At 35.2% G+C, this 72089-nt stretch overlaps 3 protein-coding genes across 3 annotated transcripts; 2 read left to right on the top strand and 1 right to left on the bottom strand.

The window, feature by feature from the left end:
* Positions 1-6972: 6972 nt before the first annotated feature.
* LOC122310448 (receptor-like protein EIX2) lies at positions 6973-9891 on the bottom strand. The gene has a single exon (XM_043124322.1). It carries the CDS (start codon positions 9889-9891, stop codon positions 6973-6975), a length of 2919 nt encoding a protein of 972 aa, XP_042980256.1.
* Positions 9892-37659: 27768 nt separating this feature from the next.
* LOC122311695 (UDP-glycosyltransferase 88A1) lies at positions 37660-39278 on the top strand. Its single transcript, XM_043126333.1, has one exon. The coding sequence runs from the start codon at positions 37731-37733 to the stop codon at positions 39162-39164; it is 1434 nt and encodes a 477-aa protein (XP_042982267.1). The 5' UTR covers positions 37660-37730; the 3' UTR covers positions 39165-39278.
* Positions 39279-55042: 15764 nt separating this feature from the next.
* LOC122309001 (late embryogenesis abundant protein At1g64065-like) lies at positions 55043-56059 on the top strand. Its single transcript, XM_043122321.1, has one exon. The coding sequence runs from the start codon at positions 55165-55167 to the stop codon at positions 55738-55740; it is 576 nt and encodes a 191-aa protein (XP_042978255.1). The 5' UTR covers positions 55043-55164; the 3' UTR covers positions 55741-56059.
* The last annotated feature ends 16030 nt before the right edge of the window (positions 56060-72089 follow it).

The following is a 72089-nucleotide window of genomic DNA, read 5'->3' as shown; positions in this document are numbered from 1 at the left end:
TATTCCTTGATGTATACTGTGAATAGTTATTTAATGTATTTTTATTGTTAATATTATGTATCTAATTTTTAATTGTAAATTTCGGGTTGATTATAATGTCTTCTTCTAAGGCGGGACGTAAGCGACGCAATCTTAATGAGACTAATAGTGGTCCGGTCAGGGAGAGGACTGTTTCACTGGAGCGACCAATGAAGATTTCTGATTCCAGAGTCTTGTTTGGGAGGGTCATTCACTGCCAACAGTCTTCAGCGATCGTGGTTGGGGACCTATCCTAGACGCAAGAGAGGAAGCATGAGAGCCAGTCTCCTATATTGATATTGTTGCTGAGTTCTATAAAGAGCTTGGTAGTGCCAACGCCGATGACGGAGGGGCCTACAAGATATCTGTCTGAAGAGTACCTGTTGTATTTTCACGGGTACTACTTGCTGAGCATCTCGGTATTCCTATGTTGCCAGATGCATATCTGAATGTGGTGCCTAGAGAGTTTGAACCTTCAGCTGAGGCGGAGACAGTTGAGGAGGAGGCATCAGTTTATACTGATGAGGTCGATACCCTTGCTGATCATGAGGTGAGGGATTTGGTTGTTGGTTCGGATGATCCACCGTATGACGGGATGAAGAGCATTAAACAGGTAGATTTATCCTCTTTCTTCAAGATTTTGAATTTGATAATTGCCAACAACATTGACCCTCGGCAGCACAAGACAGAGGTTGGCATTGATCGGACGAAATTTATGATACGGGTCGCTCATGGCATTCTTATCGACTTGGTGGGGTATATATTCGATAGGATTCGATCAGAGTCTCGGTACATTTCGATGGATATATTGTCGTTTGGGATTCTGATCACCCGATTTCTACTGTTTACTGGTGTTGTGCCTGATGTTGCCGAGCGTAAACGAGAGCCGATGGGACCGATAAACAGCACCACCCTCTCACGCACCACGGGACATTCGAGACTGCGTCTTCGTGGACATGTTCCAGATCAGGTTGATTCTCAGAGAGATGCAGAGCCGGGAGATAATGGAGTATCAGTTGCTGGGACATCCACACAGGCCGAGGCATCAGTAAACAATGTTACTCATGAGGAGATGAACGAGATTGTGCGTGCAGCGATTAGCAAACAGACATCAGCGGTGATTGATGCAGTGTGTATAGAGATCCATTCTGCTGTGTCTGTGCTTTGTACACAGATTGATGCCATGTTTGCGACTCAGGTTACCATCTGTACTCGACTGACACAAATAGATGAACGTATAGCTGCAGTCGAAGAAGTGTGCAAAGACTTTGGTCTTAATTAGTACCTTCTATTGTTGTTTTTTTTTATTTAGTTTTTGTTTTAAGTATGGACAATATTTTGTATTTTGTAAATTCAGTATTTAACTATAAAATAGTATTATTTTATATTTTTTAAACTAATTATTAATTTATATTATTCCTATTATTTAATTAACCAATTTCTTATATTTACTAGTTAATATAAATATAATTATGTAAAAAAAATAAAAAAATTGGTTATCCCTGGTCACCGTTCAAACAATAAAAAATTAACGTTCGAAAGATAAAATCAGTTTCCCTCTAAAAAAATTTTACTTAACACGCTAAAATTACGTTCGAACGGTAAAATTTATACGTTCAAATGGTATACATTTAGTGTTTGAACGTTTAACTAATTTGGGACAAAATATTTCGTCCCTAACCTAAATGGTCTGGACTATCCATCATTTTTTGAGAATGAAATTCATATTTCATTCCAAAATCTAACTTTTCGGGACAATTTTCATTTCGTCCCAAACCAAAATCGTTCCAAAATCAATTTTTTGTTGTAGTGTGAGTGGAGTGGCTCTATTAATTCACTACAAGAAAAATAACTTTTTGCGTCATCAAGTTGCAAAAAACACAAAATAGTTGCAATTGTTTTAATCGCAAAACAAGTGTTTGGCAGGTAGCATTTTAATTTTCAAACTTGTTGGTTCTTTGACTATATATGGGGTAGTTAGCTAGAGGCTAGCTATATAGAAAGAGAGTGCCATGCATGCAGTGATCATTAAAAAAACAAAAAAAAAAAAGGTGTAGCTACTGATGAGTATAAGGAATGAAGTCGACAATAAAGCAGATGAGCTCGTTTCATGAGTACGGTTTTATCCCAATGCCAGCTGCTGTTTTCTCCTCTTCCATGGAAGTAAGCACACCAAAGTTGCAACATTAACTGTGGGTGAATGACTAAATGAGTATAGAAGAGCACATCATGAGAATAGTAAAATCAAAACTATGCATGTGCGCTGAAACAGCAGAAGAGGCTAAGTTTCATGAGCGGCAAGTATAAAGAACATCAAGAATGAATCATTGAATATAGTGGACAAAAAAAAAAGAACAAAAAACAAGAAGACATCACCCTAAAGATTAAAAACATAAATGACTTATTTAAAAAACCATTCTTGCATTTCCAACAAGGGTTATTAAAACATTAATTCATGAAATAAGAAAAAAACATAAAGTCAATAGTTATATTCATTCATTGACATTTACACCAGAATAACTTAGATATGTAGTCCCATTGAGCCCCCGCAACAATCAAGCAAAGCTGGCATTTACTACTTTTCAAATATTTGAATTTGCATCAGATGCCATACCATAAAAATTCAAGCCGATTATTATATGACAAAAGGCATGAACTTGGCTGTGTGCTATGCAGACTCTGTATACAAAGGAGATAGCTAGCAAATCATTAGGAGTTATATCTCATTCCAAAATGGTAATTAAAGAGCTGTCTATCATTCTACCACCAAAGGTGAGATAACCTGCATCAACCATATCACTAAATTCAACCCACTATTTTTTCTTTTATGATGCCATCATTAGGGGATGGCCAACCAATAGAGAGCAACCTTGCTCTCTTGCTTCTTGCCCCTTGAATCTGGCCTTTGTTGATAAAGAAAGCCAGCTAGGACATATATTAGTATTGTTCAAACAAGTTGATGAAATTAACGATATACCAGAAAATGGCACTACTGCTTACTGCAAATTATGCATTAACGCAATACAAATTAACCTAGCTAGCTACTGTTCAACTAACTACTAATAATTCTCTCAATTAACTCACACCTAATAAAGCATTCATGATATCTGTTTAAATCTCACATCTCTCAATGATACCAAATTAACCTTGCACCTTTTGTACTATGTATGTGGTCGCATTTTTCATATGTACTATAGATATTTCTTCTCAAAATATCTTTATGGTATCAAGAGCCTATACGGGTTACTAGAGAGTTTTCTTTCTATCACACGGAGTCTTCTGCCTTTATTGTTTCCTCCACATCTTCAGATCCCTATCCATATCCTGTGTCACAGAATGTATCCAACTATGTCTCTCTCAAACTCAGCTCGTCAAACTTTCTGCTCTGGAAAACATAGATGCTAAACATTCTTGAAAGTTGTGATCTTCAAGGATTCATCATAGGTGATATCCACCCACCACCACAATTTATTCTAGATGCGTCTAATATATCTCAACCTAATCCACTTGATCACAAGTGACGCAAGTCTAATAGGCTAGTCAAATGATGGCTTATAGTCATCTTATCTGAGGAAGTGTTAGGCATTGTTGTTGGTCTAAAAATTGCCTCAAAGATTTGGAGTGGTCTTGTTCATGCCTTTGCAAAAGTATCTTCTAATCGTAGTCTTGCTCTTAAGCAAAGACTTACCTCAATCACAAAAGGATTTGATTCTTCGAGTGAATACTTGAGGAGATTTAAAACAATCTGTGACGAACTTGCTGCTATTGGCAAGCCTGTTTCTAAACACAAGAAGTCTTGGTGGCTTCTTAATGGTCTTGATAAGGAATTTGAATTTTTTATAGCAATTATGCTTAGGCCCCCTGTTCCATACTCTGAAGTAGTTACTCTATTGGAAAGCTATGCGGGTAGATGCAAATCTAATACTACTCCTTCACCTATGGTCTTCTATGGATAGAAGTACGTCACACAAACAAAAGAAACCAAATACTAACACAGGTTCCTTTACATCCAAAGGTCGTGGCTTTGTCCAAGGTCAATCCACTGGATCCAAATCAAACTCCACCCCCAGCAATCAATTTCGTGGTCAATCTTCAAATTTCAAATTTGCAAACAAAGAATAAGTTATTTGTCAAATCTGTCACAAAAGAAACCATACTACACTCAAGTGTTTCAATTGCTTTAATCATTCTTTCACAAATGACAGTCTTCCTCAAAGTTTTGTAGCAATCGAAATGGATAAAGCTCCTAACACATCTTCATGACATCTAGACATGGGTGCCACTGACCATATGACTGCTAATGAAGGTACTCTTCACTCATTAATTCCATATAATGGTCATGATGGTGTAATGGCGGGCAATGGCAAGGTCTTACCTATTACTCATGTTGATCATACAATGGTTGGCTCCTCTCAATCTCCAATTCAGTTGAATGATGTGCTAGTGGTACCTGACATTAGAAGGATTTATTATCTATTAGTAAGTTTACATCTGATTATCTACTGAAATTTGAGTTTGATGGACATGGCTTTGTGATAAAGGATAGGGTAACCATGAAGACAGTGGCAACGAGCAGGAAGCAAAAGGGACTACACATTTTTTATTATGCTTTCCCAACTCCTCTGAATAAAAAGACTTTTTTCTCTTCAAGATTTCGATCTACCAATAAAAAGAATTGGCACCTTAAGCTTTGACACCCAAACTCTAGAATATTGCCTTTTCTTTCAAGAGAAAATGTTGCCAGTATTCCTTTCCAAAAAGTTTATTGTGATCTATGGGGACATGCTCCCACTTTTTCTAGAGAAAAATGTAGATTCTATGCTATCTTTGGTGATGAAGCTACAAATTTCACATGGTTGATTCCTCTCAAATACAAATTTGATCTTCACTCTACCTTTTTCATATGTTTGTCATGAGCCAATTTAATGCAAAAGTTCATGTTTTCCAAGCTGATGAAGGGTGTGAATTTAATGACAAGAACCTCACTCAATACTTTCACAACCAGGGAATTGATCTTCATCAATTTGCCTGTCCAAAAACACTTGAGCAAAATGGCAAAGTGAAAAGAAAACACCGAAGTATAACCAACTTAGGTTTGACTATGATGTTTCATGCCAAACTCCCATCTAGATTCTGGTTAGATTGCTTTTCTGCTGCTGTTTTCTTGCTTAATAGACTGTCATCTCCTGTGCTTAATATGGACTTCCATTTCTTCAGACTTTGTGATAAACATCCTAACTATAGCATTCCTAGAACACTTGGGTCTATATGTTTTCCTTATCTTGGAGATTATAGGTCCAATAAGGTTGAACCTAATATTATATTCGATGAAAAAAGTGCTAGAAGATTTGATTTATAATCAAAGTGTCTAGAATTTTCCTTTATGTTTCCAATTTCTAAATTGGGTGTTGCATAAACTATTAGTGTTATATATTAATGGAATAGAAAGAATCACAGGTTTATATGTGATTGTTTCATGTAGGTGATGCCAATGAATGATGAATTAACAACAATTAAATGACTTAAATTAAGTACAGTTTAAGGTATTAAAATAAAGTTAATACTTATTTTTCAAGGCTAGGTAATAAATTGATTAAATAAATATTATTTAGTGATTGACATGAACAGGTAAATAAAAATTAATAAGATAAATAATATATTTCAGATCAAGTTTGAAAATGACATTGTGTGTGTGTGTATATATATATATATATATATATATATAACCAACATATCTGGCGAGAGACGAGAAAAAAAATACAACAAAAAGTCTATTGCAGCGATTTATAGAGTTTTTACAATGAATTAAAATGCTGAAATTAATCTTTAACAACGATTTCCCATTACATGGATGGCTCAATTGCAACAGTTTTTGCCTATTTGCAGCACTTTTCATTATATTTTCAGCGTCACAAAAACGCTACAATAGATCATTTGCAACAATTTTAAAAAATTTCGCTAGAAATAGGTTTGAGTAATTGCAGCGATTTATAGAGTTTTTATAACTATTTAAAATGCTGAAATTAATCTTTAACGACGATTTCCCATAACATGAATACCTACAATTGCAACCGTTTTTTTCTTTTTGCAGCGCTTTTAGTTTTATTTCCAGCGTTACAAAAATGCTGCAAAAAATCATATGCAACAATTTTAAAAAATTTCACTGTAAATACTTTTAATCAATTGCAGCAATTTATATAGCATTGGCAACAATATTAAATGTTGAAATTGAGATTTCTTAGCAATTTATATTTATGGGCATGGGACAGTTGTAGCGATGTTGGTTGTATTAGCAAGGAAAAAATATCGCTGCTAAAAATCATTTTAGAGACGAATTTTTTTTTATCGTTGCTAAGAGCAAAAAGGACTCGATAATTGCAGCGAACTTGCTAGGAAGTTAAAATCGCTAGAAGTGAGTATATGCAGCGCTTTAAATGTTTTTTTGCAACGATTTTAAACGCTAAAAAAGACCCTATTCCTTGTAGTGAATGGGCTCTCAGCTACCGAATGGCCACCAGTCATGAAGGCCAATGGTGATGTTATTTCTTATGAATTGAATTTGTGAATATGTGATAATAAATTTTTTGATGCACTGATTTTGGGATATATCTTGATTGGATTTGTGATATTTTGTTTTTTCCTTTTTTTTTTTTTTTCACGCCCAAAACCATTGGCGTTGGACTAGTGGCAGTGGAACTCTGGTTTCTAAGCGATGATGCTAAGAAAATGGAAAATCTCCTCTTGGCATGGCCGGCTTATTCCACTTTTGATTTCAGTGTTTTACTATGTGCATGAGTGTATTTGTAGAAAATAGACTAGAATATTAGACAACAAAAAATTAATAACGATGCACGTCACTTTATTGAAATAAAACAAACAATTATATCCCCACAACTTGCACGAACATGGACGTCATCATTGGTTATGCATGCCATTTTGCGCTTTCAAACACAGCTAGCCAAAGAGTTTGTACTTCAAGTCATCGAAAAACTTGAAGTAAGCACATCTCCAAGCCCTGTTAAATGCTAATGGACCCAACACACCCCAAAAACCTACCACAAATCCCAATGGCGTGCTCAAATAAAACCACCTCATCTCAATCCAGCCACCGTTTTTATCATTGTCAACATTTGTGTCAACTCCATTCCAATCTTCGTTACATTTGACTGTGAGAGGAAAGCCACAAAGGTCACGATTCCCACTGAAACTCAGTGCAGTAAAGGTTTGGAACTGAGATCCCTTGGGAATTCTACCAGAGAAGTGGTTGTATGACAAGTTCAAATGACTCAGGAGTGTTAAACTCGCCATGCTATGAGGTATTGCACCTGTGAGTTGATTCATTGAGATATCGAGAGTCTCCAATGATGTCATGCCACCAATCCTCTCGGGAATATTCCCTCGAAGCTGATTGTAGGATAGGTTCAAGAATCGCATCGCGTAGAGATTGGTGAGTTCCTCGGGGATATGCCCACTTAAACTGTTGCAGGAAAGGTCCATGCTTGTGACAAGTGGAAGCATTTTTCTATATTCATACTCTTTTCTCTTCGTTACCAAATATGCCTTCTCTGTGAGAAAATTGAAGTCTCTTGTGGAGTCCTGAGACCTCATGGCGCTGAAATTCCCAAAGCATGGCGGAATATGTCCTGACAAGTTGTTATGTGCAAGATCCAAGATATGAAGAAAGTTGAGGTGACAAAGCTCCCGAGGAATACCGCCATCGAACTTGTTTGAGCGAAGCACGATAACCTTAAGCTTGTCCGAAGTATTTCCCCAGTCCCGAATATTGGGTAAGCCACCGGTGAAATGATTCTCACTGAGATCTAAAAGCTCTAACTCTTTGAAACTCTGTAAGGAAAATGGTAAACTTCCGGACAAGTTGTTTTTGTTCAAGGATAATGATTGAAGTGAAGATAGCTTACCCAAGGAGCTGGGTACATTTCCTGTCAGCTTATTGGCCCCCAAGTTCAAAACTTGTAAATTAGAGTAGTTCATCCAACAGTCGGGAATTTCTCCGGATAAAAGATTTCTGGATACATCAAGGATAACCAGATCATTCATTCTATCTTTCTGTTCACAAACAATGAGATCAAGAGACCCACTAAATGTGTTGTTGGAAAGATCTAATCCTGAAATTGTGGAAGAGATATTGGGCAATGGGCCTGTGAAGTTGTTTGAGCCAAGATAGACTTCTCTTACAAAAGATAAACTTGGAATGCTGCCACGAATCTGGTTTCGAGAAAGATCTAGTCGCCTGATCTTTGGAAAGTGGTTCCAAAACCAGGGAGGGATTACATCTGAAATACCTGTATTCGATAAATCTAGCACTTGAAGCTCATCTTGTGATTGAAGCCATGCAGGAAATCGTGGCCCTAGTTTCCATGATTCCATCTTAAGATTTTGAAGTCGAAAAGGAGGAACCCAATTAGAGCTTACATTCAAAGTCAAGGGGTTTGAAGAGGCCGAAAAGGTTTTCAATCTTGTCAACTTGGAAAGATGCATGTAAGAGACAGAACCCTTCAAAACGTTGTGAGAAATGTCTATCTCTTCAAGATTTGAAAGCTGCCCAAAACTTTCAGGTATCGTCCCGTTTAATTTGTTGTCAAAGATGAATAAAACCTTCAATGATGACAGTTTCCCTATAGACTCGGGAATTGGACCAGAAAATTTGTTCGAGTAAAGTAAGAGAACAGATATTTTTTCATGTTTCCCCAAGTGATCGGGAAGAGTACCCGAAAGTTGATTCATGGCCAGACTTAAAAACTGTAAATTTGTTATGCTACATGCAGACGAGTGTCCTAAAAGTTCATTGATACCTCCCTCGAGTTTGTTGCTAGATAAATCTAAATGCTGCAGATTACAAAGATTTACCAAGGATCTAGGTAAACTTCCTTCTAGCTTATTCTTTGATAGATCAAGATAGGTCAGTTGGGAAAACTGCCCAATGACACTAGGGAGGACACCTTGAATTTGGTTATATGAAAGATCAAGTTTTTCAAGAGAAGTTATATTGTATAACCAGTCAGATCGTGTGTTAAAGATGTTGTTACCAGAAAGATTTAGATTTCTCAGTTTAGACATGTGAATCATGTTTTCAAAAATAACTTGAATTTGAACCTGAATGGCACAAGAATCTAAATTGAGGGTAACAAGAGAAGTAAGATTATATAACCAGGCAAATTTTGAATCCGAAAATTTGTTGAAGGAAAGATCAAGAACGTTGAGATACGAAAAATTAACGTTAGAAATCATGGGATCGTAGTTATGAAGCTGACAACCAGACAAGTGTAATTCTGACAAAGAAGGAAGCATGTTCATCACCTGTAACCAGTTTGGGGCTGCATCAAGAGATATCTCACTCATATCCAGAAATTTTAGCGACGACAGATGTGATAACCATTCTAGATCATCAACACTCAAGTCGAGACCTCGGATGTTAAGATAACGTAAGTTCGAGAGATTTGACAATTGAGGAGGAATCGCACCCTCGAAACCATTAAAACTCAAGTCCAAATATCGAAGATGTTTTAATTCGAAAAGAGAATCATTTATGACCCCTCCCAACTTTGACTGGTTAAAAGCGTCAAATGCAGTAATGGGATCTTTTGGATTTCGGAGGTCTAGCATGACAACATGCCCAGTCATATTGTCACAGCTAATTCGTTTCCACATGCAACACTCTTCACCAACCCAAGATGAGAGTTGATTGGAAGGATCTCTGATACTCTCTCTGAAACTCAGAAGAGCTTCTCTTTCTCTTTTTGTGCATGAGATGACATGATTTCGATTTCCATGACAAGGAGTGGACATGGTAGTTGCTAAGGAAAGATACCAATGCAAAAGGACCACACAAGCACTGGTCTTCTTCTTCTCCATAACCGTTCTCATGGCACAAAGGAGGAAAATAAGTGTTATGAAAATGAGTTCGATACGGAGAAGGTAAGGCTACATTTTCTGTGAGTGTGTATATATGCACAATAAAAGTAAGTGGGAGCATGATGAGTCAACAGACTGGTCAAAACACGTTAATTTTAGAGAGAGAAGAAAAGAAAGTGCGCGCTGCTGAGTTTATTCCTGACGCGAGAAACATGACGATCATGGAATTAGCCTATAATGTGCACTAGTGGCGGAAGAGCAACGACGTAACGCCCCGGTTTCCGGATGGGTAGGATATATACCTAATTTGTAGAAACTCTCTCTCTCTCTCTCTCTCTCTCTCTCTCTCTCTCTGTGTTTTTTTTCAGTTTCAATCTCTAACTTTTGTTGATTAAAAAGCTGTAGAATAAACCTTATTATGCACAATGTCAGTAATCATGTTTTGTTTTCAATTCTTTAAATTTCTAAATTCTCTTAAATGAATGAAAATGTCTTTTCAAAATTTTTTTTATAATTTTTTAAGTGTTACAGTGTAACATTTAAATTTTATATGAAATAATTAAGTTTTAATATTTTTAATCAAATGATACTATCTGATATCATAATTAAACCCAAAATTTGAAAATCCTTGAAATTATCTCTTGTAGTCCGGGAGATAATTTGATTAAAAATTTTGTACCAATCATTATAATTAAACCCAAATGAATGATATCATAATTTGGGTCACAACCTTTAAATTATCTCTTGTAGTGCGGGAGGAGATCGATTCAGTAAGATGGGAAGTTATCCCCGGGATCGGCTTGGCCCATGGAACATGGGAAGGCCCAAGACTCAGTAGCAAGAGTAGCTGAAAGGCATGTGCCAAGTGGATATTGCCTGACACCATCACTAGCCAACAAGACTCGGCAAGCAGGGACAGAAGTAGTCCTTACACTGTCACTCAGCCGGTTGAAGTAAGCATGGAGTGGGTGCACCTGACTAGGGGCACGCCATATTTAATGCCGCCAGAATTAAGCATGCCACGATGTGCCTCCCCCCCCCCCCCCCCCCAATCTCTCTCTCTCTCTCTCTCTCTCTCTCTCTCTCTCTCTCTCTCTCTCTCTCTCTCTCTCTCTCTCTCTCTCTCCGTAGAGCCAATGATCGCCATTACCATGTCCTGACACGCTGTAACTAGGCAGACGGTAGGAACGACTCGAGTATAAACTGGCACCCCACAATCTCTCCCTTCAGTAGAACCAGGATAGGTATAAATACCCCCTCCCTCGCAGAAGGGGGGATCTCTTCTTCATCCTCGTGCACTTTTACCTTTCTCTATAGCTCGCAAGAAATACCATCTAACTTTGGCAATGGAGGGACCCTGGGCCACCTTGATGCCCACTTGTCTTTTTGGTTGCAGGTTTCGGCATTGGGCCACCTTTGTACTGCTCGGGTTGTAAAACACAACATCAACAATGGCGCCCTCTATGGGATTTCTTCCTACAGAAGAGTGTATTTCACATGTTGGCACCAGAGTGTACTTCACATGTTGGCACCAACATGGCTCCAAATCACATGGAGAGAAGGGGAGTAGGACGAAACAATGGAGGCAAGACTTGAGGAGATGAGGGAGACAATAAAGAAGCTGATGGAGGAAATGAGAACATGGCACCTAGGCGGACCATAAAAGAAACTAGCAAGAGGAGGAGAACCTAGCAGCAACGAACATGTCGAGTCACGACTTGCCCCCAGGGACACCACAGCCAAGGAGATAGACGTAAAATGTACTTCAAACTCCGAGAGCTTGGAGACAAATACACAAAGATGGCCAAGCAGATGGGCACCCCATCGTGGATCAACTACTCATCAACAGTGACTTGACGTATAATGCACGGGTTATGGTTGTGCCTCTCTCGGCCAAGTTCAAAGTCCCCAAGATGGAGGTCTATGATGGGTCCAAGGACCTACTAGAGCATCTGGACATATTTAAAGCCCACATGACCTTACACGGTTTCCTGGGAGAGATCGCTTGTCGAGCTTTCCCATTGTCCTTGAAGGGAGCCATACAAACCCGGTTTGGGTCCCTACCACCGGGGACCATGGACAACTTCGACAAATTAGACTGCCTCTTCACATCGTAGTTTATGGTGAGCTGGAAGAGGAGACACTCGGCAGCCCACCTCATGATGGTGAAATAGTGGGATGTAGAGAGCCTAAAGTCGTACCTCTCACGGTTCAATCAGGGTCGCATGACCACATATGACAAGGGTGAGAAAATCACCTAGGCAACGTTGTTAGGGGGGGATGTGGCCTCGAAACCTGTTCATGGCTGAGATAGAGCGAAGTAGCCCCACAATCCTAAGAGAGTTTATGGACCCAGCAGATGGATTCATCAATGCTAAAGACACCCTCAAGATCTTGAAGGCTCCCTGGCAGTCCGAGCTAGAGCAAGTGGACAGGAAAGGTGTGGGACAAAAATGGGGGCCCAGCCACAAATGAGGGAAGAGAGGAGTCCTGTAGATGAAAATGAGGAGGGAAGCACCGGCCTGAAAATGCGATAGGCCCCATGCCCATGCGACCATGTTTGTAAAGGGGGAATAAGCACCAAGCTTTTGAAGGAAACCACGACGAGGAAAAACGGGCTGGAAATATGTAATGTGCCTACCACATGATTGACCAACATGGCATTGAGGACTACTATACTCTGAAGTAGAGGAGGGAATTCTTGGAAGACCTGCAGAACTAGCAACAGCGGTTAGAAGATTGGCAAGAGCAGCGTGAGGGTGGCCATCTAGGGTACAGGTAGAGTATGAGCCCAAGGAGACAAGGAGTGAGAAGGGAGGCTCAGAGGAGCCCGTGGCATAGGTGCCCTGTGAGGACGGATGACCTAGTTAGGGAGATTTGCACAATCGTGGGAGGATACGCAGGAGGAGGAACCACCTCATTGGCCCAGAGCGATCACATTCAAAGAGTGTGGTATGAGGTAGTGTTCACAACCAAGAGGGTGTCTGCCAGGCCAAAAAGTAGTCTAGGAGCATCACAATAACCTTCGGCAAGAAGAATGAAGAAGGCATCTTCCACCCACACGACGATGTGTTGGTGGTGACAATGCAAATCATGAACTTTACACTCAGAGGGTTTTGATCAACAATGGCAGTTCGATGAACATTTTATTATGTGAAGCTTTCGTTAGAATGAGAATCAGCCTAAACCGATTACACTCGGCCCCTATGTTGCTCAAAGGTTTCATGAGCGATATTGTTCAACCAATGGGAGCTATCACCTTGTTTATCCTGGTCAAGAGGGCCCCCAGGACTGCTGCAATGATGGCCAACTTCCTGGTAGTCAAAGCCCCCTCTTCGTAAAACACAATATTGGGGCGCCTGACCCTGAGCAATTTAAGGGTAGTAACCTTCACCTAGCACCCCAAGATGAAGTTTCCCATGGACTTAAGAGTGGGGGAAGTCCACGGCAAACAAGTGCTCACTTGGGAGTGCTATGTTTGAGAGCTCAAACATGAGGTCAAGGAAGTCTAGACAATCGAGAAGTGGGTGAGACAACCAGGACACCCTTGCTACAAGACCTGGTCGAGTGGGATGAAGGAAGTCTGAGATGAGCAGGCCCTCCGATAGGCTGAGCCAAACGAGCTGGTGTCGATTAACTAACAAAGGCTTGAGCAGACAGTTTGAGTTGGGACCAAGCTAGACGCCGAACTAAGGTTGGCTCAGAAGCTGCTCCTTATTGAGCACTAGGACGTGTTCGCTTGGAGTCATAAGAAGATGCCCAAAATTGACAACTCCATCATTGAACACCGCCTCTGCATAGATCCTAAGACCAGGAAAGTCAAACAGAAACACCAAAACTTCAGCAACGAGAAGTATGCAGGCATAGTCGAGGAGGTAGACCGACTGGTGTGGCTCATTTGAGAAGACCACTATCCGGAGTGGCTCTCCAACATGATCCTAGTGAAGAAGGCAAGCAAAAAGTGGCAGATGTGTGTCGGCTTCACCGACCTGAACAAAGTTTGCCCAAATGACAGCTTCCCACTCCCTTGCGTTAACCTAATTGTGGACTTAATGGCAGGGCACACGCTCATCAGCTGCATGGATGCGTACTCTGGGTACAACTAGATCCAGATAAGCTTGGATGATGAAGAAAAGATAGCCTTCATCACAGTCTGAGGACTCTATTACTACAAGGCCATGTTGTTCGGCCTAAAGAATTATGGCTCTACTTACTAGCGGCTAGTCAACCGGATTTCAAACAACAAATTGGCCAGAACATGGAGGTATATATGGATCACCTATTGGTCAAAAGCAAAAAGCCCGAATAACACTTGGCGGTACCAAATGAAACTCAACCCGTCGAAGTGTGCATTCATAGTGGATTTAAGGAAATTTCTAGGCTTTTTGGCCTTTGAGCGAGGGATCGAGACTGACCCAAAAAAAGTTAAAGCAATAGTATGGATGCCCCCTGCAACCTTCACAAGGTCCAGAGGCTTACCAATTGGGTGGCATCCTTAAATCGCTTTATTACTCGATCGACCGACTGGTGTCTCCCATTCTTCAAAGTTCAGAGGAAGGCCCAAGAATGGGATGCGGCTTGTGATGAAGCTGGACGAGAATTTGATCGTGTACCTGGCCACACGCCGTATCGATAGTATTGGTTCGTGAAGCTGAGGAAGGACAACGGCCTGTTTGCTACATGAGTCAAACATTCTGCGGAGTCGAGACTAGGTACCTGTGGATCGAAATGTTAGTGTTCACACTAGTCGTTGCTGCAAGAAGACTAAGGCCATACTTCCAAGCCCACCCGATGAAAGTGCTCACCAATGTTCCCCTCAAGAAGATCCTGCAAAAGATGTATACATCTAGCCGGCTCGCCAAGTGGGCAATCGAGCTAAGTGAATTTGACATAGAGTACCTAACCCGCATGGAAATCAAAAGCTAGTTGTTGGCAGACTTCGTTGCAAAGTTCTCCAGTTTCCCAGAAGAGGTTTCGGTTGCACCTTAAGCAAAGCCCTGGCTGGTCTATGTAGACGAATTTTCCTACCTGGTTGGTGGGGGCATAGAGGTGCACATAGTGACCGAACAGGGAGAAGAGCACAACTATGTAGTGAAACTGGTCCTTAAAGTAACCAACAATGAGATTGAGTATGAAGCACTATAAGTCGGGATGCTAGTTGCTCGTCTATTGCAAGTTAAGGAAGTGGAGGTAAGGGCCAAATCCCAAGTGGTCGTTTGCTAGGTGTTGGAACAATTCACCACAAAGGGAGAAAAGCTAAAGAATCACCTCCAGCTACTTTGCGAGGAGTGCGACCTCTTCCTCTATTTCCACATTAAACAAATCCTAAGAGGAAAGAACCAAACAGAAAACCGACTAGCAAAGGCCGCATCAGGACCTGAGAAGCTTCCTCTTCCCAAGTACCTTGTGGTTAGAATGATCGACGCCTCGTCCATCAGGGCTGAGGTATCTATCATTGCCTTGGCATTTTCCGAATGGGCCATGAACATCATGGAATTTCTGTAGGAAGGCAAACTACCAGGGGACTCAGAAGAAGCGCACAAAGTCCGGAATAGGGTCGCACGGTTCACCCTACTAGAAGGGTCCTGTCCAAATGGGGGGGTTCTCGTAGCCACTTCTCAAGTGCCTCTCACCAAATGAAACCTAGTACATGCCAGCTGAAATCCATTAGGGAATCTGCAGGAGCCATTCAGGTGGAAGGGTGTTAGCTAAGAGGGTAACCTAGGCGAGGTACTACTGGCCCCACTCTCTCAAGGACGCAAAGAACTTTGCAAAAAAAAAAAATGCCCGTAATGCCAAGAGCATGGGCCCGTGCTGCATTACCCACCTAAGGAGCTGACTTCAATCACCTTCCTATAGCTTTCATGCAGTAGGGACTAGACTTGATTGTCTTGTTCCTAGCAGCCAAAGGAGGGGCAAAATTTGTAGTCGTGGCAGTAAACTATTTCACAAAGTGGGTTAAAGCAGAGACCCTGTCAACCCTTACTACCCGGGCCATTACATAGTTCCTATGGAAGTTAGTAGTCTGCCGATTCGGTATTCTCCAGAGCTTCATATTAGACATTAGAAGGCAATTTGACTACTCACACTATCGGAAATGGTTTGGGATCAATGTGAAGTACTCGTCGTCGGGACACCTACAAGCTAATAGACAAGCTGAGGCAACCAACAAAATTCTGCTATCCACCCTTAAGAAAAAGTTGGGAGCTCACAAAGAATGATGGGTTGAACAATTCCCGAATGTATTATGGGCGTACTAAACTACTGTCAAGACCCCCACCAGGGAGAGACCTTTCACCCTCACTTACGGGAGTGAGGCAATGATTCTCGTGGAATTAGGGATGCCCAAATATTGGGTCTAGCACTTTGACCCAGACACTAACAGCGAAAGGTTAGCAGAGGGCCTAGATCTCCTAGAGGAAAGGAAGGAAGAGGCATTGGTACGAATGGTGAATAAAAAACCTGAGTCCCTAGTCTTGCCACGGGTCAAGGCCAAGTCCCTAGTAAGCGTGTCCTTGAAAGACACAAACGGCTCCACTACCTTGGCCCCACGGGGGTTGGGATAAGCGAAGGTGCTGAAGAAAGGCAACCTGAAGATCACCGGCGTTGTCTTCTTCCTTGAGCAAGAACCCTGGTTCGACTAATAGAGTGGCAAAGGTCATGCAAGGAAAGATAAAGAAGAAGAAGGCCCAAGCGTAGTGTGCAACCCACTTAGAAAGGACATGCTCACCTAGGTGGAAGGGATCGAGATCTCCAGGTGCACGAACTCCTCAAACCCTAGTCCTGGGGCCCTCTAGTCTCAGGACCCCCCGACATGGCTCGTGGACTCCCTTGCTTGGCCTCGGGACTCCTTGTCTTCTGCCCGAGACCCTCAATCCTGACCTCTCGACTCCTTATGAGAAGAGGAGGGACTGGATCCTACAGCCCCTCTCTTGGGAGCATCTTCTCCATTGCGGGATCCACCGGCCTTACCATTGGGAACCCCCCTACTAGGTCCTAATGAACCTTTGGCCGCTTCTCCTTGCTGCTGAAAGAGTTGGAGGCACACTTTTGGCCATAAGGAGACTAGATTTTGCCCAAGAAGTTCCAACCGGACAATCAAGCACGGACATGTAGCTCTATATGTTGACATTGAAGAGGGCCAAGTTGATCTTCTAGTTGGCAGAGTGGGCTAACACCCAAGCTATCACTGTCTCTAACCTAGCCTCCTCCTTTCAGGTTAGCTAGATGCATAGACTTTGGGTGGAAGGGAGAAATGCCCAGATTGCCCAAACGGGGTACTCCTAGTGAACCTCGTCCCCCGTGGGATACTCCCAACCCAAGCCTGACAAGAAGAAATACTTTCGAGCCTAGTCTTTGATGCTCGAGCATCGCTGAACGAGGGCGGCTATCTCCTAGACGGGGTAGTGTGCCTAGAAGCTACATATTGTAATGCCCCCAATTTTTCTAACAATTGGAGGTGTTTATATTGACATGATAACGAAACAATAACAAGAAAAGAACTATGAGAAAACCTTTATATACATATATATAAAAAGAGTTCAAAACACCAAATTTCACTCAAACTATTCATTCATAAAAAATGCCACAAACTAGAATTCATACTATTCCATAATCGACATTTATTCCACCAGTCTTAATCTAACTCTTTCAATCTAAGTTCTTTTTTTTTGTCTTGCTCCTTTGTGACATCTGTAAAATAAAATTTTACAGATGGAATGGTAAGTCCAAGCCTTGGTAAGTAGGATTTATTAAGCTAAGTATAACATATGAGCCTTGTTAAAAATAAACAATACATCAAATAAATAATAGCCATTAACATGATTAATACACCATGAAAATAAACTGCTTAAATTATGTAATTCTGAAAAGAAACTTTCTCCATAAGGAAACTACTCTTTCAAAGGTAGATATCCTTCTCATAATCTCTTCTTCCTTTGGGAACTACACCTTCTTAAATATCCTTCAATGTAGTTATCCTTCCCTTTTCTATTTAGGGTCTACACCTTCTCATTGTCTTTCAGTGTAATTATCCTCCCAAATAAAAATTAGTAATTGAAACATGTTTTCATATAACTAATATAACATTTGATGTAACTACAATGCACATAAAGTTTCTATAAATGTATCTAGACTAATTACATACGAATTTAAGCTCAAGTTACACATTTCATTATATAATAATTTATTTGGAGATGTTATAATATTTCTATATGATGCAAAAGAATTTTCCGTACAATACATACTTTTAATTCAGAAAAATTCAAAATCTCTAGTAAAAATGCCAGATTAATTAAACCTACTTACCTCATGATCCAAAATACCACTTGCCACAGTTGTACTACTCAGAATAGAAATCCACCAAGTTATAAGAAGATTCAAGAGATAAAATATGCTGAGAGAGACGTGATAGGAACTTCCCCCCAAATCATCTCGGAAAAGGACTTTTGGGTTTATATAAGGGAAAAGCCCTTCACATGAAGAGAAAATTGATGGCCAAAAATTAAGGGGAGCTATGTTACAAATCAAAAAGGATGATGAGTTCATCTTAATGGATATTTATGGGAGGGAAAAAGAGGGGATTGTAAGCTTTATAATGTAAAAGTTAAAAAAATGGAGGGTGGTGGCTGCTTTGTGATGAACTAGAAACTGAAAAGGGAGAATATGAGAAACCAATGTGCATGAAAGGTAAAGTAGGAAAAAGAACCCTTAGTGAAACTCATTGTTTCACTTTAGTAGTTTTTTCTTTTTTCTTTTTTCTTTTTTCTTTTTACACAAACAAGTGGACTGGGCTTAATAAAAGGGCTAGGTATTACACATATGCTCCCTTTGAGGTGATTGACACAGTACATAGACAAGAACTCTTGAGTAGTTAGATCGAGGTATTCCTCTGTTGTAGTGCTAAGTACCCTCTTGTAGATGATGCAGCTAGACACCAAAAGCAGCTAGGAGTTAGGATGAAGCTGCGTAGGGGCCAACCCCACAAAGTTGAGGACGTTGCGAATGGGATGGTAGAACGGGAGGCGCAAACCATTTGCGAACATCAGAGTGTAGAGAGCCATGTGGGATGCTACCGTATCAGGGTCCATAACGTGCTTCTCCTCTTTGGGGACCTCCAGATACACCGAGATAGAGATGTTATACTTAGATCGGATAGCTCAAAGGTTGGTACTGGCAACCATCAATTCCCCGTCCTTCTTGGCAAAGAACAAGGGCTTAGGTTCGAAGGAACTCTTTCAGGCCATGAAAACGACTGAAGACGGTGAGGAAGGCGACAACGAAGAACATTTTGAGGAATGAAGAAGGCGATGGCAAAAGGGAGCTCAGGAAACAGAGGAAGAGGCAACGACGAAGGAAAACTCGAAGAATGGAGGTGGCGCTTGAAGAGCATGACCCAGTCTGCAAGCGCGGGACATATCGAGTCAAGTCCAACCTTTGAGGATGAGTTAGGCATTGGAGGCTTAAAGACCCCCACATTAATGACAAGGTGAACAGTCGCAAGGTATGTGTCTGAAAAGACGTGTTGGGAATGTTTTGAATTCCCATCACACCTTGTGATGGAAATTTGTGGGGTACTGAGAGGGGAGTTATCCCCGAGACCGGACAGGGCCCAATGGGCCCAGCTCGCGGAATATGGGAAGGCCCAGGACCTAGTAGCGAGAGCAGCTAAAAGGCACACGCCGAGCGGAAATCTCCTGACACCATCACTGGCTAACAAGACTAGGCAAGTAGGGACAGAAACAGTCCTTGCACTGGCACCTTACTGGCTGAATTACCATTTCCTGACACGCTATCACTAGGCAAACAGTAGGCCTGACTTGAGTATGGACTGGCACCCCACGATCTCTCTTTAGCAAAATTAGGACAAGTATAAATACCCCTCCCTCGCAGAAGGGGGGGATCTCTTCTTCTTCCTCTTGCTATTTCACCTTTGTCCATAGTTCATGCAAAAACATCATCTAACTTTGGCATCGGAGGGACTCTGGACCACCCCGAAACCCACTCGTCTTCTTGGTTGCAAATTTCGACATTGGGCCTCTGTGATACTGCTCGGGTTGGGAAACATGACATCAACATAGTGGTTTATATATAATATTAATGACTTCTAAAACTCTTTATCTTGATCTAAAGCATGACTATCTTCCCATCAACATCATGTTTTTGAAGGCGCAATTGACAGAATTTCCTATCGATTGATAATATTTGGGATCCATTAAAGAGCTGCATTAGGGGTGTAAAAATTAATCAGAAAACTAGCTTGGACCGGCCTGGTTCGGACCTTTTCCCTTAGTTTCAAAGCTAGCTGGTACCGGTCCGATTCTGGTTTTATGTTTTTTGGGATCAGACTAGGCCTGTTTGCTATATTATATATTTTCAAATTAATTTTTTTAATATTATATAAAATATTTTTTATATTATATATAATATATATAATAATATAAATTATAATTATATATAAGATAATGTTATTATAATTTATAACATAAAATTTTAATCTTTAACATGAAAATTTATTTGATCATATGCTTTAATCATAAAATATATATGATAATAACATTTTATGGCCTAATACTAATAGTCTAATACTATATTATTATTAGTAATATATTTTAAATCTATGTATAAATTACTAAATAAATCACTATACTAAATAATTATATATGAAATAATGATATAGTAATACTAATACTATCACTATCAATGATATAGTTATAGCAAATTAAAATCACTATATCAAATACTAATTTATAGTTATTCTAATCACCATAACTAATATATATATATATATATATAGTAATACTATTAAAACTGAAAAACCAGACTAAATCAGATCGGAACAGGTAAAATCGAAAGTACCAGTTTAAGAGGTTAACTAGTGCGTAATCAGTTTTTGAAAATGCAAAACCGGTGTATACCGGTTCAATTCTAAATTTTATTCAGAATCATATGAAACCAGACCGATTACAGTCTAAGCTGCATGCATACGCTATCCATACATGTGTTTGGTATGACATGTAAAGCGTTTCGTTAATTTCCATGTATTGATCTACAATATCTTATTTAGCTTGCTTAGCTAGATCACGAGTAGCAACAGATAGCTTTGTAGATCGAGGCAGATTTTTTCAATTAAACATCAACTTGTATTCTAAATAACATGGATCCGACGCTAATTTGGTGCATGAACCCATCAAATATATTATATATGGACCACAACGCAAACTGCCCACATGAGTTAGCGTCCAAATTAAATGAGTTCACGACTTCCACTTAAACATTAATATTGGCATGCAGCTAGCAGAAGGAACATTATATTAAATCTTCCCTGTTGAACCAGGAACGTACATTGTATATATGAAGTCACATGAGAGATTTTGATAGATATACAGATATATTTAATTATTTATTATATCCTTAACATTCACGGTTTCATGTACGAGTATGACCTTTTTCTTAGTAATTGACTTCAACACAAAAAATATTTAATTAATAAAAAATAATGTAGAGTCAATATTAAAATTCAAGACCTAAACTAATTAAAATAGATGGATTTAATTACTGATAATTATATTCTTAGGAGGATCATTATTATATATAAGGCAGTGCGTACCTAACACTACAAGAATATTGCTTATTTGTGATAAGTTATTTTTAACGAAATGAATAATTTCAATTAAAATGAGTCTATTTTAATCATAAATAGTTATTTTTATTATAAAAAATTAATCACAATTATCTATTTTTCTTGTAATATGAAATTCAACCGGAAATAACGCAGCTGTAGTTCAAACTGTAACAAGTAGCTGAAGTTCAATATTGATCATTATATAAATCATATATATAATGATCTTCGTCTAACTTGCTAGGCCACAAGCGCAGCTGACATGACGGATCTTTGTGAATTTATTAGCTTTGTCTAAATAAACAAGCTGTCAGTAGTCCTCCATAAATAAGTTTGGTATTGGATAGTAGACAGACCACCATCTTAATTCTCACGTAACTTACCATGTTTCCCAAGGCTTCAGAAGAGGCGAGATTATCCGTTGAAGCATTAATACATTTCTTTTAGACATGTTTGAGATTAAAACCATATGGTTTTGAAAAAAGCTAAAGGCACTCGCTTTGAGCAATGCAAACGCCTACTGATGTGGCAAATAATCAAAACGCCCCGTTTAGTCCCTCCTTCCATTTCCCTCCCTCTCTTTCATTGCCCTTGAGTTCTCACCTCTTTAAAGACAAAACAAAAAGAGACTTCGAGAAGAAAGAATCACAGAAGAGGGTCATAGAAGATTTCAAGAAAAAGGTCTTAATTACATAACCAATTAATGGAGGCCGAAAATAATGTAGGTTGCTCCGATTCTTCCAAAATCCTTCATCTGCTTCTCAGGTTCCTTGCAATACAGCAACAGAGAGCTGAAGCCTACGCCAAGCTTAAAATGTACCTCTCTTTCACCCAGTTGACTTATCTTGTTGAAATATAGAAAACCATATCAAGGAACTGGAAAGAAAATCCCGAGAAGCCAAACTAGGGACTTCATTAATTCCTAATCCAGTTTGTTAGTCAAGTTAGTTAGTTAGTTAGTATCAGAATATTCTACTTGAATGTATTAAGTTCTATAAATAGGATACTTTGTATAGATTAATTTGTAAGTCAATATTCATTCGGTTAATGAGAAGAAGTAAACATTCTTTCACATCCTCTGTTTTTAGCAATTTCACATGGTATCATCGTGTATCAAGCACTTTCCACTGCAATCTTGATCTCTCTATCTGCTTCTATGGCAGAATCTAATTCTGATCCTCCTATCTCAAATTCTTCAAGAATCAATCCCTCTGATGATTCTTCAAGCTTCTACTTCTTGCATCCATCTGATAATCCAGGTGCTTTATTGGTTTCTGAAATCTTCACTGGAGAGAATTACGTAGCATGGAGTCGCTCTGTCCCTATTGCACTTACAGTGAAGAACAAGATTGCTTTTATTGATGGCAGCCTATCTCAACCATCCTCTCAAGATCAAACACTTCGAATTGCTTCGCTTAGGGCAAACAATTTGGTTTTGTCTTGGCTAATGAATTCCATTTCCAAAGAAATTCGTGGAAGTCTTCTTTATTTCACAAGTGCCTTCGAGATTTGGGAGGAACTCAAGATTCGATATCTTCGTAGTGATGGTCCTAGAGTTTTCACGTTGGAAAGATCACTTAGTTCTATTTCTCAAGCATCAAAGTCTGTCACTGAATATTTCAGTGAATTCAAAACTTTATGGGATGAATACATTAGCTATCGTCCATTTCCAGTTTGTCATTGTGGAAATCTTGAAAGATGCTCTTGTGACATTTTGAAGAATTTAGCTGAGCGCCAACAAGCTGATTATGTAATGAAATTCTTAGTTGGCCTACATGATTATTCTTATTCAGGATTACGTAGTCAGCTGCTGCTTCAATCTCCATTACCTTCGATGAGCAAGGTATTTTCTTTGTTACTGCAAGAAGAAAGCCAAAGATCATTAAGCAATACTATTGGTATGTCCCTTGACTCACATGCCATGTTTGCTACACAATCTCAAAGGCAACATTCACTAAATGTTAGCAAATTTCAAAAACCAAGAGGCAAAACAGATGCAATATGTTCCCACTGTGGATATTTTGGTCACATAGTAGATAAGTGCTTCCAACTCATTGGTTATCCTCCTGGCTGGAAGGGTCCTCGAGGCAAAAGATCCATCTCAACTTATCCTGGAAATGAAACTTCACGGTTACCTATTGCAAATAATGTTTCATCTATGAAGCAGGATGCAAGTAATCCCACCAACATTTTCTCCCAAGAGCAAATTCAAAACTTAATTACTCTTGCCAATAGCTTGTCAAATTCAAACATCACTTCTACTCCAGTTGCCAATATTACAACAACCTCAGGTATTTCTTTAACCTGCAATACAGCACCTAATTCACAAAATTCCTCTACTTGGATTTTGGATACCGGGGCAACAGATAATATGATTTGCTGTCCTGATTTTTTTACCTCCATAAAACTACCTACTGAGTCTTGCAAAGTCCAGCTTCCAAATGGCCAGTTTGTTCCAGTTGTATTCATTGGAAATGTCATTCTTTCAACTGACATAACCTTGTATAATGCACTTTATGTTTCTGCATTCAATATCAATCTTATTTCTGCTTCAAGATTGACCAAAGATAACCCAATTGGTTTGTTCTTCTTCCAATCTAAATGTGTCTTGCAGGATCTCAACAAATGGAAGATGATTGGGCTTGCTGAAGTCAAGTCAGGTTTATACCATTTACAACATTTACCTGATGTTACAAAAACTGAGAAGTCTAATTCGATCAGTTCATCTTCTATTTCTGCTAAAGCTTGTAATGCCACTCCTGATATATGGCATCTTAGGTTAGGACATCTTCCAAATTCTAGAATAAAAGTCATCAATTCTTTTGATTCCTCTGTAACAGCTTCAAATAATCACATATGTGAAGTTTGTCCATTAGCTAAACAAAAGAAACTTCCATTTTCTGTATCAACTACTCATTCAAGTAAAGCCTTTCAGTTGGTGCATTTTGATATTTGGGGCCCCTTTTCCACAACATCTTATTCTGGCTATTCATATTTTCTTACTGTTGTGGATGACTATTCAAGATTTACTTGGTTATATCTTATGAAATCAAAATCAGATACTCGAGTTCTGATTAACAACTTCATTGCCTATGTTCAAAATCAATTTAACACACAAGTCCAAACCATTCGAACTAACAATGGTCAAGAATTCAATATGCCAGATTTTTATCAAAAATATGGCATCATACATCAATCATCTTGTGTAGAAACTCCTCAACAAAATGGTAGAGTTGAAAAGAAGCATCAACATCTACTCAATGTTGCAAGAGCTCTTTTATTTTAGTCAAAATTACCCTTAACATACTGGTCTGAATGTGTGTTAACTGCCACTCATATAATCAATAGAACTCCATCATTAATTCTAAATAATCAAACATCATATTTTCTGCTGTTTCATACTTTACCAAATTACAATTACTTCAAAGTATTTGGTTGCTTATGCTTTGCAAATACTCTTACCAATCATCGAGGTAAATTCCATCCTAGAGCTGTTAAATGCATTTTTTTAGGTTATCCACCTAACGTTAAAGGATACAAAGTTCTAGACTTAAACACTTTAAAAACTTTTGTATCCAGAAATTTTACTTTCTATAAATCAGCTTTTCCATCTATTCCTGATCATGCTCATCTCCCTTATGTCTTTCCAAATTTTCCTCAAGTATATGATCATACAGCACCAAATACAGTATCAAATAATTCTTCTCCCAATTCTGATATTATAAATTCTGTCCCAATCGATTCCAATCCTTCACATACTGACTTAACAAACCTGAGAAGGTCTGAAAGAATTAGACATCCTCCCACTTATTTGCAGGATTACTATTGTGGCAACTTGACTTACTCAGCTGCACAATCATCTCCTAGTTGCTCTTCTGGTAAGCCTTACTCAATCCTTTCTTTTCTTTCTGATTCCAAATTATCTCATAAACATAAAGCCTTTGTATGTGCTGTTTCCACTATATCTGAACCTAAAACCTTCAAACAAGCCATCTCTCAACCTGAATGGAAACATGCCATGGCAGAAGAAATAAAAGCTCTTGAGATTAATAAAACTTGGGATCTTGCCATCTTACCTCCAAATAAAATTGCCATAGGATGCAAATGGGTTTACCGGGTTAAGTTCAAAGCTGATGGCAGTGTTGAAAGATACAAAGCTAGATTAGTAGCTAAGGGATATACTCAACAAGAGGGACTGGATTTTTTTGATACCTATTCTCCTGTAGCTAAAATGACAACAGTTAGAGTGCTGTTGGCTGTGGCAGCAATAAAGGGTTGGTATTTATATCAACTTGATGTAAATAATGCTTTCTTATATGGAGAATTAAATGTGGAAGTTTATATGCAATTACCACCTGGTTTTGCTTCTCCTAATGACCCACGAGTTTGTAAACTTAAAAAGAGTTTGTATGGCTTAAAACAGGCTTCAAGACAGTGGTTCTCAAAACTGTCAGCCTCATTAGTTCAGTTTGGGTTCATCCAAGGAAAATCAGATTCTTCACTCTTCACTATGCAGACTTCAGATAGCTTCATGGTCTTATTAATCTATGTTGATGATGTGATCTTAGCATCCAATGATCTTGAGCAGATTAATATTGTCAAAAAGTATTTGCATGATTCATTCACAATTAAATATTTGGGTGAATTAAAATATTTTTTGGGCATTGAGGTAGCAAGATCAAAGAAAGGAATTGTACTGTGTCAAAGGAAGTATGCTCTCGATGTACTACAAGATAGTGGATTTTCTGCTTCCAAACCAGTGGCATTTCCCATGGAATCCAAACTCAAATTAAGCACAAATGATTCTTCCCCACCCTTAACTGATGCTGCTTCCTACAGAAGACTTGTAGGCCGACTCCTATATCTAACCATTACTAGGCCTGATTTGGCATACTTAGTCCAAGCTTTAAGTCAATTCATGGCTAGTCCTAGTACACTACATCTTCAAGCAGCTGAAAGAGTACTTAGGTACATTAAAGCCACACCTGGACAAGGAATTTTTTTGGATGCAGCATCACTATTGCATTTGAAAGCATACTCAGACAGTGATTGGGGGGGATGTCTCGACTCATGGAGAAGTATCACAGGTTTTATAGTGTTCATTGGTGATTCACTCATCTCATGGAAGTCAAAGAAACAACCTACAGTGAGTAGGTCTTCTGCTGAGTCGGAATATAGAGCTTTAGCCTCTACTACATGTGAGCTCCAGTGGCTAGTATACCTTTTAAATGATCTAAACATCCAGTATACTCAAGTTGCCTTGCTTTATACAGACAGTAAGCCAGCAGCTGCTATTGCTTCTAATCCTGTCCACCATGAAAGAACAAAACACATTCAACTCGATTGCCATCTTGTTCGAGAGAAATTACAAGAGGGTCTCATCAACATCATCCATATTCCTTCGAAGCATCAGATAGCAGATATCCTCACCAAGCCCCTCGGATCTCTGAATTTTCATTACTTCATTCGCAAGATGGGAATGATAAATATTCATTCTCATCTTGAGGGGGGGTGTTGGAATATAGAAAACCATATCAAGGAACTGGAAAGAAAATCCCGAGAAGCCAAACTAGGGACTTCATTAATTCCTAATCCAGTTTGTTAGTCAAGTTAGTTAGTTAGTTAGTATCAGAATATTCTACTTGAATGTATTAAGTTCTATAAATAGGATACTTTGTACAGATTAATTTGTAAGTCAATATTCATTCGGTTAATGAGAAGAAGCAAACATTCTTTCACATCCTCTGTTTTTAGCAATTTCACATATCTCTAAGTTACCAGAAATAAGGTTTCGATTATCTACTTTTTTTTTCCTTCATTTCAATGTTTGTTTGATTTTTTACAGTGGGTTTTCTGAGTATATGGATTATGGAGGGGATTAGCTTATCAACAACTTTGCAGTGAGATCACTATGGAGTTTAATGGTTGCTTCAATGATTGACGGAGCCACAATCGGTAGATATTGATGAAGATCGTGAACGTGAAACAGTGAAGATAGGGGTTTTTCTGGTTGGATGGTTAAGAATTATGAGTTGCAAAATGGTGAAACAATACAAAATTTTGAAGTTTTTCAGGATTATCAGGCACCATACAAGTTTGATGTGAGGGGTCACCAAATTATAGAATCTGATATTACAAATATTTTTATAGAAGAAAATGATATTTTGATGGAGTCAACTGAAGAAGTTCACAATAACCCAGATGGAGATGAAGAAGTAAATTTGGACAGAATGGGCAAGGGTAACGACTTCGAAATTCTCAATCTTCAAGCAGAAGGAAATTTGGAGGAGGCCCTGCTAAAGCACTTTGAAACCGAGTTGTTGTTACTGAGAGCTGTTAATGGAATCTCAATATCTTCTATGATTTTGGCCTTCTTGGTTTGGGGTTTTCACTTTAAGCATAAGAAAATTTCAGGATAGGATTCTTCCCTAATCGCAATGTTGTTTGGAAGAAGAAGATCTAGACGAAGATAATTAAGCTTTGTTTCAGCATTTTTGTTTGGATTTTTTCTTTCTCCTTTCGATTTCGCATGGGCGTGGTGTTTTATTTTTTTATTTTTATTTTATTTGCATGGCATTAGCGACTCCGCATCGTTTGCATGAACCGACTATGCGTAGAAGAATTGCTTGTCCTTTAGCTTTGTTAGCTCAATGGAATTTCCACAAACACGAATCGTTGCTCACTTTAAGATCAATAGTTATTATTGCTCTAGCAAAATAGTACATTGGGATCATGAGAGGCATGCATGCATGCATTTGCTTGTACGTTCACTCACATCCTAAAACTAATGTACGTAAGACTATCTTTTTTAAGGGTGTGGTTAATTAATTTTCCTGAAATTTAATTAACTGCTTATAACTTCTTACTCATGTGGTGTCCACATGAGTTATGAGGTTACACATTTACTAACAAGTCTCGACATGCACAAAATTAAACTTGCAAATCCCTTTCATTCAAAATTTATGTAACTGATGCTCTAATCCTCATATTGCATCTCTGAACCATGTGTTGGTATTGGGTGGAGTGGCTCCATTCAAGTGTCTAGCAGCATTTTAATTTCCAGACAAATTGGGTCTCAAACTATTAGTAGTGATGAAAAAAAGGAGCTAGCTAGATAGTGCAATTCTAAAGTTTTTTTTCAAGGTTTCTCTATAAAATTATGTAAATCATTGAAAATATGAGAGAATGAAATGTTTAGATTCATGGGTCTCATCTTCCATTTATAGAGAATGAATTGGCACTATGTGAAAGATCACAATTCTTAACTTTTGACTTTTCAACTGTTTAAATTTCATGATGTTACCAACCCAAGCATTGTGTCTGTCCAAGTCCAATACTTCTCTTATTTCACAAAATATGTCCAAGTCCAATACTTCTCTTATTTCACAAAATAAATCAAAGTGTACTTGTGAAGTTTAGAACCCATAACCTTTCATTTTAAACAAAATGTCTTTACAATTGAACCAATGTATCTCTTTGTGGTAGTGGTTCACAAAAATAAATAATAAATCACATTCAATAAATTTACACTTAAATATCACAATCTACAATATAAATATAACAATCCCTCACTTAGATTGTAATATTAATTTTTTTTAGTCGAATATTGATATTCTCAAGCATACAAGAAGGTATCATTCGACTAAAACCTTCAATTAATGTAAGTATTTCAAATTCCTAACAAAGTTAATGGTCGCCTAGGCTTAAACCACGACTCTATACATTAAAAACGGAAATATGACATACATGATTTCATCCAATTTTAGCAAGATAACTCACCAATTAAGTGCTTCATCCTGGCATTCATGAACATTTACTAAAGTAAACGTTAAACTTTTGCTAGAAGTTGTTTACACCTCTTATGTTCACATAGGTAAAGTTCCTTCTGTGTCTATGTTATTCTAGACACTTATACATCTATTCAATTTTATTAAGAGCATAATACACATTCTTCATTTAGAGTAACAGTCAGTATTGACTATCCTGGAAGGGTTTTATATATTAAATCAAACTTTAGTACTATCCCAACCACATAACTGTAACTTATTATTATCATTAAACTTTAGACTATTTATTACTAGTCTAAAGTTGGGGTCCTATTGTAGGTGACTTTTAAAAAAAATATTTCAAACTCATTCCACTATATATACTATTCACCAAATCCCTCGAGTCCCTTTGTAAAAGGATCTATCAAGTTTTTACTACAATAGTGATAATACTAACTCGCTCAAAATTGAATAGCACAAAGGTTCTCCCAAATGTAAGAGGATATCGCGTAATAATTAGGAATAAAATTTCTAGATCGTCTCCACAAGGAAAACTTGCTTAAAATCAAACCCGTATAAAATGATGAAAATATTCACAAAGAGAAAATAAAAATGGTGACATATACAATGAATAGAAGAGTGCAATGAAAATGAAAAATATACTGGTCATGAACCATATTCATATTGTAGTTTCATAAAATTTCCATGAACAATTGTTGGATTATATATTATATTTGAATTTCAAGCTTACTGCCTACTGTTCGAATGAAACTTCATTTGTTCAAATGCGTACCTTATTTTATATTCGAAACGTTGTAATCACTAATTGAAACATATAGCATTAATATATGATGTTCAAACGCTTTTGATAATTGTTTGAACTACAAGTTGGCATCGCATTTAAATGTGTAACTTATTTTTTCAAACGAATCCACTTCTATTTGAACGTAAATATTTTGACCAAAATAGTGTTTGAATTGTGATATTAATTGTTTGAAGCATATACAATTTCAATATTCAAATAAATTGCATACATCTTCGAACACACATTTGAACAGGTATAACAAATCATTTGAATGCCAATCACTCATATTCGAACAACAATAGCATTATCTTATTATGTTCAAATGAAAAGGTAATACATCCGAGTCATTTACGGTTACAACATGCGAACATTCCATCATCCTTATTATTATGTTATTCGAATTAGGAACTTTGTTACTCGGACCATTCCGTTGCTCAGATGACTAACACAAGAGAGGGGGTGAATTAAGTTGTATTAAAAAATAATAATAATTATAAATCAAATATACAATATAAAATATAAATAAAATATGAAACAGTAATAAATATAAAAAGTAAGGGTACGAGAGAAGCAAACTCAGTATGTTAACGAGGTTCGGCCCCACTGTCTATGTCCTTGCCTCAAACTACCCCTTGAGAATCCTCAAATTCACTATTTAACCTCCTTCAGGTGGAGATAGAAACCTATTACACCTTTGAACAACACCGCTACAAAGGATTCGTGTAGAACACCCTCTACACGTGCAATCACCTTACACGTGGTGATTCAACTATTCCCTGTGTAGAACACTTTCTCCACGCACAAGGATTATACACACCTTTTTACTGATACAAGACCTGATAGTGGGTAAGTTATCAGAAAACACTCCTCAATGAGTGAAATAAGAATAATACAACGCAAACTATATCTTTCAAAATGAACAAAGATTAAGGCTCAATGCTTAGAGAAGAAAGAATGAAAGTTTTGAATTAATGTTGTATGCTCTTGGTGTTGTAAATGTGAAACTCTCAAATGATCTATTTATATGCATATGAGACTTCATATTCAAATTTAAAAAGATTCGCATGTCAAAGACAACATCATTCACTTTTTCAAAAAATTCAAATCTAATCTTTTACTTTTGGCATATGACAAAAGGAGCACACTTTCCTTTTCAAAAAAATCAAACATAATCTTTTACTTTTTGCATATGACAAAAGGAGCCCACTTTCCTTTTCAAAAAATTCAAACTTAATCTTTTACTTTTGACATATGACAAAAGGAGCACACTTTAATTTTCAAAAAATTCAAACCTAATTTTTTACTTTTTGCATATGACAAAAGGAGCACACTTTACTTTTCAAATATTTCAAACAAAATTATCTACCTTTTGTATAAGTCTAAAAAAGCATCAATCACTTTTGAAAATATTCAAATAAAACATACACATGTGAAAGATGACAATCAATCATCTTTAATATTTTCAAAGTTTAACCCTTTAATCAAGGCATGCACATGTAAAAGATGACAATCAATCATCTTTCAAAATTTTCAAATTTAATTTTCAAAATATTCATGCACATGTGGAAAATGTATTTTAATGTTTTATGATAAAATATTAATTTTGAGCCTTAATCCTAATTTCGAATTTTTAAGAGATTTACAACATTACTCTATCACTTTAATGTGAACTTGTTCCCTTCTTGCCAATACTTGTTTCCTTGATGTGCTTGACTCCATTGTGTAGACAACTTGAATTTGAAACTCCTTTATTCTTTGAATTCATTTGTTATCATCAAAATTTATGTTTAGATATATAATTACACAAAAGTTGAAACCTTGAGTTCAACACATTCGAATTACCATTCCAACGGTTACTACATACCTTCAAATTATATACTGTCTCAACATTCGAACGTAAATCAATCTTATTCGAACGAGTATGTTTTCAATATTCGAATGACCTCCGATCCCATTCGAAAGTTTCCCAATCCATTCAAACATGACAAAAGTATTCAAATACCAAACGCATATTATATCCGTTCAAACAATATTCTATGTTCAAATGAGAGTTAGTTGTTCGAATGGTAATTAGGGATGAAATGCTTTCATCTCAAATTTCTTTTGCTTTCAAAAGGACCTCGAACGGATCAGACAAATTTCTTCCCAAAAAATATTTTATTAGAGGAATTTTTTTCTCGTCCCAAAATGTCTTTCTGGACAGACAATTTGTGATAAATTTTGAATGAAATTTTTTCTCCCTAAATTCTCTTCTGGTACGAAACCCCAAACTTTTGGGATGAAAAATGTTATCCCAAATAACGGTTTCTGTTGTAGTGTATATTGTATAGCCAGTCAGATCGTGTGTTAAAGAATTCTTTACCAGAAAGATATATATATCTCAGGTTAGACTTGAATTTGGAAAGTAACTTGAATTTGAACCGTACCTGAATAGCACTAGAATCTAAATTGAGGGTAACAAGAGAAGTAAGATCATATAACCGGCCAGGCAAATTTTGAATCCCCAAAGTTGTTGAAGGAAAGTTCAAGATCAACGTTGTTTTACAAAAAATTAAGGTAAGAAATCGTGGGATCGTAGTTATGAAATCGACAACCAGACAAGTGTAATCCTGACAAAGAAGGAAGCATTTTCATCACCTGTATCCAGTTTGGGGCTGTATCAACAGATATCACTACAAGAAAAACAGGCAATTGCGACCAATTTATAGTAACGAAAAGAGTATTAGCAACTAATTTTGGTTGCTAATACTCTTTTCGTTGCTATAAATTGATCGCAATTGCCTGTTTTTCTTGTAGTGTATCTCACTTGGGACGTACACAGCTCTTCACCAACCAGGGAAGGTAAGACCAAAGTTTATGTGAGTATATATATACATATACATATACATATATATATATATATAATAATGATAGGCTTATTACCTTCTTATTATTTTTTAATTTTTTTAATTTTTTTATATTTAATAATTAAGTATGTGATTATTAGTGAAATTATATATTTTCAATTTTTTTCTTAATGATTAAAAATATTAAAAAAATATTTTAAAAAAATAAAAATCTCAAATAGACTATAAATAAATAAATAAAAAAAGTTAGAACCCTGTAGCCCAAATTGCCATCGAAGAAGGTGAAAAAAAATTAATTTTTTTATTCATTTTTTAATATTTATAATTTTTTTTAAAAAAATTTACAATATTATTAAAAAAATATTTTTTTAATTATTAAATTTATTTATTAAAAAAAAAGATAGAAAGAAAGAAAGAAAGAAGGAGTAAAGAAAAGAAAAGGAAAGGAAAGGAAAGGAAGGAAGAAAGAAGAAGTAGCAGCAGCTTTCGGGACATTTTTTGAATTCCAAATTCGGGACGCAAGGTATTTAGGCGTAGAATGAGGCAGCTGAGTGGTCAAAGCACGTTACTCCTAAAGAGATTGAAAAGAAGAAAAGATAGTGCGTGGTGCTGAGTTCATTCCTGACGCATGGATTTAACGCTTGTGGGGGACGTGTATAACATTTTTTGAACCGTTCAATAATTACTTTTTTCGATTCTTTTATGATAAATTAATATGATAGAGACAATTGAGAAAAATATGGGTCCGACGTACTACCGAATTACTGCACAAAAGTACTTGTTGACTCTCAGCCACATCTAGAAATCGATCGGTAAATTAATATCGAAGGTGCTACCGCTCCCAGCTATAGTAGGGATCTATAGTTAGTTAATTGTAATATTTTTTTATTTTTATTTTTTAATTATTTTTATATATTTATTTTTTAATTATTTATATATATATATTATTTTTATATAATTTTTATTTTAAAATTTACAACATTATTAAAACAATATTTCTTTAATTATAAAAAAAAAAAAAAATCTGTGCGATACCGCTAGAAGCTGTACCTCTATCATTTTTTATTAATTTTCTCATCTCTATAACGTTTTATTAGTGGAAAACATTTGTGTCACATAAAATTTTTACCGAAATTCTCTACTATTTTTTTTAATTTTTTATTTAATAATTAATTAAATTTTTTTAAATAAATATGTAATTTTTTTATTTTTAAAAAATGTCTAAATAGTTTTAAAAAATTGTGAAAAAAAGTAAAAGAGAAAAAAAAAAAACAATTTTAAATGATTTGGTAAAAGATTGTGAAAATCTTTTGTGGGGCATAGAAAAGTCGTTTGTCATTATAATTTTTTTAAAATTTTTATATAAAATATAATACATAATTTCTTATATTTAAATTTTAAAACAATAATAACCCTTAAAATATAATATTTTATTCAATTTGGTAAACTTTCATCTAAAACACTAATCTCGTCTCACTCTCCAACTCTTCCGTCTTAAATCTTCTCTGTTGAAACGCAACATAGCACACTCACAAAGATGAACGAGGCCATAGTTCTGTACCCAACACCAGTCATAGGGCATCTGATCTCCATGGTTGAGCTTGGAAAACTAATTCTTACCCACCGGCCTTCCCTCACTATCCACGTACTTGTTGCCCCCCCACCCTACAACGCTGGTTCCACCACTCCTTACATATCCTCTGTCTCTGCAACCATCCCTTCCATTACCTTTCACAGTCTCCCCAACGTTACTCTCCCACCCACCATCTCTCCCCACCATGAAACCCTTATCTTTGAGCTCCTCCGTCTCAACAACCACATAACTGTAACTTGTTATTACCATTAAATTTTAGATTATTTATTACTAGTCTAAAGTTGGGGTCCTATTGTAGGTGACTTTTAAAAAAAATATTTTAAACTCATTCCACTATATGTACCATTCACCAAATCCCTCGAGTCCCTTTGTGAAAGGATCTGTCAAGTTTTTACTACAATAGTGATAATATTGACTGGTTCAAAATTGAGTAGCACAAAAGCTCTCTCAAATGTAAGAGGATATCGCCTAATAATTAGGAATAAAATTTCTAGATCGTCTCCACAAGGAAAACTTGCTTAAAATCAAACTCGTATAAAATGATGAAAATATTCACAAAGAGAAAATAAAAATGATGATATATACAATGAATAGAAGAGTGCAATGAAAATGAAAAATATACTGGTCATGAACCAGATTCATATTGTAGTTTCATAAAATTTCCATGAACAATTGTTGGATTATATATTATATTTGAATTTCAAGCTTACTGCCTACTGTTCGAATGAAACTTCATTTGTTCAAATGCGTAACTTATTTTATATTCGAAATGTTGTAATCACTAATTGAAACATATAGCATTAATATCTGATGTTCAAACGGTTTTGATAATTGTTTGAACTACAAGTCGGCATCGCATTTAAATGTGTACCTTATTTTTTCAAACGAATCCACTTCTATTTGAATGTAAATATTTTGATTTATTTATTCACTAATAATCACATACTTAATTATTAAATATAAAAAAATAAAAAAAATTATAAGAAAGTAATAAGCCTATCATTATTATATATATATATACTCACATAAACTTTGGTCTTACCTTCTCTGGTTGGTGAAGAGTGTACGTCGTCCCAAGTGAGATATCTGTTGATACAGCCCCAAACTGGATACAGGTGATGAAAATGCTTCCTTCTTTGTCAGGATTCTGGTTGTCGATTTCATAACTACGATCCCACGATTTCTTACCTTAATTTTTTGTAAAACAACGTTCTTGATCTTTCCTTCAACAACTTTGGGGATTCAAAATTTGCCTGGTTATATAATCTTACTTCTCTTGTTACCCTCAATTTAGATTCTAGTGCTATTCAGGTTCAAATTCAAGTTACTTTCCAAAACATCATTCACGTCTAACCTGAGATATATATATCTTTCTGCTAAAGAATTCTTTAACACACGATCTGACTGGCTATTCAATATATACTACAACAGAAACCGTCATTTGGGATAACATTTTTCATCCCAAAAGTTTGGGGTTTCGTACCAAAAGAGAATTTAGGGAGAAAAGATTTCATTCAAAATTCATCACAAATTGTCTGTCCAGAAAGACATTTTGTGACGAGAAAAAAATTCGTTTAATAAAATATTTTTTGGGAAGAAATTTGTCTGATCCGGTCAAGGTCCTTTTGAAAGCAAAAGAAATTTGAGATGAAAGCATTTCATCCCTAATTACCATTCGAACAACTAACTCTCATTTGAACATAGAATTTTGTTTGAACGGTTATAATATGCGTTTGGTATTTGAATACTTTGTCATGTTCAAATGGATTGGGAAACTTTCGAATGAGATTGGAGGTCATTCGAATATTGAAGACATACTCGTTTAAATAAGATTGATTTACGTTTGAATGTTGAGACAGTATATAATTTGAAGGTATGTAGTTACCGTTGGAATGGTAATTCGAATGGTTTGAGTAACAAAGTTCCTAATTCGAATAACATAATAATAAAGATGATGGAATGTTCGCATGTTGTAACTGTAAATGACTCGGATGTATTACCTTTTCATTCGAACATAATAAGATAATGCTATTGTTGTTCGAATATGAGTGATTGGCATTCAAATGATTTGTTATACCTGTTCAAATGTGCGTTCGAAGATGTATGCAATTTATTTGAATATTGAAACTGTATATGGTTCAAACAATTAATATCACGATTCGAACACTAAAAAAGTTAGAGCCCTGGAGCCCAAATTGCCATCGAAGAAGGAAAAAAAAAATTTAATTTTTTTAATTCATTTTTTAATATTTATAATTTTTTTAAAAAAATTCACTACATCATTAAAAAAATATTTTCTTAATTATTAAATTTATTTAAAAAAAAAAAAAAAAAAAAAAAGGAGGAGGAGGAAGGAAGAAGCAGAAGCAGCAGCAGCTTTCGGGACACATTCCTTGCAAGGTATTTCGGCGTAGAATGAGGCAGCGGAGTGGTCAAAGCACGTTTACTTGTAAAGAAATAGAAAAGAAGAAAAGATAGTGCGTGGTGCTGAGTTCATTCCTGACGCATGGATTTAACGCTTGTGGGGGACGTGTATAACATTTTTTGAACCGTTCAATAATTACTTTTTTCGATTCTTTTATGATAAATTAATATGATAGAGACAATTGAGAAAAATATGGGTCCGATGTACTGCCGAATTACTGCACAAAAGTACTTGTTGACTCTCAGCCACATCTAGAAATCGATCGGTAAATTATCGAAGGTGCTACCGCTCCCAGCTACAGTAGGGATCTATAGTTAGTTAATTGTAATATTTTTTATTTTTATTTTTTAATTATTTATATATATTTTTTACTTTTATATAATTTTTATTTTAAAATTTACAACACTATTAAAAAAATATTTCTTTAATTATAAAAAATAAAAATAAAAAAATCTGTACGATACCGCTAGAAGCAGTACCACTATCATTTTCTATTAATTTTCTCAACTCTACAACGTTTTATTAATGGAAAACATTTGTGTCACATAAATGATTTGGTAAAAGATTGTGGAAATCTTTTGTGGGGCATTGAAAAGTCGTTTGTCATTATAATTTTTTTTTAAACTTTTATATAAAATATAATACATAATTTCTTATATTTAAATTTTAAAACAATAATAACCTTAAAATAAACTTTCGTCTAAAACACTTTATCTTGTCTCACTCTCCTACTCTTCGTCTTAAATCTTCTCTGTTGAAACGCAACATAGCACACTCACAAAGATGAACGAGGCCATAGTTCTGTACCCAACACCAGCCATAGGGCATCTGATCTCCATGGTTGAGCTTGGAAAACTAATTCTTACCCACCGGCCTTCCCTCACTATCCACGTACTTGTTGCCCCCCCACCCTACAACGCTGGTTCCACCACTCCTTACATATCCTCTGTTTCTGCAACCATCCCTTCCATTACCTTTCACAGGCTCCCCAACGTTACTCTCCCACCCACCATCTCTCCCCACCATGAAACCCTTATCTTTGAGCTCCTCCGTCTCAACAACCCTAATGTTCACCAATCTCTCTTATCTATCTCCGAACGTTACTCCATCCACGCCCTCATCATGGACTTCTTCTGCTCTCAAGCTCTCTCTGTTGCAACCAACCTCAACATCCCCGGCTACTACTACTTCACTTCCCCTGCCAGTTGTCTTGCTTTCTTCCTATATTTTCCAACCTTGCACAGAAACACCACTAAGAGCTTCAAAGACCTTAACACCCTTCTCGAATTTCCCGGCGCACCACCCGTGCCATCCTCGGATGTGCCGAAACCTGTACTCGACCGTTCGGACAAGGCGTACGATTACTTTCTAGATTGCTCGATCAGCGCGGCTAAATCAGCAGGAATACTAGTCAACTCTTTTCAATCGCTGGAATCGAGAGCTATCGGAGCTCTGTCAAATGGACTATGCATCCCTGACGGTCCGACGCCTCCTATTTACTGCGTAGGGCCACTGACAGCATCTACTGATAATAGAAGTACTGGGGGTAACGTGACTGTGCCTGAGTGCTTAAAGTGGCTCGACTTGCAACCGAGTCAAAGCGTCGTTTTTTTATGTTTTGGAAGCTTGGGGTTGTTCTCCATGGAACAGCTGAAGGAGATAGCTATAGGGTTGGAAAAGAGCGGCATAAGGTTCTTGTGGGTGGTACGCAATCCGCCTACTCAGTCCCATGGCTTGGCCACCCCCATCCAATCTCATGAGCCAGACTTAGACTCGTTGCTTCCTGAGGGTTTCTTGGAGAGGACCAAGGAGAGGGGCCTGGTAGTGAAGTCCTGGGCACCACAAGTGGCCGTGTTGAATCACGAGGCGGTGGGTGGGTTTGTGACACACTGTGGATGGAACTCGGTATTGGAATCGATATGCGCGGGTGTGCCGATGATCGCTTGGCCCCTCTATGCCGAGCAAAGGATCAATAGGGTGTCAATGGTGAAAGAAATGAGAATTGCTTTTCCAATGAACGAGTCGGAGAACGGGTTTGTGAGCGCAGCCGAGGTGGAGAAACGAGTCAGAGAGCTAATGGACTCGGACGAAGGTAAGTTAATCAGGGAGAGAACCTTGGCTATGAAAAACGAAGCTAAAACTGTACTCAATGAAGAGGAGGGATCATCGCGAGTGGCACTGAACAACTTTTTTGATTCGTGGAAGAAGGCCAATTGAATCGATCCGATCTGTTTATTTACCTTGCGCTAATTTCTAGAATGGATCGATTCTGATCTGGCCTGTACGTATGTAGTTATTATATTGTTATTCCTATTTCGTTGATCAGGCAAATTTGAATAATCCTGTGCTGGGAAGATGCCTTTGAGGGTAATCATCCCATTCCTCATTTACATTTTTAAAATTTAATTTAAAATCACTTTTCTTCAATTTTTTTTTTTAAATTTTATTCTATCTTTTAAAAACCTCCTACATCTCATTCCTTATTCCTATCTCTATTTTATTAAATAATATTTTTCTATTCTTTTTTTATTACTTTTTTCTTTCACTTCTATTTACAAATTTAACTACTCAATATTTTTTCTTATTTTTTGAACTATTACTCTAGTGAATATTTTAAACAAAAATTTAAATTATTTTTTTGTGAATATGATAATATTTTTAAAATTAATTTTTTATATTTTCTTAATTAATTAAATTATTTTTAAAATTATTATTTAAAACTATAATAAATATGAGTATGAGAGAAAGTGTAGATGATTGAAAAATTATTTATTTTATATATTAGAATAAAATATTGATAAAAATAATTTAGAGACTGAATAGTGAGTCCCCAAATATGGAGACTTACTGTTTATTCCCTAAACATTTTCCCTAAAATAGGATGTGGGGGATATTTTGATCAAAACCCTAAAATAAATCTCAAATTATGAGAATTTTAATATTTTGGAAAACCAGATGGGAATGCTCTGAGGCTTTAACTTCATGCATCCAACCACAACTAATGAAATAAAGGTCAATTAATAGATGGAAAAGTTTAGTTGTAAGGACATATTAATTCGTATATTAATTTATTATAATTGATAAAAAAAAATAGAATTTACTAAAAATAGTAATAATTTAAATTTTAAATATAAAATAATCAATATTAATATATAGATTAATATGCTATTTTATTTATACGTAACAAAACACTTAATATAGTCACTCACTCATGCACTGATCATTCCATATGAATGGTTCAAAAATCAATTACTGGAGCTTTGCCCAACTGCATTGATCAACTACGTCTAAGTGCTGAATTCTAAGAGCATTGGAATGTGCTAACCATTGTTAAGTCTAAAGTTGAACTTTAACGTGAATTTTTGGCCGTAATATAGACTTTTAATTAAATTAGTCTACATTAGACTAGTTATTTAATTTTAAATAATAATATAATATTATATATTTTAATAATATTTGATAATTTTTTTAATATTTTACAAATACACTTCATATATTAATTAATAACTTTATTAAAAAATAAAATTATTATTTTGGAAATATTTTTTCATGTAAGCAAAGCTAGCTATGACATTGAATTTCTTTCTAGCTTATGGAATATTCAAGCTGCTTTCCCAATAAATATATATATCCCAGCAATATTAAAAAATTGTAAAAACTAATAGACATTTTCACAATAAATACATCCCTCTTACATTAGAAAGTTGTAAAAAAATTAGAAATATTCCCGCTTTATATCCTTGCATATGATTGTAAACGAGGGAATGAAACATTTTATATAATTTTGGTCTTTGTACAGGAGAGAAGCATAAGTGTGAGTGTGAGAGTTAAGATAAAATAATAAAATATAGTTTTCGTCTTTGTAAAGGAACTCACAGGATATGGTATGGGTTGCGATTTATTATAGATGAAATTTCAAACTTTATATATATATATATATATTAAGAAGAGTTAGCAATCACCCACATATCAGTTTCATCTTAATTTTATTAATAAGTCTTTATTTATGATAAAGAAATATCATGATAACTTCGTAACACCTAAAATTTACAAGATAAACGTTAAAAACTCACCCAAAACAAGTGTCCAAACAATCAACCCAAGTGACAAGACAACCAAAAAGAATGGCAAAGGAAATTACTTCTAACGGGCCTAAATTCAACAAACCAGCTAAACGCAAAAAGCAGAAACCAGGACCAAAGCCAAACATGTTTACTTTTAAAAAGAAACCTTAACTTTCTTAGTCTGATACAAAGAAAAATAATCTCTACTTTTAAAATTAGCGATGGGGATTGCCGATGCTCTAACGCGCTACTTTAATAAGAGCGGATCCTAAATAACATGTCATTTGCTTTTAATTATCATCTGGTCCTTGGAATGGGAGGTGAGCTGTTCACGTGGCTTTTGATCTTTTCGATGGATATTGATAAAATACTTCAATAACTAATTGGCTACATCGACATATCGATCGTCTTCTTGTTAATATATATATATTAATCAATCAATTACCATGACATCAAAGATTCCCATCAAATAGCCTTATAGTTTTAGTTAATTTGAAAGTGGCCACCGGCATGCTCTTTTTAAAAGAAAATGCTAGATTGTTCTTAATTTGAGTCGGTTTAAATTTAAGGTTTTTCTCTATGTATTTTTTATCATTATTCCTTTTTTCTTTTTTTTCTTAAACTAAAACTAATTAAAGTAATTTCACAAAATAAAGTGATTTCATCTTATCCACTATATTTATTTTATAATAAAAATAATTTTATATTTTAATAAATCATCAAAATAACGAATATGTTTTCAGTTCAAGATAAAAGATCGGATTCCAAATTAACATAAGGAAACGTTAGGATGGACTCGCAGGTGCTATTTTTTCTATTTTTGTTTTATAAAAGTAAGGAGTAATGGTACTCGCGCAAGTAGGAGTGTAGGAGTGTAGGACACGAGCCTCCTTTTGGTGGAAAATTTGCTCATAAAAGTTGGAAAAAGACAATCCAACATGCAATCGATTATCTACATTTAATGGACCTAACCCACGAGAGGGCCCATTAGTAATGGACCATCTACTATTGATATTTAATTCTTAACAAAATCATCCTAATAATTTAATTCCTACTAAACGTTTTTTTTGGATGATATTTTGGATGTTGGGCAGCCCTCAAATGTTGATTTATAGAGGCTTAAATCCTTTGTTGATGGGCAACTTGTTGAGATTCAACCCATCAACAATCATAAAAATTTTAAGTGAGCTTTAGAACCCACAGAGAATTCGTGTACTTCGGGATATAGTCTAAAATGAAGTTCTTAATGTTGTTTTCATCATGAAGACCAAAACTTTAGCTTCTCGCATGGAATATCTGAAATTTAATTTGGGTTTCAATAGATGTCTGGTTGTGGATTGTGAGGGGCGTAGTGGAAGGTTGGCTTTATTTTAGCATATAGAATCTGATTTGTCTATTCTATCTTATTCCAAACATCATTTTTACGCTTGGATATTAAATGTTAGTGCAGGTTTTTGTTGGAAAATTACTGATATTTATGATCATCCTAAAGTTAGTTGCCGATGAGAAATTTGGACTTTGTTATGAAAGATTTCGATTCAAGTCCATAGTCGCTAGCTTTATTTTGGGGATCTCAATGAGATAATTTCACATTCTAATAAAAACGGGGGTTGAGATCAACTGGAAGGATAGATGCAGGATTTACATTGTTTTTCAAATACAATAATTGGTAAAATAACATGAGAGAAAATATAAGATGAGATGAAACTATCTCTATTCCAAGACAACCGTTTAGACATCCAGAGTTTACAAGAGTTTAGTTTTGAGGATTTAGTTTCTTATGCACTCATTACTAGTAACAGGGATCCTACAACTTTTCAAGAAGTTGTACATAGCCAAGAAAAAAGTAGATGGATGAGTAATATGGTGGAGGAGATGAAGTCTCTACATAAGAATTATACATTGGAGTTGGTGGAGTTTCCAGAGGGGAAGAGAGCGATAGGGTGCAAATGGGTGTATAAGAAGAAATAAGCAATATCATAAAAAGATGGGAAAAAGTTCAAGGCTCGTCTAGTAGTAAAGTGTTACTCCTAGAGGAAAGGGGTTGGCTATGATGAGATCTTCTCTCCTGTGGTCAGACACACTTCCATCATGGTAGTGTTGGGTTTGGTAGCACATTTTGATATGCGGTTGAAGCAAATGGATATAAAGATAGCTTTTTTCATAGTAATTTAGATGAGCAAATTTACATGGTACAGCTAGAACAGTTTAGTCGGTCTGGATAGGAACACTTGGTCTATAAATTGAGAAAATCACTATATGGGCTGAAACGGTCTCTGAGGCAGTGGTATAAGCAGTTTGACTCCTACATGATCCGGATTGGATACAAGCGATGTGAGTATAATTGTTGTGTTTATGTGAAGAGCCTTGATGAGGATTTATCTATTTTTCTGTTACTTTATGAGGATGATATGCTGATTGCTACGAAGGGTATAAGTGAGGTCAACAAGTTGAAGACTTTGTTGAGTAAATAATTTGACACGAAGGATTTGGGTGCGGCCAAGAAGTTTCTTGGGATGGAGATTCGCAGGGACAGAGATTCGCAGAGATTATGGCTATCTCAGCATAGCTATGTTAATAAGGCGTTAGACAAGTTCAGCATGATTAATGCAAAACCAGTAAGTACACCTTTGATGAATCATATCAGATTGTCTACCGTTTAGTGCCCGAAGACAGATGATGAAGTTCAAGACATGTCAAAGGTTTCATATTCCAGTACAGTGGGGTGCTTGATGTATGCTATGGTTTGTACAAGACCAGATTTGGCATAAGTTGTCAGTGTGGTGAGTAAGTTTTTATCAAATCCGGGACGATAGCATTGGGATGCAGTTAAGTAGATTTTCAGATACTTGAGGGGTACTACAGACTATGGTATCATATGTGGCAGCCAACAGAGTGATCCTTTAGTAATGGGATATGTGGATGCAGACTATGCAGAAGACTTGGATGACAGGAGGTCTACCATAGGTTATGTATTCACTCTTGTGAGTGGGCCTATTTGTTGGAGGTCCATGGTTCAGTCTCTAGTTACACTATCTACTATTGAGTTAGAGTATATGGCAGTGGTTGAGACAACCAAGGAAGCTTTGTGGCTTATAGGATTGGTCAGGGAGCTGGGTATTCAGCAAGGTGGAGTCCAGTTGCATTGTGATAGTTAGAGTGTCATTTATTTGGCCAAGAACCAAGTGTATTATTCTAGAACTAAGAACATAGATGTGAGGTTTCATAGGATCAGAGAATTGGTTTCTTTTGGTGAACTTTGGGTTGAGAAAGTTTACACTTCTGAGAATGTAGCAGACTTGTTGACAAAGCATTTTACCACAGATAAGTACAAGCATTGCTTGGACTTGATTACTGTCTCCAGGTGCTAGATGGGAGACTTCCCAACCTATTGTCCCAGGTGAAATTTTAGGATATGCTTTCTTTTCTCCTAAGGGGTGGATATTCATCAAGGTGGAGATTGTAATTTTCTTAAATACGTCCGTATATCTAGGGTTAGTATAGATACACATTATGTAATTCTAATTGATTGATAGTGAATTTCGCACTGCTCACTCTCTGTGAATGTAAACACATCACTGAATCACGTTAAATCTCTATGTCGATTTCTATTTTTCTTTTTTGATCATTCCATACAATTCATCAGCAATTGTAGCACGTTTTACAACAGGTGATGAGAGGCATCTGGGGGTGTGCTCTAATGTGTGGTGGCTGAAAAAATGAGGGCAAACTTGTCATTTAGTGTAGTTGTCTTTTCACATTCCTTCTAAAAGGTATTTGCATGGTTAACATGTGTCAATTTCTAAAGAAAACATTGTCTGCAAACCAAAATTCAAATCGCCTTGAGTCCCTTCTGTCTCTCCATGCAAATCTCTTGAAACATCTATTTGTCTTCCCTAAGCACCATTTTCCCATGCACATCTTTTTTGAAACTTAAAATTGTGTCAAACAAGGAGTTGTAGGAGCGTGAGAGGGCTTGGCCGAGTGTCTCTTGGTTTTCCCTAGGAGATCTTGTCATTTGACCTTCCAGAAGGTTTATAGCATGGATGACAAGTGACAACTCCTCTAGGGCTGGTGTGGAAGCTTTTCCTTTGGCCTCCCAAAACTCCTCTTCCCCCTTAGCCCACTATCAAGACTAGATACATAATGTCTTTTATGTGTGACACATGGCACTAGTGGTGGCAATGATTTGAATCATGGGTCAAAAGCATATAGGGTTTATAAGCTTGGGCTTTTTATGGTGGCTGAAATTCACATGGCTTATTAGGCCTTCTTTTGGGCTTGGGTTGCTAATCTACAAAACCAAGGCCTAAATCCAACTAAATATTCCCTTGGCCCTAAAATATCACTAAGGCAATGAAATCAAACAAGAGTGTAGGTTTAATCAAATCTTGGGTTATAACATGGGGCTTGTTGGCAACTAGGGTCTTAGAAATAGTGGCAACAACAAGAAGTTTGGAACCTAACCAATTGAAGGGAAGAGTGGAAGATGAGGAAAATTGTTAAGAGAAACTTATAGGTATAGAATTGAAATGGAGTGAGAGGGAAAGGTGTCAGGGAAAAGAAAAACTGAAGTGGGAGAGGAAATCGTTGGGGAAGGGGGAAGAAAATAAGAGGGAAAAAAAGACTTACAAAAAACTGTGTCAGTTTTTTTAGACAGGTTGACTCTTTGTGGGTCTGGGTCTGGACTTGGCCTTGAACGGTATATTACAATATAGCCTATCTTCTAGCAGTTAAAGCATCTATTCTACTTGTAGGACCATTTTTGGTTTAGTAGATGGTTGCAATTTGAAAAGATGGCGTAGTGGTTGTAGAATTAGGCCAGTATATCAGTATAGAATGAAGCTGTATGAATCAAACACCTTGAGTTGAAATTGTAAAAGTCTGTGCTGCAGTCGCAACAAACTCCATATCAAGAGTGGGCCCAGCGTCCTGACATTCCCGAATCCCTATGGTTGTTTAATAGGAAGAGCGTGACGTCCTTCTGCAGTAGCTATATCTTGGGAATAGGAAAACACTAAGGTCACCGCTCCCAGCTTGCTAGGAGCCACCGCTGGCTAATTTTTTTTTCTTTTTCTTAATGATTAAGAAAAAATTGTTTACTATTATTATAAATTTTTTTATATATTTTTAAAATATTTAAGAGTATTAAAAAATGATTTGAAAAAAAAATAAAAAAAAATTTGCCTAACGGTAACTCCCAACGGGAGCCACCAACGGTGCCCGTAAGATCGTCCCTTGGGAATATTGGAAGTGAAAGGTAGGGGAAGCCGACACCAATGATTTTTTATTTGCTCTCAAACTTGCAAGACTGTGCTAAGAGGACCTAATTTTGTAGTATTAGAGTGGATGGGAAAGCCCAACATGACTCAAGCATACAAGACTCGGCCAGTTTTACTCCTCATGATCTTGTTAATTTGTCGTGAAATGGATGGCCTGGTGTCGATCATGTGTAGTACATTCTGCAACCAATTTGTATTGGTTGGCAAAGTTTCTTTAATGTTGACTTCTTTGTATCCTCTATATCAATATTATATGTTAGCAATGAATTCTTCTATATAAGTTAAGTCTAGAATTCCTTATAATTTGATCTACACTATACATGTTAACCTTAGGCTCTAAAAATTCATGGATCAAAATCCTTTAAAATTTTTAACTGAAGTTTAGAGGCTATATTTAAATAAAGATAAACACTTTACTCAAGTATCACTAAATATTGTGAGACAAACAATATGTGTCTATCTCTTTTATTTAAATCTTAAAGAATTCATCAACCTCAAATTGGTGATTTTTTGGAGAACATTAACCAACTCACAGGGTGAACTAGCTTAATTCCTTAAGTTGCATTCATCATCAATATTGATTAATAGTTCAACCTTAATTACCAAGTAGTCGGTTAAAGCAATAATGCTTGTATACACGTGATAGGTTTATGCAGCAGCAAGGAAAGGGATCATTTTATGCGGACAATGCATGCTGGGGCTTAAAGGAATTAATGGCAATTGGACCATCAATGGAAGGGATAGTTGAATAGGTTTGATGTCTTTTATCTGTAAGAAATGAATTTGTTATATAGGTTAATGGAGAAGTTCTAAAGAATGAGAAATTATATCTCTAGTTTGTGTGGGTTTTTTTTTTTTTAAATAAAACTTTAATTCATTGTCTTTCAATCGATATAAGATTTATCAAAGATAACGAAGGGGAGGACCTCGACAAGTACCTCCTCCATCCATACATACTCAGAGCCTAAAGATAATGCAAGCTTTGTAGCTGCATGGGTAGCTTTGTTCCCTTCTCTACCCAAGAAAAATAAAGACCAATTTGGATGAGAAGACATAACAGACTTGATGTCCTCAATCACGTGCCTTGACCAGGAGAAGTTAGTAGGAGTAGAATTGACAGCATCCACCACTACCTTCGCATCTCCTACCAGGAGCATCTGCCTATAACCCAGTTCATTACAGAGGAAAACAACTCACGACAGTGACAATCCCCATCCTTCCCTGCTTATTGTCCAAAGCTACATCAACATTAACCTTGTTCATTACAGAGGAGAATGTTTTAAAGCAGCACTAGTATTAAAGCTAGTTAGCTAGCAATGTATTTAGTCACACATTTTGTATTTGGTTAAGTTAGGCCCAGACTATTTTGTAACTTGTATATAAGTTGGGCACTTATGTTTGTACTTTACTTTTGATAAAAACATTATTGACTTTGAAATACATCCAGAAAGCACAAAATGGAGTTTTCTCAATTTTCATGTTTTAGGTTTTCTACATGGTATCGGTAGCGACTCAATTTCTTCTGCTGATTTCTTCATTTTGATCTTCTTCGATCTCATAATATGTCTTCTTCTTCTCCTTCTTCGCCGATTGTTATTGACAGTCAATACACAATCACTCCAGCAGATTTTTCCAACACTTCAATCGTTTCTCCCAAACTCAACGGCAAGAACTATTATTCTTGGAGCCGTATGATGCTTATGGCGATTGGCTCTCGGAACAAGATCGGGTTTATTGACGACAGTATTCAACCTTTGTGTTCTATCGATCCGAATTACAACTCATGGTTTCGCTGTAATTTGATGGTCTCTTCTTGGATTTGTGCTTCGGTGACTCTAGAGATTGCACAGGTAATCCTTTACATTGAAACTGCTGAGAAAATATGGAATTTGTTGAAACATAGATTTCAACAAAGTAACGAGGCTTGGATCTTCGAGATCCAGCAATCTCTTAATAGTATCACTCAAGGTCAGTCATCCGTGAGTGATTACTTCACTCACCTTGAGTCTTTATGGAATGAATGACATCAGTTTTCGCCAATTCCTGTTTGTACATGTGGAAAATGTGCTCTCTGCACTTGTAATGTTCTTGAATTTGTTGCTGCTCATGAGGAAAATAATCTTACTATGCTTTTTCTTATGGGATTGAATGAGAACTATCTCACTACTAGAGCAATATTCTTCTTATGAAGCCTTTTCCTTCATTAGATGAAATTTATTCTCTGATTATTCAAGAGGAGTGTCAGCGTGCATTTTCTCGCACCTCTTCTTTGAATCAAGAGAATATTGCAATGGTAACCTCTCAAGTACCTTCGAATTCGGTTGTGGCTGTTGTCCCTAGGAGGAATTTTTCTTCCACTGGCCAAAGGGAACCTCCTCACTGTACATATTGTAACCGAAAAGGAGATACTCGAGAGAAGTGTTTTGAACTTCATGGATATCCACCAGGCTGGATATCAAAGAGAAAGAATTCAAGTGATGCAAAATCTGGTTATCACCGTCCCTCTACCAATCAAGTGTCTACTTCCCTAGAGGCAAACACAGTTCCTAATCCTAGTCAAGTTCTTTCTCAAGAGCAAATTCAATAACTTCTCAATGCCTTGCACACTCAACTTAAACCAGACTCTCCTCTAGGATTTCCTTCCATCCAATTCATCACAGCCTACCAGTTATGCCAGTATGGCAGGTATTTCCTCTTCTTTTTCTTTTGTTAATTCTACTTTCTCATCACAATTACGTTCCCCGAATATTTGGATTGTTGACAGTGGAGCTACAGACCACATAGTCTACTCTTTGTCTCTTTTCACTTCACCTCCTAAATCTGTTAATGCCATTGTTAGCCTACCAAATGGTCATTTTGCTTCCATCACTCATATAGGTTCAGTTAGGCTTTCAACAAGCTTAATCTTACATCATGTCCTATATGTTCCTTCATTTATTTTCAATTTAATTTCTGTGAATAAACTCACATCAACTTCTAATCTTGCCATGATATTTTTTACTAACAAATGCTTAATTCAGGACCTGCTTGCTTGGAAAACGATTGGAGTGGCTGATCAAAAGAATGGATTATATTTGTTGAACTTTAATTTTTCATCATGTCCTGGTTCTCAATTTTTACCTTCTCAGTTTTTCCATTCTGTTTCATTTTCAATTTCTACAAATCAACTTGCTTTGTGGCATAGTCGATTAGGACATATGTCTTTGTCCCGAATGCATTTGTTACATGATGTAATTCCTGATATACAATTTCAGCATAATAATGATCAATGTCTAATCTGTCCATTAGCTAAATAGCATAGACCTTCTTTTCCTAGAAGCTCAATTAAATCCACTCTACCTTTTGAGCTTATTCATTGTGATCTTTGGGGACCATTTGCTGATCCTACTAATAATAGTCATCATTATTTTTTAACAATAGTTGATGATTTCACTCGTTGCACTTGGATTTAGTTGCTAAAATTCAAGTCTCAAACTCGCAGCACCATTGAATCTTTCTTGGCTATGGTTGAAACACAATTTTCATCCAAGTCAAGATTTTTCGTTCTGATAATGGGACAGAATTCAACCTGTCCACTCTCTTCTCTTCCAAAGGCATTATACTTAAACATAGCTGTCCATACACACCACAAAAAAATGGAGTTCCTGAAAGGAAACACCAACATTTATTAAATGTTGATAGGGCTCTCAAATTTAAATCTAACATTCCTTATCCTATTGGGGTGATTGTATCATGATAGCTACATACTTAATCAATAGATCTACTTCCCCTTTGTTAAACAATAAGTCTCCTTATGAGCTTTTGTTTTTCAAAAAGCCTTCTTATTCTCATTTGAAGGTATTTGGCTACTTATGTTTTGCTACTAATGTCTCTCCTCATAAGACCAAATTTGATCCTCGTGCTAAGAGATGTGTATTTCTTGGTTATTCATACGGTACCAAGGGTTATAAACTCTTAGATCTTGATACTAAATCCATTTTTGTATCTCGTGATGTTGTTTTTCATGAGACTTCATTCCCTTTCCAACTTCAAGGTTAGACTTGTGATTCTTCATCTTATCTTGTTCTTCCTATTTGTATTGATGATATTAATTCTTCTATGCCAGTTCATGTTCCCCCTTCTAATGATATTAGTCCAAACCATCATGATCTGGTTGATACTATTCCTAGGAAATCTTCTCGGATCAGAAAGCCACCCTCTTATTTGCAGGACTACCATTGCAAAATGGTCCAAACTTTTGATCAATCTTTACTCTCTTTGGGTTCCACACAGCAGGCTTCTAGTAAAGCTTTTGATATCTCAAGGTATCTTTCTTACACTCATCTTTCCCTTGCTCACAAAGCCTTTAGCATTTCTATCTCCACTCATCCTGAACCCAAAATTTACAAACAAGCAGCCACAAATCCTAAATGGCAAGAAGCCATGAAAGCAGAAATTTTATCTCTTGAAAATAACAAAACTTGGACAGTTACTGATTTGCCTCTAGGAAAGAAAGCAATTGGTTCTAAGTGGGTGTATAAGGTGAAATACAAGGCGGATAGTAGTGTTGAAAGATACAAAGCACGTCTTGTCGCTAAATATTTTACCCAAAAGGAGGGAATTGATTATCCTGAAATATTTTCTCCTGTTGCTAAAATGACAACAGTTCGCTGTTTTTTGGCATTGGCTGCAAGTCAAAACTGGTTTTTAGAACAACTTGACGTAAACAATGCATTTTTGCATGGGGATTTAGAAGAAGAAGTTTATATGGTGATCCCACCTGGGTTTGCTAAAGAGGGGGAGAATAAAGTGTGTCCTTTGTTGAAATCTCTCTATGGGTTAAAGCAAGCTAGCCGGCAATGGTTCCGAAAACTAACCACTGCTCTTTTATCCCTTGGTTATAAGCAATCCAAAGCTGATTACAACTTATTCACAAAGGTGCAAGGTTCTTCCTTTACTGCACTTTTAGTATATGTTGATGATGTCATTATTACTTCCGATACTATGTCTTGTGTTGATCAAGTGAAGTCTTATCTTCATGATCAATTTCAAATCAAGGATTTGGGCCAGTTGAAATACTTTTTGGGGTTAGAAATTGCACGTACTACTGCTGGAATTTCTATATCTCAACGTAAATATGCCCTTGAAATTTTAGAAGATAGTGGTTATCTTGGTTGTAAACCTGTTGAGTTTCCTATGGATTCCAAGCTTAAATTGACAAAATCTAATGCTAATGTTTTGGAAGATCCATTTCCGTATAGGAGGCTCATTGGGAGATTGCTATATCTCACTATAACTAGGCCAGATTTGTCATACTCAGTCCATTCTTTGGCATAATTTATGGACAAGCCTTGTAAATCTCATTTGGATGCTGCCTACCGAATTTTAAGATATATCAAAAACACCCTTGCACAGGGTTTGTTTTTTCTAGTAGCTTCCTAAACTCAAGGCTTTTTCCGATTCTGACTAGGCTACTTATGTTGACAGTAGAAAATCTGTTACAAGATTTTGTATATTCCTTGGTGATTCTTTGATTTCTTGGGGCTCTAAGAAGCAAACTATAGTGTTTAGAAGCTCAGCTGAAGCAGAGTATCGTGCCTTAACTTCAACCAGTTGTGAAGTCATTTGGCTATTACAAGTTCTTCATGATTTGCATATTTCTCATTCTTCACCTGTTTCTTTATATTGTGACAGCAACTCTGCTCTTTCCTTGGCTGCCAATCCAATTCATCATGCTCGTACAAAGCAAGTTGAAATAGATTGTCATTTCATACGAGAACAGCAAGCTAAATGTGTTGTCAAGACTTTTTATATTGCTTCAGCTCATCAGTTGGCAGATATTTTTACTAAAGCTCTCGGTAAAGCTCCATTTCAGCATCTCCTATCCAAGCTGAGCATTTATAATCTTCATGCTCTATCTTGAGAGGGAGTATTAAAGGTAGTTAGATGGCAATGTATTTAGTTACACATTTTGTATTCAATTAGGTTAGGTTCAGACTATTTTGTAACTTGTATATCAGTCGGGCACTTATTTTTGTACTTTACTTTTGACCAAAATATTATTGACTTTGAAAAACATCCAGAAAGCACAAAAGGAAATTTCTCCAATTTTCGTGTTTTAGGTTTTCTACGACTAATTTGTGTGGTTATAAATTATAGATGCTACAATAATTATATATAATACGACTAAGACCATGATCTTAACTACTACATCACGACCCAATAAAACCATGTTTAATTACTTGGTACTTTACGGGAACGTTTTCTATGACTCGAAATATTTTATCTTTTCTCATGTACTAGTACTTACGCAAGTCCTGATATATCATGATCAATGTAATTAAGGAACACGCACTAACAAGCTAGCTAGCTAGTGCCGGATCCACGTTTTGGTGTGGGGCCATGCAAATATTGAATTTTATATGAAGTGGTTTCCACGAAAGTTAGTATTTTAGTCCTTTTTTTTTTTTTTTTTTATCTATATATAAATTGCGAAAATCTCATGTAGACTAAGTACTCGATCGTGACAATTGCAAATTAGGATATTATAATTTTCTATTGGAGAACATGATTATTGGTCTAAAGATCAACATCTTCTGTACGTCAAATTTGACTTGGAAAAAAAAATAGAGTAGGCAGTTTGCAAGTTGCAACGGCTGGAATATTTAACCCACCTCAAATGGAATTAGCTAGCTATGAGGATAAGATTGTAGGAGAGTGAAAGTGAGATGGCCCCCAATTGAAGTCAAAATTGGAGGTGATCTTCTCATCATGATGTGCTTTCACTGCTTTGGAAGTTTCACAGATGACAAATCATGTAGTCCGAGAACCACGTACACGCACATGATGTTTAAACTAATTTCCACGCACCTCCAAAGACGTTTAACAAGTTGAATTCCTAGCTATCTAGTTGCCAACCCTTTAAAAAATGATTTCTTCTTTCGGTACGATTGAGTCTCTTGATTGTTATATATGGAAAATTTAGTAGCATACATATAAATTAATCAAAAAGAAGCTTTCTAATTTTGTACGTTCAGGATCGATGCATGTTTACCCAATAATTATAGAGTTTTATTACGTATAAATAAAGTCGCGTATTAATCTGTATATTAATACTGACTTCTTCATATTTAAATTTTAAATTAGTACTATTTTTAATAAAATCTATTTTTTAATCAATTACATTAGATTGATATACATATTAATGCGTAGTTATTCTTGCAACTAAATATTTTTCATAATTATACGTTTCTATACTTGTAATTTTCTAATATATGTTATACTTTCTATGACCACTACTTCTTCACGTAATTATTTTTTTCAGATTACGAGACATACGGCCATGACATCTTGTAACATGGAATGCCATTATATATATTGTGGTAGGGCCGGCCAGTATGTACCATATATGTACATGAGACGCCTTAGATCGAAGACCCTGCAGCCACCAATTATCACATAATATACTACGGATGCTCACTGCTGATTGATTAGTGGTTCTTATAATAAGATTGATGTTCCCCAAGTAAAATAATTAACTTGCCTTGACCTAATTTTATATTACTTCATGACTTAAAATTATAAGTACTATTGTCATTTTCCAGATACTTAAAAATGCAATCCCAACATGTAAATTAATTAACAAAATTAGATTATCAAAATCATGATCCAATCAAAATGAGCAATATATATGTATATATGTATATATATATGTATGTATGTATGTATGTATGTATGTATATGTATGGTCTTAAAGATATTGCTTGACTTGGAAAATTCTCAAAAAAAGAGCCAAGTACTCATGAACTGGTATTTTTCCTGGAAAATCCAGGCCACGATCATGCAAATGGGATCTCTTTCCCGGTCAGCTAGCTTCACGGGAAGCTTGTCATGACCTGATCGATCTTGACAGCCACGAATTATAATTCAAACTCACTTTCATCAAAACATTAATTGGTACGTTTTTTCCGAACTCATTCCTTCCGCGTGACACATTCTCGATCACTAGTTACACGTACGTACGTTGAATATTCAACGAACCCAAATCCCTCTAGAAGACGAGCTTGGATCGTTGATATCAAGCTTGCGTGCACATGATCACTCTTATATTCATTTTACATCATGGAAACTGACCCACTTAATTTATTGCTCTTTTAAAGTCAACCAGTCAGTCAAATTGGTTACTTAAGGCTGGGTATCTTATACTTACATTAATATTATCTGCGTTTAGTCTTTTCCTGTTCTTATTTTTTTTGTTCTTTGGTATAGCTAGTGCATGCATGCCAAAACTAGATCAACAGGCCAATCGATGATCCTCTCCATCCATTCTTGTCTTCATGTCCTGATCATTAACTAATGGCTGAACAAATACGATGACAGCTTAAATCAGTACAAATTAACTAGTGATCAATTGATTATCTCATTAATTAAGCCGCCATAGTTCAAGAATTAAGGAGCATAATATATATATATATATTTATATAAAGGCTAATTAGTCATATAAATCATAATTAATCAGCTTTCACCACTAAGATAAAGGAGCTAGCTAGCTAGCATGACTTTCAATAGAAGAAAGAGTTACCTTGATATATATATAATCATTCTCTTCATATACGATTAAATATGCTAAAAGTTAACAGAAGGGTTTAATTAGACAATTGGGCTAAGAAAGTCACAAACAACTATCGCATAATTAATTTGTAGGGCCCTTATCATAAATTATAACATGATAAACCATGGCTGGCTCTATATATATGAGTACATATTCTTGCAGCCAATAGCACAAGACTCATTCCTGCTTAATTACCCTATTATCATTATTCCAACCCAGCACAAAGTTCCTCCTACTGCAGTACTACTGATCATCTTTGTTTGAAGAGAAAACCGGCTAAGATGACTGGCGACAAAGATGCACGTCGTAAAAGACACATGAAGTGTTTGGCATTCATAGTTGCCGGGGTCATAGCACAAACCGCAATCATAGTAGTCTTTGTGCTGCTGGTTATGCGCATCCGAAATCTTAAGGTCCGGTTAGATTCAGTCACTGTGGAAAATGTTAACGCGACTTCCTCCTCCTCCTCCTCACCCTCCTTTAGCATGAAACTTACTGCTCTTGTCACCGTCAAAAACACCAATTTCGGTCACTTCAAATTCGATGACAGCACGGCTACAGTTTCGTATAACGGTGCCCAGGTTGGAGAGGGCCCTATACTTAAGGCGCGCGCCAAGGCTCGATCGACCAAGAAGTTTAATGTCACGGTGCCGGTGAGTTCAAGCAATTTATCGACGAATTCTGGCAGCTTGGTTAGTGACATCAACTTGGGGATTTTGCCGCTTAGCAGTCATGCCAAACTCAATGGGAAGATTCATTTATTCAAGATTTTTAAGAAGAAAAAGTCTGCGGAAATGAGTTGTACCATGGAGGTTGATACCAAAAAGAATGTCATCCAGAAATTGACATGCAAATGAAAGCGCGCGAGCGATTTTTCTTTTTTTCTTGGTTCTTTATAGTACTGGGTTGGATTGCAGACAATTCTATTTTATTACTTATATGTTAAAAAGCATTAATTAGCGTCTGTCTTTGTGTTCATATATTCTTTTTAGCTTGTGTAAATTGTATGCGATTATCAGCTTATCAGTTTCGGTTTTTTTAAGGTTATTTTAATACCTGTAATATTTCAGATCTTTTATGTTCTGCTTCAGGTTCTGGTTTTCCGTACGTTCAAGGAAAAACTTGTTTCCTTTTATATTAAGTTCTCAACATGTGAGTACTATTTCCTGTGGTTCAGATCTTTGTTGTTCAATTTTTTGGGCTTTCAGGTCTCCAGCTATATCCGTCTGCATCAGTTCATTTGTGGCCATTCCTTTTCGTCCCCCCTCACCACGTAAAGAAAACAAACATTAACCCAAATGATCTGATTAAGTTTGCAGATAAAAAAAAAAAGTATGCGCTCGTAGTTGAAGATTGTCTTCAGTAAGCTGAGACGTCCTACAGTATACATGATCACAAGCATTTATTATATTTTATTTATTATGCGCATCGGATACGAATTAAAAGAGGATGCCATGCATTCAATTCAGTTCAAATCTCAAGGCAAACTTCGCACTTAGCCAAGAATGAAATGGAGCATGCTCAAGAGAAACTTAGCACTTAGATTTATCACTATCAGTCAAATAATTTTACATGATATCTACTCCTTAACAATCACTTAACAATCACAAATATATCTATATAGAAAAATATTTCTATACAACACACCACCATCTCACTCTTACTCTATTATATATATAAGATGTAGCATATTTATCACTATTATATGATATTTTATTTGATGAGTTTTATCATCTAATGATGATAAATATATCACATCTTACATAGTCGAATAAAAATAGAATGAGAGTAAATATATATGGAGTATAGCATTACTAGTCATGTATATATATATTTTTAAGTGGCTGTTAAGGATTAGATATGTAAAATTATTTAATATGTAATGATGTTAGCAATTAAGTGTGACAAAATATGAAAAAATCTATGATAAAGTATAGCATAGTACCAGATATTAGCTATAGCTAATAGAAGATCATAAGCAATCGCTGAAAATAAAAAAGTAAAATAAAAAAGAGCGTACGTTTATTTATTTATTTTTTTCCATAGAAAGTAAAATGGATAAATGGGAAAATCTAAAAAATAAAAGTGGGAGATTGCAACATACCATATGCCAACTTCCGACCACCCGTCAATCAATGTCCAATATATAATAGAGATGCCCCACTACGAGTGCTGCCATTTCACGTGCATATATAACAATTATTTCATCCACGATAATCATGAATATAGAAAAATGGTATAATGTTAATATCTTGACATATTTTAGGTCATTCAGAAATAATGATTGGAAAGAAAGCTAGCTGTGCGAATATGACCTGTTTTTGGGTTCCATACGACCAAATTCATTTGAACATTTTCCGTGGAAAGTGCAGAGGAAGCCCAAAAACCGGTAAATTGAGGGTCACCACCCGGCCACTTGCTCGGCCGATGGTAGAAGTTTTCTTATTATATTGGAATGTGGATCGGGGAAATATGATGCAAGTAATCAAATCATCACATGTATGGTAATACAACAAACAAAGCACAAAGAATCAGAAAAGCCCGAGCCTTGAGAAATAAAGAGAAAGGCGCCCCACCATAAAGCTGTTGTACAATAAGAATAATTCTGTGACATGAATGTGGTCTTGATGCTTGCTTTCGAATAGTCTAAAGAACAGTAGTAATTTAACATTTTCTCTTATAACATTTTGTGGTGGTAGGCCTAACCTGGCCTCTCTAATTTGAGAAGCCTCATAATTTAATATTGTCTGTACGGACTAGCTAGCTATATATGTATAATGCATGTTAGGTATATTAGTATGTATAATATTCTCTTCACTTTCGCTGATCTTGCAAAGTTACCATAGATCTTCTAGGTATCGATCACCTCTCCTACCTAATTGTTTAAAGTTACAGCTCATCGTAACTTTATTCAATTGTTTCATCTTTTTCACACCTCCATCCAGTACCCATGATGATCTCCTTTGCTCAATATACCAATGATTACGTACCCAATAGAAAACTTAGCTTTCTGCAACCATTTACAATAATATAATATTAATATTAGCCAATTCTTATCCCGTCTTAAGTACAAATTAGACCGGTTCGACTGTAAATTTACATATATACCTCTATCCTGATCATGAGTCCAAAACGGGCGAAAATTTAAATAAGTCTGGTGTATCCTAAGCAATCATGTACAATCCTAACAAATTACCCCATTATCGATCAGTTTTTCTACTTTGGTCCCGCATGGCTCGATTCACTACCAAGGCATCTCCCTAAAGAATTACCTGATTCACTAGTCAAAATGTTATTACTTCCAATGTATATGGCCATTAGTGTATACACTGTAGCGGAAATCCTTTCTAGTATCGCTTTGGGCTTTGAAGCAGGCCGAGTTGCATCATCCAAGTTCTAGTAATTTTTGTCAAAGTCTCAGAATCCACAAATCACTGAGAATTCGCTAATCATCTTATACGTACCATTTATATTTAATTAGAAACGATAATTGTATAATATTCTGGTAATCATTCCTTGTAACATAGGCTTGAATTAAGGGATTTAGATTACTGTAATTACGTTAGTAATTATATATAATGAGGGAGAGCTCTCACATGGAGGCATCCAGTAACTGTAATTCACCATAGAAATCTTCTTATGTTCTTAACTTTCTTTTGCTTGTTACTAGATTTTGTCATGCCCGGCATTCTCTTGGGTGTGGTAGTTTTGTCATGGCATCAGAGCTACACCTGTGACCATCCCATTTGTGCAATTTTTTTCTGATTTGTGCTTCCGTTGGCTATCAAAAGTGGTCTTCTTTGGTACTTTTGGAAAATCCAATCCTTGGATTTATTGTGACATTAGCTCTTGACACGGTGTGGAAGCTCTTCATTGCTGGTTTTGTATATGGAGTTCATAAGCAATATCAAATTTTGTGTATTTGCTTCTCTTGCAATTCTTCGACAGTTCACATATGGAGAAATCTGATTTCATGTGCATCAGGTTTTCAGATATTATTCTGCTTGAAATTGTCAATTCCACATTTATCTTAAGGGGAAGGAATTATGGGGGCATATTGATGGTTTTGATACCAAGCCCACTGATTCGACCAAAGCTGATGATTGGGAGGAATTAAAAGATGCTTGTATTATGATTTGGATATTGGGATTTGTGGATCCCTCCATCATTCTCAATTTACTACCAATCCGATGGCACAAACCAAGTGCGATTATTCGAAACAGGTTTATAATCAAGATAGTTCAGCTAGGTGTTTTCAATTGGAGTATAAAATTGCTAATTATTCTCAAGGAAATCTGTTGATTCAACAATATTATATTGGATTTATCAATTTACGGACTGAATACACAAACATTTTCTATGCTACAAACCTCGATAACTTTTGCCACCATTCAAACAGTTCATCAAACTAGTCAGCAAGATCAATTTTGGAAGAAACTGCAACACAAGTTAAAAAATATCTACTTCAACCTACTGACCCGAACTCCCTCACCATCCTTGGATACTTATCTGAATGAACTCCTGTGGGAGGAGCATCGTTGCATGACATAAACAACCTTGGAACAACAAGAGAGTTCCAACCATGTTCTCAATGTTGCATTCGCTGCACAAGAAAAATCAAGAGGTCAGACTAATATCCAATGTTATAGCTGTAAGGACCTCAACCATATTGCCAAGCCGAGCCAGAAGAAGTTCTGCAATTACTGCAAAGGAAAAGGATGTCATTTTTGAAAAACGAAAACATTCTTAATCCAAATCTTTGAGCTTTTCACACCATTATGGAAGATATAGTTTCTGACCCCATAGCTTCAACCTCCACATCAATGCTTCCACAACCAGCTGCATCTTCTCTCATAGCTAAAAGTGTCCAATAAATTATCTTTTCTGCATTTTTTACACTTTTTTTTAAGAAGAGGACGGTATCCCAATTTTATTTATAACCCTCATTTGTGGCGAAGGAAAATTGTGGTTACGACAAGACTCTTGGGTCATACAATAGAACATAAAACAAATCGCATGAGTCAAAAACCAACTAGCCAAACCTAAAAAAACCGCCATTGTTCTGAAAAATACAAGACAAAAACAAAATAAAACCAACCTTGGATAAATAAACTAAAACCTGCAACAAAGATCGCACATAATAATAATGACATAAATTAAAATAACCAAAAGACAAACTTACGAAGGACAAACCTACGAGATACGGAAATGGGGAAGACCAATTTTGTCCAAACAAAGAGACCTCTTAACTAGCTAGGTAGAGTATCGTCACTAACCAAATTCATATTTAAAACCCTAGCACCCCACTTACTAAGGAAATCAGCCACACATTACCTTCACAAAATATATGACAAACAAGATACTCCATGCAATTGAGAAAACCAAATAATTCGTCTGAAAAATTCTCTAAATACCAAATATTACATTTCCTCTTAGTAATCCAAGTAACAATCAGTTGGTCTTACAAGTAACACTAAATCTCTCTCTAATCTTTGGCCCATTGATTCAACTCATGTGTAAAATCACATGACCATTTTATCTAACAATCTTGTCAACATCCAAAAATATGAAGGAAATTTGTATATTCAAAATGCAAATAGGGATTGTCTTCCCATCACTATTGTCAGTTATATCACTTTTTCTCCCACCTTGAAAAATGTTTTTTATTCTCCTAGATTTACTACAAGAAATTTAATTTTTAGAGACAAAATTTATTAGGGATGAAATAAATTTCATCCCTAAAAATACTTTTCAGAGATGAAATTTAAATTTCATCTCAAAATATGGAGTACCTTATAAATCCGTTCGAACTAATACATATTAGTTCGAACCGGAAATTCTAGGACGAATTAGATCGTCTCCAAAAATCTTAACCGTTCGAAGTAATAAAATTTAATTCGAACAGATAATTAATCTATTCGAATGTAAAATAATTGGTTCGAATGAGTATTACCTTGTTCGAACGGTATTATTTAATTGAAAAGATATATTGTTAAAATTGTAATAATACATATTTTTTATATTAAAAAATATAAAAAATATGTAATAATTAATTTAAAAATATTTTAGTTAAATAAATATTATTTTATAGATATTGTCTTTTTTTTAATTATCGTGAACATTAAGTGTAATGAGAAGAAAATATAATTAAAAATAAAGAGGCTAGCAAATACTAAAAATAAAAATCATACATTAATTACATCCCAAAAAGAGTTAGACGTTCTATACAACATAAAAATAGTAAAATAATAACTAGCAATATCTATTTATTAAGTAAATCAAAATCCTCGTGTAAGGTATGTAAGCATCCTTCTAGGTCCTTTAACTTTTCCATGATGGGCTGAATGAATTCCCTCAATATAAATAACAATAAGGGCTGCCAAATATTATCTTTACCTCGAATGATTAAAATTCAATTCGAATGGCCAAAAATTTCATTCGAATGACATTAAAGTCCATTCGAATGAACTTCTATTCCATTCGAATGACAATAAATTCCATTCGAATGGTCTTGAATTTCATTCGAATGAAATTTAGGCTCATTCGAACGGAACTAAGCCAAACAGACATGGTTGAATCGACTCAGTCCCGAATCTACAAACTAGTTTTTCACCATAATCCAAGATTTTAATTGGTAGAAATGATTTAGGAGTAAAGTTCCATCATTTCTACCGATTACTTTTGTGTCATTTAGCCCCAAAACAACAAAATGGGATCAGAGAAGAAATTGTATCGCGGCATATATAACATGATTTCGTTCGAACGAAAAGGTTATAAGTTCGAACGAAAAGGGTATAAGTTCGAATGAATTATATAATAATTCATAAATATATATATATATATATATAAGTACAAGAGGTAAAACAATACGTTTTATATTACTAATACTAGTATATAATACTAATATTAGTACTAATAAAAAATTTCTGGACTAGTATATATAATATCTATTAGATATCTATATTATATAGTATAGAGTATTTAATTAGTTACTTATATATATTGTAAGTAACTAGTATATATATAATAGTATATATATTATGCATTAGATGAGTATAAAATAGTATTATGTAAAGAATTGCATTATAAAGTAATATACTAAGTATATAGTAAAACATTGCATTAAATATAAGTACAAAATACATATATCTAATATATTTAGTTTGTATATTAGTAATAAACCAAGTACTTAGAATATATTATAAAATATTATAGTACTATTAGTTTTCATATATTTATGCTATCTATACTATAATATCACTTAGTATTATACTATTAGTGATACTTAGTATTATACTTATAGTGATACTAATTATAAGTATAACACTATAAGTGATACTAAATAAAATATTATACTATTAGTAATACTTAATATTATAGATCGGTAAGAAACTTAGTATTATGCTATTAGTGACACTTAGTATTATATAGTGTATATATTTTTTACAAATACTAATAATAATATTGAAAATATTATGTGTATATTTATATATTTCTAGAATTATCTATTCGAACGAATATAAAAGAGATCGAATAGAGATAAAGTATGTTCGAACGATTTTTTTTTTGTTTGGAGGGAAAATTCGCGCTAAATTATCAGTATATGCTGGAGAATATTCCATTTTTTTGTTCGAACGCTTATATTATTAGTTCGAACGGGAAAATATTGTGAAAAAAATTAGCAGTCTTTTTAAATTTTCGCGTTCGAACTGCTAAAAAATCCGTTCGAACGTAAATTCACATATTATTAAACCGATCATTTCACTTCATTTTCACTCGGATTGAAGTTTGAGAGAGAGAGAGAGAGCGACAGAGGCTTTGAGAGAGTGTTGTATAGAGAGAGAGCTTAAAGAAGTGAGAGAAAAGAGATTCTTGAGGGAGAAAAGACAAGGACAAGAGGTAATATGTTTTTTTTTTTTTTTGTTATTTTTCATTCCGATTTTCTTTTACAAGTATCTTGATATTTGCTGCATTTATTTGTTGGAATAGAACAATGGTTTAATGTGTTTTATACATATAGGTATTGTGGATTAATATTTTTATTGGATTGCAAAAATTAGAGGTAAGTTTTTATAGTTTTCTAAGTTATTTAATAATCATATTTAGGGATAATCATTTAGTTTTCAATGTATTATATTGAAATATGCTGTAGTGTATGTGAAAATTGTGTTTTGTGGTTCAGTTTTTTGCTCTGTTTCGTGAATGGTTTCTGGCTTGGTCCCATTCGAACACTCTGAATACCGTTCGAATTAAATTTTCTCCGTTCGAACGGAATCTAACTCGACTAGAATTTAGTTCGAACAGTTTGAGTGTTTGTTTGAACAGTACCAATTACGTAGACATTTTATAATGTAATTATAAAATGTAATTATAATGTATAATTGTAAATATTTAAGTACTATAATTAAATAGATTAATACTTAAAATATAATTATACATTATTTAATTAAAGAATTATAATGTATTAGTGAAAATATTTAAGTACTCTAATTAAATAGATTAATACTCTAAATATTCTTATAAAATATTTAATTAAGTAATTATAATGAATTATTGAAAATATTTAAGTACTCTAATTAAATATGTTAATTAGTTAAAATATAATTATAAAATAATTAATTAAAAATTATAATTAAATATTTGAAAATATTTAAATGCTCTAATTAAATAGATTAATACTCTAAATACTCTTATAAAATATTTAATTAAATAATTATAATGAATTATTGAAAATATTTATGTACTCTTATAAAATATAATTAAAATATATGATTTTGAGACAATATTTAAAATATTAATTAGTTAAAATATAATTATAAAATAATTAATTAAAAAATTATAATTAAATATTTAAAAATATTTAAGTACTCTAATTAAGATGATTAACATGATGGAATATACTTATATAATATTTAATTAAAGAATTATAATGTATAATTAAAAATATCTGAGTAGTCTAATTAAATAGATTAATACTTCATTTTATACATTTATTATAATTTCAAACAGAAATGCCTCCTAAACGCAAAAGAACACGTGAGACATCCCCACCACTTACTAACTCCCGTGTGATTCACCTGTCAACAATGGTGGGCCAACATCACCAGAGCCAGAACAAGGTATTTTATCACTGCATATCTTTTAAATAAAATATGATATTATTTTTTCGTATTGTCTCCATTAAATCTTAATATATACACTTTTTTAGTATAAATTATGATATTAATTTTCATTTTGCAGCAAGAAGAAAATCCTACTGATTATGATCTGACCCAATTGTATGCTAAAGCACATAAAAATCGTGATGGTGTTTGGAGCAATCCTGAGGCAGAGGTAAATTATGTAAGTTTAAGTTTATTTAATTTCATTGTCTAAATATATTTTTGTTACATATACTAATTTTAATGTTTTTCTTTTTTCAGGATAAGATGATATCTCTTAAAAACACTGTTGTGGATCCATCTGATGAATCATCTGTCAACGATGCTCAAATATTTTCTCAAGTTCTTGGATCACGTTCTAGATATTTGAGGGGCTTAGAACGTTGCATGAAGCCATTCTCAACATTTTCATCATCTTCTAAAGCCAAATCGAATGACGACAAGACTAAAAAATTAGAGGAAGCTGCACTTGAGATAGAACGATTGAGATCGAAAGAAAAAGAGTTGCTAACCCGATTAGATCAAGCAGCAGATTTAGAAGCAAGATTAGAAGAAAGGCTACAATTAAATAACCAAAAAATGTTTGAACAATTTCAATTAATGATGTCTCAAAATCCTATACCACCACTACCACCACAATCATAATTCATTTGGTGTTTTTTAATTGCCTTTAATATTTATGATGTTTGTAAACATTTGAACAATTGATGTATATAGATTACAATTTGATGTATATAGATTACAATTTGTATTAGTATCAATTTCATTTTGTTTGATCAATACCGTTCGAATAGTAAATTACCATTTATGCATACATTCAAACAAAAACATATCCATTCGAACAAAAAAATTCTCATTCGAACAAAAAAATATCCATTCAAACAAAAAAATTCCCATTCGAACAAAAATATACCCATTCGAACTTACCGGGAAATACAATCCATGCGTTCGTTCGAACAATTAAATACTCATTCGAATAAATTCATTTCTAATAGTCCGTTCGAACAGAAGATTTCTGTAAATAGATTATTTGTTCGAACAGTTAATATTTTTCTTAGAACTAAAGTCACTTATGAACTTGTTTGTTCGAACGGACTTGGTCAGATATAGTTATTGGTTCGAATTAACATTTCATGTTGTTCGAACAAAAATATTTTTGTTCGAACTTGATTCTGAGACGACATTTTTTTGTCTCAGAAAAATTTTTCCGTTCCAACGGTTTCGACCGGTTCCGCCCAATTTCGTCCCTAAAAATACTTTTCAGAGACGAAAATTGATTTTCGTCTTCAAAAACTTTCTGAGACAGCCTTTTTGAGACAAAATAGAGACGAAATTTTTTCGTCTTCCAAAAATTTTAGAGACGAAATTTCTAATTTTTGAGACAAAATTTTTTGTCTCAAAAAATCATATCTCTTGTAGTGATAAATTTTGTCTCAAAAAATCATATCTCTTGTAGTGATTATTTGCTAACCTTATTTATGCTAGTAGATATTGCCTGTAATGTCTTTTTTCCTCATTTTGGTTGCATTGTGCAGGATCAAGTGTCATGGAAGACACTCGCAAAGGGTCTAAAATGTGGACTTCTCTTTCCTTTTAGTTCTAATAAAACTCCTAAAGATTTAACTAATTCTATTTCTTTTGTTCCTCTATCAAGAGTTAATGTTAGGTGTGGCACCATATGTTGGGCCATCTGAATCCTTGGACCTTTAATTCTCTGTAAAATTCTGGTTTGTTGGATAATAATATTCCAATTTCTCTAAGAGATGTTGATTTTGAGTGCAATAGTTCCAAAAGATCTCATAAACTTTTTTCTCCTTTAAATCTTTGGCTGGACAAAGAAGTGGATGAACTTTTCTTATAAGAAATGCCACCGCTCTTCTTTCCAGTATTTTTATGTATAAACCATTTTGATTCACTGATGCATGAAATATGTTTCTATTTTCATGATAGTTTTTTTTAGGTTCACCAGATTTACCTTTTTGTCATGCAATTAATTAATTTGTGATCAACTACTAATGAGAGTTAAACACTTGACAGATTAAAAAGATGATCCTAATCTTTTAATTTTTAAAACAAATTATTTTCTTCTTCTTTATAAAAAAGGTTGATGTTGTAAAACTTCAAACATTATTTAGTATCATCTTAAGTTTTGTAAAATTCCATCTGAAACCAACTAGAGAATATAGTGTCAATGGCCTATGGACCAGACGGCAGTACTAGCTTGGTTTCTCCCTAAGAGAACCAGATTTCAATCCCCCTTCCATTAAAAAAAAAAAACAAAAAACCCTAAAGAATATAGTTTGAACATTAATTAATAATTCAAAAATATCCTCATTTTTAAACATGTGATGTGAAATGTATTGTAAAATACGTTGTCTAGTTATCATTACTCACAAACAAAATTCAGAGCAATTTCAAGTATTCTTCACAACATCTCATGAAAACCGAAAAAACAAAAATGCAGAAAAAAAGTGTTCTTTACTATACCATGTTTGAAACAAATTCTCTGATTTCGCCCAACTGCACTAAGAATTCTTTTTAGTAGGATTTTAAATAGGCTTCTTAAAAGAGTTTTTGTTACTTTCTTCCCTTTAAACTCAGCTCCCTTCTATTTAATGCAATCACTTTCAATGGTCATTATTCTCTCATTCCCAGTCACTTCTTTCTCTTTGACAAAGATTTTTAGTAATTAATATGTAAGAAAGAGTCAGGAGACAGAGTTGGGGCCTCTACATAAGCAAGCCCCTCAAAATGTGAAGCTTAGACCTTCGCATTTGACCATTTTGTCCCTTCATTCATATTCTACTCTGAATGTCAAAAACGATGAGAAATTGGATTCTTTTGGTTTTCATTTTGCAATTCCTTTCGGTGGATTTCCTTCAGTTTCAGCCACACATTTTGCAGGTGAGTATAAATTTTTGTTTTCAAATTTTTTCTAAGTTTTAAATCTTCCTTACATTCTGAAATATTTATAGAAACTGTATGTGGTGTTGCCTCCAATGTGATCGCTACACTCATCATAGAAATTCATCAACAAGACAGGTATATGTATATTAGCGAGCACACAAGTTTGTGTTTTAACCTGTTTTGGGTTTTGCTTACCAGAGGTGTCGAGGCTGTGTGACGCCCTCAAATTCTGTTTGGGATTGGACGGACATTTGAAGCGTCGAGACATGCAACACAAGGTTGCCTGCCCCCGTTCATGACATATAAGATGCAATGTTCCTAACATGCATCTAACAATATGCAATATTCGCAGCAGATAATTTTTTTCATTTTTAGCAATACTATGCACCAAATTGAAAATATCCCAAATGCTTAAAACATACTTCATACATAAAAATCCATTGAACAACTAAGATCACAACACTAGTCCAAAATGATTATGATCCAAAAAGTACTAGAGATGCAACTCAATCGTACCAGTAGTAATTTACGTTAATTACTATATTAATATTGATGTCGCACCGTCGCTTAGTCAACTATGTCTAGTTGATCAGCTCCTGATTCTCCTTCATGTCCTGTGACAAGATCTACCATTCGGGAGAATGGTAGTTGGGACTACCAAAGTGAGATTTGATTACAAATCTCAGTAAGTTAACAAAAAACTTCCACACAAGCTAATGATGCATGGATGACAGTAAAAGCATAAATGCATAATCAAATTCATAAATAATTAAAGCATAACTTAACGTACAACATAGCATAATTGACATAACTTAAATTGAAACATGAACTGAACTTGACTTGACATGAACTTGATCTGAAACTTGACTTAGTATGAACTTACTCTGAAACTTGAATTAACATGAAAAATACATACTCCACAGTTGTTGTGGCCCCATGTATTCTACGTGTAAATACATACTCCACAGTTGTTGTGGCCCCATGTATTCTACGCAAACTTGACTTAACATGAAAAATACATACTCCACAGCTGTTGTGGCCCCATTTATTCTACGTGTAAATACATACTCTACAGTTGTTGTGGCCCCATGTATTCTACACATCACAATGCAGTTAAATACATACTCCACAGTTGTTCTGGCTCCATGTATTCTACACAAACTGAATGTACTCAAGATGAAACGTGACTGGAAAACGAAAGGACTGGAGCCCTGACGTAACATAATGTGATTTGAACATAACTTGAAATACATGACCAACTTGAGATAGAAACATTTCGTAACATGGCATAACATATAATAGATAACATATTTAACATGACATACTTGTAATGTACAGTAATACATGACAGAATATATTATGTAACAGATAAAAATTGATCACAGAATAAATTCTGTATAATAGACAATTACGTGATAACTTGGCATGGCATGACATATATGATAACATACATACATACATTATAGTTCCTTTACTTAGTATACATACACAATAGACTGCTAGTAAGTTAAAAGCTAACTTACCTCGATCTCCGCGTTTCTTATAAAACTTCAAGTGCGATCACGAGGAACTGTAATTAGTGATTCTAAAAGTTAGAACTAGATCACTAATAATTTGAAATATGGAAAATACTAACTTAAAGAGTAAAATTTTCATTTTACTCTCTACATGTGGGAAAATGACCGTTTTACCCATAACTTAAGGATTTTGCATACTAACTCCAAAAGTTTCCAAAATTTACATTTCTCATGTAAATTTTGTCCTAAACTTAAATATCAACTCAGAAAAATTTAAAACAAAACACAAATATGAAAAACACAGTATGGCCGAAACATCCATAGGCCATTTCCCTTGATTTTTGTTGCAATTCTTTCCAACTTTAAAACTCATACTTAAACCAAAATTTTGCAACAAACATCTTCCAATCCTAAGTTCAAAACCATACTTAAAACATCCATTTAGAAAAAGCTAATAATCAACACCAAACTTTTTTTGTAAAAAGATCCAAGCACTTGAATCACAAGTTTTGACTTTAAATCAAAACATTTCCAAGAATTTCAAAAATCAAATCTTACTTCTAACATATTCATAATATCATCCTAACATCAACCATGCTTTAAATCATCATACTAAAGTCACCAAAATCACAAAATAACATTTAGAGTTTTTGGTTTTACACTTAGTCCAAAAACAGAAACTTTTTCCTCAACTAGTTTTGATAAATCTCTTGATCTATAACTTATAAATATATGATCTTCAAACCAAACCATCACATGGTTTAAAAAGATGTCCTAAAATATATATAAGCTTCTAATTAAAGATCACATGGTTAGAAATTAATCAAAACATAAATTTAGCCAAGAATATCTACACGTTGGCTTATCTGAATATCTCTTTACATAAAATTTCATATCTTTGAAACTAATATCAAATATCTTCAAAATAATAATATAACATGTATATAAGATGCTTAGGATCCTCCAATAAAATTATCAAAGTCATTGGAATAGGTTTAGACCACCAAAGAGTTAAACTTTCTCAAAACAGAAACTGTTTTTCTTCTTCCAGTTTCTAAGTTTCTAAATCTAAGAAAATCTTTCATCAAAACCTTTAATCATGCAAAAATCCTCAACCAATAGTCATATATACATGTTAACAATACTCCATAAAAATTTCGGACCAATATCTATCCATTAGTTTGGTCAAAAACTCTAAACTATAATATATTCTCCAGTTTATCTCTCAGAATGACCTTTTTATAGTTTACACAATATTTGACTGACCAAATGATCTTCAAATGGGGCAAATAAGATATCCATGTAAACTAGACTCAAAAAGAAACAACTTATATGAAGGAGACTTTATGATAAAACACTTACAAAAGCTTCTAAATGGGTGTGCAAAAGACCTCCTAAAAGCTGTCCGAGAGAGAGTGTTTGATATTCTTTCAATGGAAAGTGTAAATGAAGATAATTTCGTGGGGAGAGGTGACTGGAGATACTTATGGATGAGATATGGAAGAGATGAGGCTGGAGTTGAGAGTTGAGTGTAGTTTTCTCCTACCCAAAATATCTATAAAAGATTATCCCATAATATTCTATCCAATAGTATCTACAAAAAATCAACTTAAGATATTTTTATGTAATAATATCTATAAAAATCAACTCAAAATATTTTTACCCAATAATATTCATGAAAATTACCTCAAGATATTTCTTTTTATCCAATAATATCTACAGTTTTGAACAGACGTTTTGTCCGAAAATATGAAAAAATGTTATTGCGCCATAAGACTTTAAATAACCCTCCGAGTCTAATGGCACAAACCATAATACATTTTGACACTTCTAACTATCTCCAATAATCAAAAATACACTTCTGATACCATAGTAAATAATAACACTAACTATGTAGTTAGACAAAAACCTATACGATTAATAGATTCGTGAAAACTTATGGGGTTTTCACGAGATTCCTAAAGTTAATAGAAATTTCACAATTGAATTTCTAGCGGGCTGTTACAATCTCCCCTCCTAAAAAAAAGATTTCGTCCTCGAAATCGAAGTAAGTAAGAAATAACAAGTTAAGGAATATGTGTTGCTTACCAACCTAGTGTCTATCCCGTATATATTTGCTTTTGAGATTATGTCATTCCTTAACTCTCTTATTTTAATCAACAATTATGTTATACTTCTTTCCACAATGTTGGCCAAGTTGTATCGACACACTCTCCAAACCTAAAATTTCAAGTAAATAATCTTCCAAAACTCTTCTTTAGAAAAACATAGGCAATATACTTTAAGTGTTCTTGTAAATACCAAAGTTAGTAGAGAATTCATCAAAATTAAGCCGTTATCCTCTCTCTCTCTCTCTGTTTTTTTTTTTTTTTAAAACGGTGGCCCTCTGTTTTAGACCAGACAACTTTGATGCGCATGATTTTTATAGGTCTTCTGTAGTTGTCAGGCGCCGCATAGCTATGAGACTACTTTGTTCTTCTGTAATTGTCGGGCATCGCAGCTATGATACTACATTGCTCTTGTCTCTTGTAGAGAAATGATTCACGAGAAATGATTCGTCATAATTTTCTCTATAAAAAAATTATTCAGTTCATCTTCTTTCTCATCTCATCTTCTTTACTTTTCTAAAATTAGTCTGCATTCTTACTCTGCAATCTCTTTCTGCTTACTCACTTTGCAATGGCTCAGCAATCTTCTCATTACCAAAACATGAGGTATTCTGCACCTCGTTCACCAGTTGTTTATGCTTCTTCTGTAGGTGCTATAATGCAATCCAATAATGATCTGACTAATAAGTCAGATAATGAACTTATCTACGAGCTTGTGAGTCTTGGTACTCGATACTCATCAACCATTGTCGCATATTCTCAGCGATTGCAATCCAGGACTGGTGGGGTTGACAAACTCCACGAGAAAATTTCTATCCTACAGAGGCTTCTTATGGAATCCAACATGAAGATAGAAGCAGTAAAGCGAGAGAACAAAGATTTAAAATCTTTACTTAACTCTTCTTTTCGAGTGGCTACTCCTTTAGATAGGAAAGGCATGCAGATTTTTGAAGAGCAAGAGCGTTTAAAGATTGAGGCAAAGAGCATCAAATTTCTGTAATTTTGCTTTATGATAATAAAATAATACTTCACAAATATTCATATTTGTGTTTCTATCTTCTGGTAGATGTTTTATGTGCTCCATTTTATTTCTTTCAGGGATTTTCATATATATGACATGATCCAATGACTCATATAAATATGCATTTAATCATGCATATCCAAACTCTCAGTAATTTTCAAGTTAATAAAAATCTCAAGGAGTTCTACTGGTCTAGGACTAACTTACTTCTTTATAATCGCAACAATCAGTCCTCTTCCTAGGTGGTACTTCGATAACTGACCAGTTAATAACTTAAACTTTAGACTTTCTCTCTTATGATTGTCAAAACTCTTCTATCCATCATGAGCTATCACTTATTCTAACTCTAAATGATTTGTTCCTAATGTTCACATAAATTCTCAAGACCAAGATTTTACTCCCTATATAATAGTCTCCAAAAGAAAATCGATCTATGTATCCATAAAGATAGTGTTTTGCCAGAAATCATTTACTGGTGACGTGGTAATACTA

The sequence above is a fragment of the Carya illinoinensis genome, chromosome 5 (assembly GCF_018687715.1).
Source record: "Carya illinoinensis cultivar Pawnee chromosome 5, C.illinoinensisPawnee_v1, whole genome shotgun sequence".
NCBI classification, from domain to species: domain Eukaryota; kingdom Viridiplantae; phylum Streptophyta; class Magnoliopsida; order Fagales; family Juglandaceae; genus Carya; species Carya illinoinensis.
This window is presented reverse-complemented; position numbering and strand designations above follow the sequence as displayed.

What these genes read in the sequence shown, in the direction of transcription:
- LOC122309001 (XM_043122321.1), top strand. Translation starts at nt 55,165, where the DNA reads ATGACTGGCGACAAAGATGCACGTCGTAAAAGACACATGAAGTGTTTG.
- LOC122310448 (XM_043124322.1), bottom strand. Translation starts at nt 9,891, where the DNA reads ATGGAGAAGAAGAAGACCAGTGCTTGTGTGGTCCTTTTGCATTGGTAT.
- LOC122311695 (XM_043126333.1), top strand. Translation starts at nt 37,731, where the DNA reads ATGAACGAGGCCATAGTTCTGTACCCAACACCAGCCATAGGGCATCTG.